General features: G+C 42.3%; 3 protein-coding genes across 3 annotated transcripts in view; 2 read left to right on the forward strand and 1 right to left on the reverse strand.

Moving 5' to 3' along the window:
• Window positions 1-20,364: 20,364 nt before the first annotated feature.
• Window positions 20,365-40,838, forward strand: slc37a4b (solute carrier family 37 member 4b). Its single transcript, XM_042500042.1, has 10 exons — window positions 20,365-20,432; window positions 24,995-25,450; window positions 28,012-28,244; window positions 31,644-31,890; window positions 39,453-39,605; window positions 39,690-39,775; window positions 39,870-39,983; window positions 40,083-40,148; window positions 40,262-40,400; window positions 40,489-40,838. Exons 2-10 carry the CDS (start codon window positions 25,303-25,305, stop codon window positions 40,653-40,655), a joined length of 1,353 nt encoding a protein of 450 aa, XP_042355976.1. The 5' UTR covers window positions 20,365-20,432; window positions 24,995-25,302; the 3' UTR covers window positions 40,656-40,838.
• A 2,500-nt stretch (window positions 40,839-43,338) lies between these two features.
• si:ch73-1a9.3 (non-histone chromosomal protein HMG-like) lies at window positions 43,339-47,668 on the reverse strand. Its single transcript, XM_042499685.1, has 6 exons — window positions 47,469-47,668; window positions 46,014-46,031; window positions 45,819-45,851; window positions 45,262-45,303; window positions 45,059-45,166; window positions 43,339-44,346 (listed from the first exon to the last, which is right to left on the reverse strand). The coding sequence occupies exons 1-6, from the start codon at window positions 47,484-47,486 to the stop codon at window positions 44,299-44,301; spliced, it is 267 nt and encodes an 88-aa protein (XP_042355619.1). The 5' UTR covers window positions 47,487-47,668; the 3' UTR covers window positions 43,339-44,298.
• A 24,289-nt stretch (window positions 47,669-71,957) lies between these two features.
• The window catches only part of igsf5a (immunoglobulin superfamily, member 5a), a 15,903-nt gene continuing 15,771 nt past the window's right edge, over window positions 71,958-72,089 (forward strand). The window contains exon 1 of the mRNA XM_042498696.1: window positions 71,958-72,023. Within this exon, the coding sequence (XP_042354630.1) occupies window positions 71,958-72,023 (66 nt within the window). The remainder of the gene's footprint in view (window positions 72,024-72,089) is intronic.

Consider the following 72,089-nt stretch of genomic DNA (forward strand, 5'->3'; position numbering starts at 1 on the left):
CCTTCCGTTGGTCTCCGGCCGCGGAGGGAGTGTTCCGTACTCTCAAGGAACGCTTCAGCTCGGCTCCCATCCTCCTGATCCCGGACCCTGACCGTCAATTCGTGGTGGAGGTGGACGCTTCCGATGTGGGTGTGGGGGCCGTTCTCTCTCAACGATCTGCCAAGGACCAGAAGCTCCATCCCTGTGCTTTCTTCTCTCGTCGTTTGTCCCCTGCTGAGAAGAACTACGATATTGGTAACCGTGAGCTGCTGGCAGTTAAGTTGGCCTTAGAGGAGTGGAGACACTGGCTGGAGGGAACCAAGGTCCCCTTCCTCGTCTGGACTGATCACAAGAACCTCGAGTACATCCGCTCTGCAAAAAGACTGAACTCCCGTCAAGCCCGTGGGCTCTGTTTTTTGCCAGATTCACCTTCACCCTGTCATACCGACCTGGTTCCCGAAACATCAAGCCTGACGCCCTGTCCCGTCAGTTTCTGGTTGGAGAGGGGGACTCCTCCAACTCGGACAGTATTATTCCTGCTTCCTGTCTCCTGGGCCGCCCTCACCTGGGCCATCGAGGAGCGGGTCAAAGCGGCAGTGGAGGACCAGCCGGGGCCCAGTTCCTGTCCGCCAGGTCGGCTCTTCGTTCCACAAGACCTGAGGTCCGAGGTTCTGCAGTGGGCACACAGTTCCCGGCTCACCTGTCACCCAGGCATTGCCCGTACCAAGGAGGTGGTGCAACGACGGTTCTGGTGGGCCACCATGGACGAGGACATCTCGGGCTTCGTCAACGCCTGCCCAGTCTGCAGCCAGAATAAGGCTCCCCGGAGGGCTCCTGCTGGTCACCTTCAGCCCCTGCCTGTGCCTCATCGTCCCTGGTCCCACATCTCCGTGGACTTTGTAACCGGTCTGCCACTGTCGGGAGGCAACAACACACTATCCTGACAGTGGTAGACCGGTTTAGTAAGATGGCACTTCGTGCCTCTGCCTAAACTTCCATCTGCTAAAGAGACTGCTGAGTTGTTCCTGGAACACGTGTTTCGTCTCCATGGTCTCCCTACTGATGTGGTTTCGGACCGGGGTCCCCAGTTCACCTCCTCATTCTGGAGAGAATTCTGCCGCCTCCTGGGTGCCTCGGTCAGCCTGTCCTCCGGTTACCACCCTCAGTCTAATGGCCAGACTGAACGTAAGATTCAGCAGATGGAAACAGCACTCCGCTGTATGGCATCCAGACATCCCGCTTCCTGGTCTTCGCATCTGATGTGGGTAGAATACGCTCATAACACCCTCACCAGCTCTGCAACCGGCATGTCCCCATTCCAATGTGCGTATGGGTTCCAACCTCCCTTGTTTCCCGACCAAGAGAGGGAGACCGCCTTCCCTTCTGTGGAGGCCTTCATCCGTCGCTGCCGCCAGGGTTGGACCCGGGCCCGATCTGCTCTACTGGGGTCCGCAGAACGTTACGCCACGGCCGCTAATCGGCGCCGTTCCCGGGCTCCAGCCTACCAAGTGGGGCAGAAGGTCTGGCTGTCGACACGGATCTCCCCTTGAAGGAGGATTCCAAGAAGTTGGCTCCCAAGTTCATCGGTCCGTTCCCCATCGACAAGGTGATCAACCCAGTGGCGGTCCGATTGAGATTACCCCGGTCCATGAGGGTCCATGCCACCTTTCATGTCTCCCGAATCAAGCCGTTCCGGGAGAGCCCTCTGCAACCTCCGTCCCGACCTCCTCCTCCTCCCCGCATCATAGATGGGACCCCTGCCTATACGGTACGCCGCCTGCTGCGCTCTCGCCGTCGTGGTAGGGGCCTTCAGTACCTCGTCGATTGGGAGGGGTACGGTCCGGAGGAGCGATCGTGGGTTCCGGCACGCCAGATCCTGGATGACAACCTGGTGGAGGAGTTCCATCGGCAACATCCCGACCAGCCCTCCGGATCCGCCTCGGCACGTGGGGGTCCCGGTTCTGCTTCCCGTCCTGCTCCTGTGTCCGCACCGCCCGGGGATGACGACGTGGGTTCTGCCTCGGACTCCGGTGATGTCGACGGGGGGAGTGTGTCTGGGGTCTCGGAGGACCCCTCCTCCGGTCCCCCGCCGCCCGCCCTGCTTCGGTGGTTCGTGGTGGGACGTCGTGGGCCGTCCCTTGGGGGGGGGGGGGGGGGGGGTTCTGTCACGATTCCTGCTCCTCTCCCCCTCCTCAGTACTTTTCCATTCACTCTTCCTCTGCTCACTCTACCTGCTGGCCACACCCACTCTGCCTGCTCTACTCACCTCCAGCTGCATCTCGCTTCGTGTCTGAATTGTGTTGGTCTGAATAAAAGTTGTTACGGTTGTACTGCATCTGGGTCCTCACTACACCCGTTACATCAATAAGTCGTTATTAATTTTTACTTGTGCCGTCTCTGTACTATGATGAAGTCTAAAGCCTGACTGAAAGTCCTCGAATAAACTATTATCTTGAAGAAAGTCACAGAGATGATGAGCAACCACTTTCTCAAGGATTTTAGAAATAAAGGGTAAATTAGATATTGGTCTATAGCTAAAATCTCAGGATTGAGAGTGGGCTTCTTAATGACAGCTACTTTAAAGGACTGTGGTACATAGCCTGTTAATACAGACACATTGATTATATCAAATAAAAAAATGTCTAATAAGGGTAAAGCTTCCTTAAGTAGCCTAGTTGGGATGGGGTCTAGCAGGCATGTTGATGGCTTAGATGCAGAAATCAAAGTAGAGAGTCAGTGACGGTCAATGGGGAGAAAAATGGTCCAAATAAATTCCAGGCCTTGCTGCCATATCCAAGCTGCCTGTGTCCGGGGTCAGGTCAGTTAAGGGCAAGAGGGGATGGATTTTATCTTGAATAGTTATAATTTTATCATTAAAGAAACTCATAAAGTCATCACTGCTTTGGGCCAAAGGAATACAAGGCTCTATGGAGCTGTAATTCTGAATCAGCCTGGCTACAGTGCTGAAAAGAAACCTGGGATTGTTTTTATATCCCTCAGTCCTCCTACAGGACTGAGCAGAGAGGAACCGCAGGGTATCAGCTTGTTTTGTGATTTTGATTTTCTCATTTCAAAGCAAAAATCCCTTGGCCCACAAGTACACAGACCATCAATACATTAAGGTCTTATTTTGGCACTTCCGCTAAGTGGCAGTGTGAATTTGCATATTAGCTTAACATTTAGAATAGTGACACAGAGATTTAACTTTTAACATTTAGATTCGACATTTAACATTTAGATATATCATTTAACATTTAGATATATCATTTAACATTTAGATCTAACATATAACATTTTGACTTAATATTTAACATTTTGATGTAATAAACTTTTTTTTACATTGACATTAACTTTAATATATTTTTTCACAACAGAATAAATCTGACAAAGATCGCAAATATTGCTCTAATTGTGATTAGAAAGTGACTTTGAAAATGTCACACCTTTTAAATTATGTTTTAGAGCTAAATGTGGAGAAATGTTGCTGTTCTTTCAGAGTGCACAACTTGACAATCAGCACCTCATAGACAATAACTAAGATGAAACCTTTTAAACCTACTGGAATTCCATAGGAATCTCAGTCGTAACACTGAGAATGGGTGAAATAACTGCCTCCTCAGTTGGACAGGGGGCCTGAAATTACAGATAGCTGCTTTGAGTGCTGAGGCTGAGAGAAATTCCATTCAGTGTTTGAGAGATGGATGATGTATGACACAGTGATGCAGTTTCAGAGGTGTCACATACAGAAAGAAGTGGAGGTGTGCTATTAAAGTGCAAATCATCAACATTCACATTCAATTAATAGCTTGTGATGAAAATACTGTGAAGCATAGAAGCTCTTTCTTTGTAAGTGTTATTTCTTACATCCTGGTTTACACAGAATATCTCTCAACATGGTGGAGCAAGTGCTGCTTTTTAGAGGCTGGCCTCAATGTTGTTCAGGAGCTGGGATGGGCAGCCTAGTCACCAGAAACAAATGTTGGCATTGTATGCTATCACAAACTACAAATACATTACATTAGCACTTTTCATATGCATCGTAAATGTTTCTAAAGTGACGTAGTGTATGGATTGACTTTGACATCAGATTGAGGTGGATGGCGTGTCACTTAGGTGAGATACCTGCCAAGCCAGAGATCAATGCAGATCACTGTTGCAGACCAACAAACAACAAAACCGGTTGTGATTTAGCAAGTCATCACTGTGTTTTTCAACCAAGGGTTTTTTGGTGTCTAAAGCTAACCACATGTTAACCACAGTGTTATTGAAATGTAAATGTCAATGTATTATAACCATACTAGCAACTCTTCTGGTGCTTTAACCTTAATGCTAACAGCAATTGAATTGAAGACACATCCCCTCTTCATAATCTGGCTGCATGTTGATCACCGCCTGGACTAGCTCTTTCTCAAGAGCAAACTCATCCCCAGCATCCTATAATTCCATTGCTGGTTCAGACCTCCAAGCCACCACCTCTTGCTTCAATGGTTTTTGGTGATTATATAGAAACATTATATAAAAAATGGCCACAAAATGTTGCTTCCTTGGAGCTAATGTTTCAGACAAGTTTCAACAAATCAGGTCTCCTCTAAGTCAATATTCTCATGCCAGAATTGTAGATATTGGCACTAATGATACTACCCATCAGCAGTCTGAAGTCCTGAAGCATATTTTTAAAGTCTTTTTTAATTAAACAAGGACTGCAAAAAAAATCCATTTTTATTTCTGAGTGGATCCCATTTCCATCAAGCTGAGAGGCGTTTAAGCAGGCTGCTCAGACTCCATACATGGCTAAAATCAGAATGCTCCACACACAACTCAATGTTGTAATTGATACATTTTACCTTTTCTGGAAGCATTTTTTTTTTTTTAACAGAGGAGGCATTCATCCCGGTCCACAAAGCACCTGTGCCCTAGCTGCAAACATCCTTCATGCTATCTCCACTGCGAGATGCACATGGCACATCATTCTTGCAGCATACTAGGACACGTCACCCATCACTGAATGTAACGCCTCTTCAATGCCACTGACGTTCTCCATTTTTACAGCTAAATGACTCAAAATAAGAAATCATTATAACAGCCCCCTTTGGTTAAAGCACTACTACCATAAACAATATCTCTTGTAGACTGGACACCCTGTCAAATAACGTCAAAAAAGAGGCCTGTAACCTGGCAGTCATTTTTGACTTAAAGCTGTCCTTTGATGCCCAGCTTACTAAAGGGGTGATGTCCTGCTTGCCCATTTGAGATGTTTATCATTTCTTTCCTTTGCTGATTTAGAAAAGATGATCAATGCTTTTTTTCCTTCTAAAATTGATTACTACAATGCACATCATTCTGGCATCAGCAGGTAAAAGATCCAAAGACTGCAACTTGTACAAAACGCTGCTGCCAGGCTTTTAACTCAAACTAAGAGAAGCAACCACATAATAGCAATCCTTGCTGCCCTTCACTGGTTGCCTTTGAATTTTAGAATTGATTTTACTGCTTGTTTTTAAGGCCTTCAGTGGTAAGGCTCCTGCTTGTATCTACCATGTTCTCATCCCAAGTCATCACATATTGCAGCTTTGTCAGTGGACTTCTGGAACTGCATGACATTTTAGGTATCCATCTGTGTCTGTTCTTTATGTTCTGGGATGCTACTACCATGATTTCAATAAATGCACATGGTGGGATGACACTTACAGTATGTTTAGGCAACAACAGCATATGGCAACCAACGTCAGGTGGCAACAAGCTTGCAGGGATAGCTCAGATTATGGGAAGGAGGCACATGGTAAGGTATAGAAAAAACATCACTTTCAAACAGAAAGCGAACACAGGACTCCTGCATCAAAATTTGGGTTTGTTTGATCCATCCACCTCTCCTCCCTTCCTGCCCATCCTACATGTTCCCATGTGCTCCTTATTGTACTTCGTTACCGGCAGAGTTTCTACTTGACGTTGTCCTGCTAGGTTTCAAGCGAACTTGACAAGTCCCATCTGGCCGCGTTCTCAAGTGATGCCGCCCGTGCACGTCGGGTTGTACTCTTACACCAAAAACAGTGACAAAGCTGCGCTATTTTCAGAGTTGGGAATGACAACGGGCTGCTATATCTGTGATATGCTAATTCCCTATGAGATTGATTGCGGCCTGAGATCCTCCTACAAGGCTCTGCTCATGTTGCCTAAATTCATCTTGTCACCTCCTTGCCTGAGGATCTCAGGCAGACAAACTTAGTAACCTCTTTTAAATCTCTCACTTTTTATCATTCCCTATCCTTGGGCCTTTGGCGAAAAAAACATGTTTGAAAGGATTGCTGTTAATGATCTCCAGCTGCACTGTATATTCACTTACAGAATGTGATCACATTATGATCACATTCTGTGTTCTAGCAAATCACAGCACAGGAGGGCAGGACTTGGCCCCTCCCTTACTAGCATAGTGAAGAAGGAATGCATGAAGAAATAAAAAAAGAAATGAATAAAGTAATGTATAAAGACAACAATACAGAAATAAACAGGTTTGGGAGAATGATTAAGGCTGGTAGGGATGATACAAAGTGAAAATAATACATAAATAGTTCAATACAAGACCTCTGAAGATTATTCAAAGTCTAAGTTGTACAGAGCAAAGGATGACATCTCAGAAAACTAAAGTTTTATGGTAACAATACACACGTCATATTAAGGTATCAGTCTTTTCAACCAGATATTTAGTGTTACTGTAGTGACGGGATTTCTCCAGTTAGAAAAGATTTAATGCTGTTGAATAACAACAAAGGGACAAAGGAATAAGCACAGATGGTTAACAAATCTGCATTCTAATCTCAAGATTCTCAACACACCTAAATAACTTATCAAAATAAAAGTTCTCTGTGATTTAGCCAGCAGAGGTTTTGACATACTCCTCTCTGTTATAGCTTATCTTACTCAACATACACTATGATAGTAGACCCAGAAAACAGTGAGAAAGCATATCCTTTCCCTGCTGCATATTCAAAAGGCTGACAGATCAAACAAGAGAAAAGGTCCAGACCTTAATAGTAGAGCAGAGCATCTCAGCATCCACTTCTCTGAATGTCGCCCTCTCCTCTGCTGTCTCTGCCTCTGTGCTCAAATGATTTCATGCAGACACACTTCAAACACTCATTGCTGCTACGTCTGCACAGTGTCGCTGCTCTTCATACAGTGATGCTGCAGCCCTGAATGAATGAGGAGGGCTTTAAGGTGTACATGCTGGGAATGTGCTCCAGAGCTCACGCTGTGCTCCATTGCTCACAGACTGATGTGGGAGAGGAGAGAGCAGCTTATTTGGTACTAAACCCTCCCTCTCTCTGTTCTACTCTCCTCCCATCACGGTCCCTTTTTCTATCACTCTTTCTGTGTCTTATTTCAGTTTACCTTTTTGCTGCTGCTGTTTAGCTCCCGTCCTTTCCCTTCGCACCAAATGAATACCCTGGGTATCCTCTTTCCTCCTGTTAGTTTTAATGCTTGTGATTGATTGCTGCAGACAGGAGAGAAAGAGAGAGAGAGAGAGAGAGAGAGAGAGAGAGAGAGAGAGAGAGGCAGACACAGCTTGACTCAAGACAACTATAAGTGTATTTAATTTATGTGGAATTGAGGGAGACTCTGCTTTGAGGACAGGACCAACCCCCATCCTCCTCCTTGAAACAAGCAGCTATTGGCATGTAATGGAGAGGAAAGCCTGCACAAGCACCAAAGGGTGAGAAGGAAATTTAATGGGGAGGCAACATAATTTTATCAGCAGCATACTGTGGTTTTTAAAACACAAAGAGGTGGTGGAAAGAGACAGAACTGAGCACAAAACCTCCTTCAAAATGTGGAACACAATTACATTGTTTGACTGTGTAAGATCACCTCTGAGAAACCTTTAAGTGGCACTTTTTCTCCTTTTAAAAGGTGTGACATTTAGAATAAATGCTTCATGACAAGGGTAATTGACCGAACTTGAGCTTGACCATTGCCAAAAAAAATTTTGGCTATGCATCATGTGACACCTCTGTAATTATAAAACTATATTAAATAAGTGCCTTCCTGTAATGATTGTAAAGTTGTGATATAATGTACTATATTTATTAATGGCAAGAAAATAATGTTTTATGGGTCCAGTCTGTAGAAATATATTGGCAGAAATGGAATTCAATAAAATAAGTATGTTTTCTTCAGTGTAGGCCTGTAATCATCTGATAATAAGAATCTCTGTGTTTTTGATACCTTAGAACAGGTATCAAAAACACAAGTCAATCTAGACAGCAAGTCAGCAAGTCTATGGTCCATTTAGAATTAGCAAGTTAGTTAACGCTAGTGGGTGTTCATGTCATAGATATAGAAACGTAGATACCGCATTTCCCGTTTGACGTGTGTCTGTGCCATATTTGCAGAAGTCAAAAAATACATGTGTATTGAGAGATGCAGATTTCTCTACAAAATCGACAAAACAAATTTCATGAAAATCAGTTATTATTAATTTGTTTGGTTCTAAATTAATTAATTCAGTTACTGGAGGAAATCTAATCAGCTCTATTACAAAACATAAATCTTCTGAGTAGTCACAACACTGGGACATGCAGGCTTCGACTTCTGAATAAGCAACATCCAGTAATGAAGTGTAACAAAGTACATTTATTCAAGGACAGTACTTCAGTACAGTTTTGAGGTACTGGCACTTTACCTGAGTATTAGTATTTTCTGCTACTTTAAATTTAATGCAATTTCATTTAATTTAACTGCTCCACTACATTTCAGAAACATTATACACATGTAATAATAGAGCTAGCATGTTTGATTGTAGCAAATCAATTCTCCCTGCTGTTGTGAAATTGCACCAAAGGCAGAAAAGAAGAGTGCAAATGTTGAACGCCACCGTGACACAAAGCACAGACATTTCCAACAGCAATACCCTCAGAATACAGGGGTGAGGACAACAAAACTTCAACAGTTAAAATCTTCCTATGAATCAACAAACAAGTTGTTTGAGAGATCTATGACACAACAAGAGAGAGCGACTGATGCCTCTTTCTGAGTGCCAAGGAAAAACTTATCAACTTATCACCAATCATTCCGGACCTCTGGCCTTGACTAGAAAACAGATTTGGATGTTTGAATATTAAGTTTGAGAACCCCTGCCTTAGAATAAGCCGCTAAAATCTACGTAGGGAGCAGATCCTGGTCCAAAGAGGTCACCATGTTACACCACCATGTTTCTACAGTAGCCCGGAACAGACAAACCGAACTTTGACTTGAGCAACACTTTCTCATCCCAAGTTGTCACAGGTGCCACTTTGTCAGTGGACTTCTGTGTCATCATGTTGCACACTAGGCATTCTTCTGCAGCTGCTCTTTATTTTTTTCTGTACTTTATTTTATTCTGTTTCTACTGTAATGTCAACACAAACAAATAGTGAGATGATTCTATATGTGGTTATGTTTAGGCAACAACAACAACACGTCAACCAACGCCGGGACATCAACAAATGCCGTGCTGCCACGGATGGTTAGGATAAGGCAACAAGGGTATACGGAACTGCGTAGGAAAAAAACATCACATTCAGATGGGAAGCAAATACTGGACTCTTGCATGAAAGTCCAGTACCCATCCACCATCCCACCCACCAGATTTTATGTTGTTACTGGCAGCGTTTCAATTTGATGCCATTCTGTACGTCTCATGGGGACACAAAAGGTTCCAAGCGGCTGCTTTCTCAAGTGCCACGCATGCACATATCGGTCAGATGTGGCAGGTGCAGTCCGGCCATTCACCAGTGTATAATACCACCACGATTGGTTCTGTTTCAGCTGATACCGCCCAGGAGTGTATCATGCACACGCGAAAGATGGCTTTAAGCATTGGGACCATACAACAAAAGCACTGTCAAAACGGTGGTATTTGATGACTTTGGAATGAGAATGGGCTGGCTCCAGATAGGGAGGAATAGAAGTTTCAGCTGGTTTCCATCTGCAGTTCTTACCACTAGATGCCAGTAAATCCTCCTTAATCTTACACACTGTTCCTTTAAGTAAGACAACACACCTCAGCCAAGATGTAATGAAGTGAAATAACCCACCCTGCATCAGTCAATCCATCCATCCATCCATTTTCTGTCCTTGCTTTTCTGTTCAGGGTCACAGGGGTGCTGGAGCCAATCCCAGCTGACACTGTGTGAAATGGAGTACATCCTTGAAAGGTCCCAGACTATTACAGGGCTGACACATTGAGACAGGCACATTGGTCCTCATTTATCAATCTAACATGAAAACCTGCGCAGATCTGATCACGGAAATCATCCTATGACAGGGTTCACATGTGATTCATGAAATGTTCTTATCTCGCCAATCAGAAAGTACAAATGACAGGCTGTCGATAAATGCAGCCCCTGAAAGCCATTGCTATTTTCTTATACCCATACCCATTATATTTTGGAATAAGAGGCCTTGCCCCGAGAGTTTACAACATGGAAGGGAAAAACATGGTCAAGACGAGAAAACTTCTCTGAGCTGGGGATGAAAACACATCCCGGGTCTAATTTGACCAATAGGTTCTGTTTTACAGAATGAACAGTATCATCAAGGGAAATTGAAAAAATGCAATACATAAAGAAATTACTGCTGCGGTCAACAGCGTTGAGTTTTTTCTCGTCCTCTTAGAGAGTTTGGGCTGGGTCAGGAAAAACTGCCAATGTTGGATTAAAAAATTAAACAGCTGTCATGATATTGGACTATACAAATAAATTGGCTATACTTTGATTTGCTGCTTCTGGTGTAAATTTTGAGTAAGGCTGTTTCAGAGCCATGTATATTCAGTATGTCTATATGGACATAGGTGGACTTTGTGTTTCTTCAGTATAAAGCTGTTGAGTTTTGTCAAACAAGTCCAAACTTGTCTTATTTGTATAATGTATTGGGTTTATTACACTTGTAGAAACACCACTTATTGTGAAACATATTTATTTGAAGAAACTATGTTTCTTGTAATCAATAGTACAAATATGATATTGCAGATACTTGAGTATATCTGATTACTAGGCTCTCTAAAGCCACAACAAAATGTTTAATATATGATATCAGTAGAACAGGTATAATAATAGCTAATTTGTCATTAGAAAAAACTGTGGGAAACTGACAGAACATGTAAATATAAACCCAAAACATTTTTTAAAAAAAATAAAAAAAGTAAAAAGTAAAAAAAGTATAAAATATCACAGAGGCAACAATGAGCTGAGAGAGGAAATCACAGGTAGAGCATTTCAGTAACAACTGCCACCTAGATATCAGAACAAATAGACTTTACTTCTGCATATGTTCAAAATATAAAAACATTAGAGCAATTTTTTTTCCAAAATTCTTTTTTTTTTTTTTTTTAAAAAAAAAGGTCCTCTAAAAGAGTTTACTGAAATTAACATCTGTGAAATGAAGCTTCTGACATAATTTGTGCTTTTTTGTTTCTACTTGTTTCTGTTCTCTTATGACAGTAAATTGAATTGAACTCATTTCAGAAATTAAGATATCTACAATTAACATAAACAAGGTGCAAAAATATATTCAAACATTTGTCATCAGAAACCTCTAGTTGAGCTGTACCCAACTCAGAATTATGTCAGTTGAATCAACACCTGCTTGACTTGAAGCAGTCTCAGTCAACTGATGGTCTCTAACTGATGATTCGAGGCTCTGACTTTCAAGTGGCAGCCTTACTTTCTACATTGCAATGTATATTAATTGAATTAACTTGAACATAACAAAAACAGTTTCTTCACGACTCACAAAACCAGGGAATATAATTAGCTCAGTGTGTGTCTGTGTGTGTGTGTGTTCCTGTCTAGGACTCAAATTCTGCTTCATATAATATTTTTTCACAGACTATAACACACAAACGATACAGCATGTGTACAGCCCCTTATAACCCAATCACAAAGCATGGCTCAATGGGCAATAATAATTTCAATCATTTCAATTGTCCCAACTGTCCCATATATATTGTATTGAACTGTAGTTATTTGGTGACACATCTGGGCTGACAAATAATTAATTTTTAAAATCAAAGGAACTGCATGAGACTAGCACAAAGTAGGAATGTCTGCAAAGGGAGACTCACTGGTACCCACAGAACCTATTTTAATTGAGATATCTTACGCTCAGAGGTCAAGGACCCCTGTGAAATGACTATGCCATTTTTTCATCACCAAAATTCTGCCTAACCTTGGATTGTTATTCCGCTCCTTTACTGAGAAGCTGGCATGGCATGGTTGGTATCACTAGATTCCTCCGGTCTTACAATTTCATGACACAATCACTATAGCTTTAAAACTCAGCCTGGTGCAGCCTTCTACAGAAAAGAATGTTGGCGGCGATTAACTTGATTTACAAAAAAAGAAAAGAACAACAGGTTATGTATTAACATATGTTAACATTGATGGTCGTTATACATATATATGTAGTATACATAGCTTAGCTATGGCATACTCCTGATGTGGTCAAAAGTGCAATAGTCCATATGTGCACCTCTGAAATCCTCCCAGTACCCTAAATACTAGTTGGAGACTGGTCATCAATGATGCAGGGGGGACAGTGGTTAGGTAGAAACTGTTTTAACTGGCTGGTGCGCAAAGTAGGATGTGGGGTGGGAACTTGACAGAGGTGAGATTAATGATGAGGTCCATGACACAGGGACCCACATGATGGGGTATGAGTGTTTTGGAGGTAGCTGTCAAAGGTAGGTCTTTAGAGGAAAGCCAAACACGCTGAACTGGTTGGTAGGCGGGAGCTGGTGGCGGTAAGCAATGTATTGGTTTCAGTCAGCTGGGCCAGAGGGCCAGATTTGGCGAATTGCAGATGTGAGAGGTGTTCTGCTGAAGAAACAGATCCGCTTGTGCGCGAGGTAAAGGCGCAGGATAATTAGCGGAAGCAGCAGATATCCACAAAAGCGGCAGAGGTAAAGCAGGCATGAGAGGACCTAGCGAAGCAGGTTCCATCATTTTTTGGAACCTCCAGAACAGCCTTACAATGCAGAAAAGTGTACAGTGATGTGAGGAGGAGGGGTAAACAAAGCTCAGCGATCAGTGTTAAAATCAAGCAGAAACAGGAAGAGCTGGCATATTTGGGTTAACTGGAATCGGCACACAGTTCAGCCTCAGGTCTTCCTGCATCCTGTAATGTGCCCCCATTTATGTCAAAGAGACTTCCATAATGCATATCACTGTTGTGCAATGTTGTGTGTGTTGTGATGTTCCACCTGACTTATCCAAACATCTGAACCGCATGCAGGTGTAACGGAGTTAAGAGATAATGTGATCCCACTTGCCATATAAAACACACTACAAAACACGGGAACTGGGGTCTCCTATTGTAAGTAAAGGCAGCACCCCTGTGGTTTAGGGTCGTGCACCCCGGGGGGTAGCAACAGTCGGACCTCGCTGCCTCCGGGCCGTGTATGTGTGTGTATAAACGGCGAACTGGACTGACTGTGTGTTAAATCTCCATGCCAGGTCAGTCCAGATGAGAAATAAACGGCGAGCGTGCCAACGGTGAAAAAGTCTGCCTTGTCACTAAATACACAATGCAAGAGGAGTACAAGGACCGCTACACAGGCACATTTTGCTATCTGAATAACCGCCCTTTATATAGCAGGAAACAAGACTGCGCCTTTGACTGCAAACCAGCTTTTATTTTGTCAATGGCACATTCGCTTTCTGTCGCCTTAAAATAGCAATCCACCAACAGTGCGCCTGACCACACCTTACTTGAAGACCGACACGTCCAGGGGAGCACAGATGGGCACAAGTCCATTTGTTACTTAAAGGATGTGGGCGCCAGGCGTGAAAATGACAACTGCGCCGGTGTGACACGAGCAATGATGCTTGCGTAAAATAGATCCCCATGCGTCTAAAGGACACAAGCTCATAACAGTACATATCATCCACTGTAGCCAGGGTTGGTGTCAACAAAATAAATAAAGAAATATGGGTCTGAAATACAGAAAGAAAAGTCTTGATCCATATGTACACAAAGAGTCAGATAGAGTCACAGTGCTGCAAGAAGGGATCCCAGGATTTTTCCTGTTTATCTTGACATTTTAAATTACTGAATCACAGCTTCTCCATGTGCATAACTGAAATAAGTGCAGCCATTTTCTAAAGCATGGTAGGATTGGTGTCTTCCAGTATTTGAGGATGAGTTTTTTTTTGCTATTACCATGCCCATCTTCAGGGTTGTTTGAATGCACAAAAGGAGCATGAAAGAGTTTTCACAGCATCTAAAGAGAGCCAAATCTCTGTCCGAAGAGAGAGTCTTATGGTAAATCCAGAAGCAAACTTAAGTGCAGTGATTGACGAAGGGTGACCAGGGATGGGCACATGATGGAGCAGGCCAGCAAGTGGCTGATGAGAAGATGTGGCTTGAGCACACAATGTGCAAGCAGACAAGAAGGCCCATGTGTCTGCACTTATGTAAGGCTACCAGAAGTGTTGTTGAAGGAGATCGAAGTGCGGTTGATTCCAGGATGGCAGGTAAAATGGAAGGTATGGGCCCACCAGAGAACCTGAGATCGGACAGTCAGGCAAAAAAGAGAGTTAGGAGGTACATTATCTGGGTTTGGCTGCGTCAATTGAGGTCCTATAATGAGGGATGTAGTCTGGCCGTGGCAACCGTACAGGAGACAGGGAGAATATAGTCAGGGCTGGAGGATATACCTTTGGAGTGTGGGTGGTCAAGCAGTCAAGGGATCATGAATTTATTTCTCCATACTGTTTCTTAAGGCAGGACATATCAAACAGACAGCTGGGAGGTAGGGGAGCTCCAGGTAGAGGGTCAATAGCACAATCATAGGGACAGCGTGGGGGCTGAGAAAGGGCTTGTTGCTTTCTCAATGCCTCATGCAGATCATGGTAAACAGAGGGAGGGGTATTTTGGATGACTGGAGAATTTCTGAGGATGCAGTGACCTCTACTGGACATTGGGCAGACTGCAGGCAGGTGGATGACAGACAGAGCTCCAACTCACCACCTTGTGAACAGACCAGTCATGGTGGGGATTGTGCTGATAAAGGAATGAGTTTATATAGAACTGAAATTTGCTCAAAGTGATTGTCAGAGATGATAAGACGTAGGGCCTCACTGCAGTTAGTGGTGCAAACAAGAACTTTACTATTGCGGGTGTTGGCATTGGAGGGGAAGCAAGACTTTGGAGGGTTTAGCCAGTCTGGGAGGTAACGTCAGCATCCAGGAAGTTATCATCCTTCCAAAAGTCTACTCAAGCATGTGATGGCAAGGCCCTCGTTTGGTTAAAGAGGACAGGAGGTGCAACTACACAGATCCATCCGGACTCTGCAGAAGAATTCAATTGGTGAAAGGTGGGTTCAACCCAGCTGCATCGGTTCTTCCCTGAAGGACGCAGAAGGAGAATCTGGACGAGTATGATGAATTTAGTACAGGATTTGCTTCACAGAGGAGTGGTGGAGTGGAGTTTTGTCTCTGCAGTGACCATGGAGCATCAACGCTAACTCATCCTTAATAGAGTCATGCAACCCATTAAGAGATGCCCCCAGGTGAGACTCATTATTCCACCCCTATTCTGCTGCTACAGTCCTTACCTCCATCAGCTATTTTATTACTTTACATGAGCCTGATAGATCAAGCACAGTTGTTTATTAGCTTCTCTGCCACTGACTGGGAGGTATCTTTCTCATCTCACAAACAACTTTAAAAAGTGGGAAGAGCAGTAGACTTATCATCCCAAATAGCTCATGTCCACATTGATGCAATCCTGCTAAGAAGATCCATAATCAGTCAGTCAGTCATTTTCTGTAACCGCTTGTCCTCGTAAGGGTCGTGGGGGGGCTGGAGCCAATCCCAGCTGTCATCGGGCGGAAGGCGGGGTACATCCTGGACAGGTCGCCAGACTATCGCAGGGCCGACACACATAGACAAACAACCATACATGCTCACAGACACACCTAAGGGCAATTTAGAGTCACCAATAAACCTGACCTGCATGTCTTTGGACTGTGGGAGGAAGCCTGCCCATGGACCGAACCCCGTTCCAACCGGGTTTCTTGCTGTGAGGCAACAGTGCTAACCACGACGCCACCGTGCTGCCCAAGATCCATAATATGGGTCATAAATATTAAACTAATCTGTAGCAAAAGTTAATGGCTGCTGCTCAAAAATTAGGAAACACTAATTGAGAAAAAAAACCTACACATAAAAACCTGCTAACAACTGCTAACATCTGGCTTTTTAATGCAATGGAAATGTGTACAATCAGCATTCACACCTGGGTAAAATGACACTGCAGCAGACACAGGTTTTTATCACCTCCGGCTCCGATTGGCATTGATGGGAACACAAAACACAGGTGAATGCGCTAGTTTCAGCTCTTTAACCAGTGAGACTCAATGATGCACCATCACTAATTACTGTCCATCTCCTCCTAAGCTGAGCTACACCAAGTTTGAAAGAGAGACTGAATAAGTTTGAAAGAAACCCAAGTGCACATACTGATCTTGGTGGGAAAGGGGTATGGGTCACCATTTTGAAAATACGCTGGCAGAGAGGATCTTTAAGATATCCTTGGTGTCATGGTGAGTTTGGTTGTGCTGACCCAGGGGAACACCTCTGGAGACAGCATTGTAGATGTGGTCCGTGTCGACTGGGTCTATGATGGGCCAGAATGTTCTGCTGTTAATGGAGAGTTTGGGCTCTACGAAGTGCACATGCACTTTATATTGTGTGAAGAATTACTGACACAATAGATATGTTTAAAAATAAACAAAATGTTTCATTGGATTTAGAAAAAAAGCCAAAGCAAATAGGCAGGGCCTGGAACTGCTGGGTAGAAAAGAAAACAGCCAAATGAATACTGATACAAAAAAGGGAATAGAATAGCATTTTATAACAATTAGCTATAAAAAATGCCTTGATAAAAAAAATATAATACCACAAACTGAGTAAAATGTCATGGCAACAAAAGCTAAACTAAGCAAAACTAGGGAAATTGAGCCCCTGCCACACAGAGCAATAAAATACAACACATTATAAAGGACATAGATTTACAATAAAAGAATAAAGAATGACTTACAAAAAAAACAAAAAACAATTCTTTAAATAGTAAAAGTGCTGACCAGAGTTTCAATGATTAGAAGAAGAGATGAAAAGATTATTTTAAATGATTTAAAATCAAGTTTAAAAATATGTTTGCAGTCATTAGCAGATGGAGTAGACAGTGTAAAAAAGGAACATTTTTAGCTTTGACTTGAATAGTGGCTGACATTATCTGGGAGGTTATTCCAGGTCTGTGCTGCATGAAAATAAAACGCTCCTTCACCATGGTTAGTTCAGACTCTTGGGGCAGTCAATGGGTTCATATGTCACAAGCATGTCAGAGATATAATTATATTTAAGCCACATAGTGATTGATACAAAAGCAGCAAGACTTTGAAATTAATTCTTTGAGTGACAGGTAGCCAGTGTAAGGATTTCAGAATGGAAGTAATGTGGTCATATTTCCCAGATTTCGACAGGATCCTTGCAGCAGCATTCTGAATATTCTGAAGTTGCAGAACAGCTTGTTTTAAAAGGCCCACAAACAGTCTGTTTAAAAATCTAATCTACTGGAAATACAGGCGTGGGTGAGCCTTTCAAGGTCTTACTTTGACAGTTACTGATTTGAGGCTACTGTGGAAATTCAAATCTGAGTCCAGGATAACCCTAAGGTTTCTTGCTTGACTCCTAGAAGAGAGAGAGGTTCAAGGTGAGAGCTGACACTTTCTTTCCATAGCCCAAAGAAAATTATATCGGTCTTATTATCCATAAGATAGAACAGGGCTCACCAAGATGCGTATTAAAATGATGATGTTGTGACCCTACTCATCACATCTGGTACAAGGTATTACAGCAACATTATACAGCTGTTGGTTGCTTGTTGACTCTCTTTTCCAGGTTGACAAATAATTACGTGTTTGGTTGATGGTCGGACTAAAGTTGCATAATGTTGACACACATCCAATCACAGTTGAAACAGACGGCAGTCAACTAGGTATGCAGTGTTTGAAGGACTGACACCAACCACAAATAGCCATAACAGGGACAGAGGACAGGAGCCAAAAGAAGGAGCCCTTTTCTTCCTCCTCTTCTTCTGTTGTTCAATGGCGATTGGCAAACAGCTTTTAGGCTCATTACCTTCTGAAATGGAGAGTGGATCAGAGCAGCCTTATGACTACACACTAACCTCCTGATAAGTTCTGACTTTCCAAAAATGCAAATATTGCCCTGCAGTCCACATGTCCCGAGTTCAGCTGTAGTACTTCCTTTAGTTCCAGTTTGATGTGTTCTTTTTTTAGTCTGTTTTTGAGAATTAGCTTTTATGGGCAATAAACTTCTACTTATTTTTTTGTGGAGTTTTAGGGTAGTTCATATGTCCATATGTGTTGCATTACTGCCACCTACTGGACTTTGTCAGTTTCACAGTGCAAACAATTGCTAGTGTCCACCCAAAGTGCTCCCATTCTCATCATTCTCTGCTCTAAAACCCAGATTCATTTGTCTAAGCTGGTGCCTCCCTCAGTGTATTGTTTACTCTATATCCTCTCCAGAAATGTCCACAACCTCTAGCACCATCTTTATTCTTTCTGATTTTTCCTGTATGTAAACTGAGTTATTCACAACCATGGCAATGAATACCAAAAACCCTTTGGTTCAATGCAGATATTCTGATCTGCTCCACCTTTTGTACTCCAATCATTTATTTGTTTCCTGGCCTTCTTCATACAACAATCCCTTACTCATTTTATTGTGTTCACTTTGTAGTTGTTTCTTAAGTAGCAATGATGTGTGGAAGATGAAGAAACCTCCGCTGACACTGTCTTAGTTGCATAATAATCAATTTATTACAACAAAGTTCAGCATCCACCAGGCACCATGGTCTGCCTGGGAGAGGATTCAGGACCAATGCGAATCTCTCTATCTTACAGCTCATGCAAGTCTCTTATATAGGTACAGGCATCAATACATTTGTCAGTAAAGCAACTTCTCACCAGCTGTGATCAATCACAAGACCCCACAAATATGTCCTTTTATGAAAGGAGCCTCATTCCATGTTACTTTTAGCCTGGTGCCAGTATTCTGCATACTTGGCTCCCAGGCCTAACCATCCCTAGACCTTTGACCTCGAGGCCTCCTTGCCTAACCAAATAAGAACCTTAAGAAACTGAGCATAATACACCTCAACTTGTCCTTGGACACTGTGCTGACAGTGCTGACTTCCCTCACAGTGCAAGCGCTACGCTTTTTGTTTTTCTTCTTTGCGTACTTTCACACAATAATTTCCCTGGAATAGAATGGGAATTGATATTATAGAAGTATTTGTGATTAATCATTATTCATAGTAAAAAGGCTTTTTTTCTTTTTAAAATGTTTTCATGTAAAATAACTTTTCTAAAATGTTGTTTTGTAAATGTGTATCACTGAATTTGTGCTTATCCAATGGTGGTAAAGCTTAATAACTTTATGTATATATATATATATATATATATATATATATATATATATATATGTGTGTGTGTGTGTGACCCCCATCTCCGGAAAAGCTGTAGCATAGATTGCTGTGTTTTCCCTGGCACAAAAGAAGAATAAAAAATAATAAATAAATAAATAATATAAACAACAATATAAAAAAATCAGTGTCTGCTGTCAGCCAAATTGGTGTTTTAAACCTTGGTATCAGTATCGGCCCAGAATTTCAAAATCAGTGCATTATCATTTTGGTTAGAAAGTGAATTTTTACTTTTTTTTGTATATTTTTAATTGTTGTTTTTCAGTATCACATATTGCTTTATTGTTTATTATTCTGATTGAATTGGTTTGTAATTTCTTTTATGTAGTTATTTATTGAGTATTTATTGATTATTGATTTATTTATTATTTCAACACATATACAACATGTTACTGGTACTAGAACCAAAGCACATAGGCTATTCTTATTATTCTTATTTACATTTAAATATAATAATTACTGCCTTGCATTATGCTTATTTATTATGTTGCTATAATTAATTTACAAAGTTTCAATAGGCTGAAATAATATTTTGAGAATTAAATAATGTCATATGGTATGATATTTTTCAGGTGTCTAATATGATTCCCCCTAAAAGCACTTACAAAAGACCTACATTGTTTGAAAATAATACTTTTTTGGTAATTAACACCCTAATGAATGCAAAGTCCACTTTCATGAGATTTTGAACTCACTCTGATATGAGGTCAAAATCAAATCCTGAGCAGACACACACCACTCCACTCAGCGGCGGAGGTCGCTTGCGAAGCCTATGGCTTAGTCTCTACGTAGAGCCTACGTAGCGCCTACGTATTGTGTCACGGTGACGCGCTCAAAAGCTGCAGATTCTTGAACGCGCGCTGTCCTTGGGATCAGCCGATCAGCAAGAGGGACGGTGCTGGGAGGTAAGCAGCTTTCCAGGCATTTCCTCTTCGAGCGGAGGACAGAGACGGTAAACTGCTGTAGACAGGGACAGAGCCGAGCATCGTTGTGTCTCACTCTGTCCGTATTTGCTCACATGCAGACTGAGTCTCACTGTCTCACTCAGAGACACGAACCGACACAAATCAGTTCAGCAGCAGCAGCTTAACGTTCACTAACGGGAGGATTTGGACCATCGCTGGTCCTGTTGAGGGAGTTTTTCAGTCCATTGCCATCAGTAAAGTCAGTGTGCTCCGAGCCTCTGTCAGTGCAGCCTCACTCAGCTATAATATTTACATACAGTTTGTTAAAGTGTGTGTATAGGCTACAGTAACGTGAGGACACAGCTAATATTGTGTTGACTTCTGACTGGAAACGATACTCAGCGGTCATATAAGGTCCTCGGACTTCCTCTCTAACTTTTATATTTCTAAAAAAAGACTACAACCACGCCGGTCTTCTTCTCTCCGTGTAGGACACCTGATAGTCAGGGGTGCTGACCGAAGACCTCCAAACCACATGCCCAAGTCAGAGTTAGGGTCAGGTTACCCGAGAGAAACCCCATCCCTTTACAAGGAATGGACTTTGGTGTATTTGTGTGTGACGTAAATACGGTGAGAGAAAAAAAATTGCAGGGAAAAAGAAGTATTGCAAAAAAACAAGAAACATAAACAAGAATAGAAGACATTTACAATAAAATGTGGAAAAAATATGCAATGTATCTTATTTAAATTACTAAAAAACAAACAAGTTTGACATCTATATGGCAGCCTACTGGAGTGAACTGAGCTGATGTTTCAGAATTTTCAACTTGTGACAGATGAGAGGCAATAACAAGGTATCAAGGTGGCTGCAGGTCAGCTGTCCATCACACAGCATCACTTACACCAGAGAGACATCTCCAGATACTAGAGGAACATTTGTGCTGTTTACTTATTAAAAACCAAATGTCTACACATTGAACCAAATGTCTACACATTGAATATTACATTATATATTACATTGTGCAGTGCTTGCTGCTGCTGTTTGTGCATTATAAATGTACATTTTTTGGCTAATTTAAACATGGTGGTTGCTTGATTCAGATACTATTACAACAAGAAGGCTGCGGTGGAATAGTCAGAGTAATCCCCTTTTTAACCACTCTTCATTGACCTCAGTGGAAAACATCATGAGGTTAAGGAAAGATGTAAAGGAGAATTCATAAGGACTTAGGAAAAGATGATTACACTGGTCTCATTGATTATACCAATGCGGCTGTTATTGACGTGTTTCCACCGTGATGATGTTGTGAGGATGGACCACTAAAAGCACATCTTCACTGTATTGGTCTATATATGTCAAACTGTTTTTATTTATCAATTTTCTTTAAAAAAAAGTAAAGATTATAAAACTTGTCTGTTTTTGTTTTTGCTGCCCTCTTGAGGCACTTTGTAACATCGATCTTAAAAAAGTGCTGTATAATGCTGACGATGATTCTTATCTCAGAAACTTTACCCTGTGTACTCATACGTTGTTTCATGCATGTTAAAAATAAACATGGACAATTCCGTGAAAAATATGACCTCATTTCTAAGAACAGAGTTAAGATTTTAAAAAAGGAATATCCAGTAACAAATGTGAAATGAAATGGTTGTCACTTACAAGAATGGTTGTCCACTCTCTCCCTCTTGTCCATTCATATTTATTTATTGAATGTATGCATGCTTGTCATAGGGTGTTTGGACTACAGATCTTCTATATCATCATTCTTAAGTTTTAATTTAATTTTTTGTTGAATTAAAACATCATCTTGCTGAAAAGGTCCTTTTTTTGGATAGACAACTTCTGTGTTAATATGCTCATTATATTTGAGTGGATTCAAGAATTGAGATATTTATTGTCACTCAGGTTATACATGTACAATCATATGAAATTTTAACTGAAACACTCCATTAAAAAACACTTAATTCTTAAGTATAAAAAAAACATAAACTATGGTAACAGAATGAGCAGATGAGAAGCATAATAATATGTGACTATAATATGTCACTGTGACTTCCCGCGTCTCATTCTTATGAACACGATATCTCAAGAAAACCTTGAGGGAATTTCTTCAGATTTGGCAAAAATGTTTATTTGGACTCAACGATTAAGTGATTAGATTTGGTGGTCAAAGGTCAAGGTCACTGTGGCCTTGACTTTGTCTCATTCTTTTTACATTATATCTTAACAATACCTTGAGGGAATTTCTTCAAATTTGACAGAAACATTCACTCATTATCAATGATTTGATTAGAATGTGGTGGTCAAGGGGCACCCATTTGGTAGAGTGGGCGCCCCATGCATAGAGGCTATGTCCTCGTGGGTTTGATTCCGGCCTTGGCCCCTTGCTGCATGTCATCCCCTCTCTCTCTCCCAGGGATTTTTCCTGGCTCCAAATAGGGCGGTATTGAAATTGTTTAGATTTTTCAGTTTCATAACATATTAGATTCATGCCAATTAACCACCGTTTCAGGTACTTATCAGCTAATCCATTTATAACAACTTAAAAAGATGGCAAAATGCATCCTTTCAGTTAGTATATTTTATTTGAATGTGTTTTAGTAGTTCTTTAGATAAAATATACAAAAGTAGAAACATACTAATTTACACTGAAAGAACCAAAAATGTGAACTTAAAGGAAAAAAGAAAAATTGTTCACAACACAAACTAAGACTTTAAACATCACCAACATGTGACCCCATCACAGGGCAGTTGCCTTAAAGTTAGTTTTTATGAACACAGTTCACAGCCAGAGGAAGAACATTTCAGCCTCCTGTTCTTCCTCATTCCCTCCTTTTTGTGTCTGAGCCAGGTGAATTCTTTCAGCCATTGTGGGTCAAAACCGCAGGCTCTGTGTTTATTGTGTTTATTAGATCTGGGAAGATGAATAAAAACTGATGTTAACACAAGAAGGGCCAGAATTCCATATCTAGTAAAATTTTGGCATTATTTAGATGGAGGCTCCAAATAAGCCCAGTGGGTTTTCTGTCACTCCCTGCTCTGCATGTCTTCTTCATTCTTGTTATTTTGTTTTATTATTTTGTTTATGCCATTTTGTTTTGCAAAAAAAAACCAAAACAAAGTTATAAACATTGCTACTTGTTAAAGCCTCCGTCACAGCACTTGGTGTCAAAATTTGAGAGCAATAACACATTTTCAGCTTGATATGGGCCCTCAAAGAGACAGTGTTACAGCTGTCCTCAGTCTCCCCTACTGTTTGTCCCTCACGTCAGCTGCGGAGCAGAGCTCACCATCAGCCGGAGTGGATCTGGATGATCCGTCTCTGATGAATGTCGGCGTTTTCACTTCCTCTTTGTCATATCATATCATATCGTAAGAATCACTTTCCAATGAAGACGAAACTTTCGCAGCCGCTCTCGAAGTTTAACTTTTGACAGATATGATAGTTGCCAAGCAACCAAGATGCAGCTGCCACCGCGCAAAAATTTACCACTTCAAAACACCACCGTGGCAAAATCTGTATGATTATAATGACTGTCTGTGGCCAAAACATAAAAAGGATTATATTTTCTTTACCGTTTGTACAATTTGTATAAATATCATTCATCTATTCTTTGCCTGGACTCCTCGTCTCTCCTGGTCTCTGCTGCTCCTCTCGGCCCCTCTCGTCTCTTGAGGTTGAGCAGCAATATTTTCAGACCTGATAAATTTATTATTTTTATTTATCAGGACAACGCCTGACCCCGACGCTCTTCGGACTGGAGGGATTCTCTGAGGAAGATTAAATTTTACTGGAGTCTAGGAAGTGGTGAAGTTTAGGCTATTTTGCACCTCTGCTTCCAGTCGGGCCCTGCAACCGCGCCGCGATGGACATCTGTAGTCATTGCATTAATGTAATGTGATGAAGATGTGAGATGATCATATTGCATTTGTTTTTTCCAAAATGTTTCATTTTAAGTGGTGGTGGCCGGGTTAGAATTAAGTAGTTGAAAGTCAAAAGTCAAGGTCACTGTGAACTCATAAAACATGTTTTTGGCCATTCATATGAATTTGGAATTGGAATGCATACGCTAAAATTTCACACAAATATCTCATAGGATAAAATGATGAAGTGATGACATTTATATCCAAGAGGTTAAAGGTCAACTTCACTATGACATCATAAAGACTTTTCTGGCCATTACTGGACATCATATCTCAAGAACAGAATGAGAGATATTTGGTCATTTCATACTGAATTTGTGACACTGGCCAGTAAACTGTCCTGATTGTGGAGATCTTGTGTGCTGCTTGGGGGAAGATGTGTGTGAAGCATCCATGTTTTCACAGACATGGATGTGAACTGTAAGTGTATCTTTAACTGGTGCGTGGAGGCATACAACCACATGCCAGTATATCTAGTCTTAATTTGCAGTGTGTTAAGATCTCAGGGCCACTGTATCTATCTGCCATTTAGCCAATTCAAACTAAGTGTCCATTTCAATATGTGCTAATCATCTACAGTTCTAAAATAATCAGTCATAATTACTCCTATTATTTATAACTGTGCTTTAATTTTCAGGTCAGCTGTGACGTGTCCTTCATCAGTCTTCACTTCCACAAGCAGCAGCCTCACAGACAGACAGAGCTTCCAGCCTGCGAGAAGAGGCGTACTCCCATGGAACATCTTTGATCAGTGCTGCCCAACCAATGCTACGTCTTGTGGCTTATCTCCATTGTCCCTGTGCAGTTCTCAACTTGATTGGCTTTAATCTAGATGCCAGAGAACCTGAATACTAGACTCTGCCAAAGAAAAGACCCTTAGATAATAATTATTGTGTTTCCTCATCACCCCTGAAGTTGTGTGGTTTGTTTTGATTGAGTGCAACCATGGGGGCTGCAGGGTACGGCTACTATCGTGCAACCATCTTCTTCTGCATGTTCATCGGCTACGCGCTGTACTTCTTTAACAGGAAGACATTCTCCTTCGTCATGCCCTCTGTGATGGAGGAGATTGATCTGGACAAAGACGACCTCGGTGAGACAATAGCAAATTTATTAATTTTTGTTTGTTTGTTTAAGCAATATTTCCGATAAGCCCTTAGGTGTGCAATGCAATCAGATTGTATTTGTGGTGGTAGCTGAAGGGGTCTAGTGCAGGAGCTCTTACTCTGTACAAGGTCAGATCATCAAACGTTTTGTTGCTGTAGTTACACAGGTTAGATCCAGCACTAAAGGACAGCTGTGTGATCTGTTGTCCTCCCAGTTAGTGGTCATTTTAATATCTGCCTGGTTAGCACAAGCCAAAACAGCAGCATCTAACCCAAAGAATCTACTAATTACAAGCCAATTTTCAAGGCATAGTTTGAATTACCAGGGCAAAGGAGACTGGGAATTGGGTCTGATCTATCTAATTAAGACATGGACCTCCCCAAAAGGGGTAAAAACATCAGGTTTATGAGGTTGAAGCTTTGATGTATTCCTCTTATCTGTAATTGTAAAATTACAATATATTTCCCAAATGAATGTCAAGAAGAATCTTGTTAAACGAATTCAGATGCTGCTAAAGTGGACCAGACCATTTCTTAGCCTTGATGTAAGTCGTCATGTCTGCCACTTCCTTCATTGCAGAGGCTCGTGTCACACAAGCTAATGGAGGCGCTGTAGGTTATGTAAGTAGCTAGCTATCTAACTAGTTTGATACACTTTACCTTCACAGATTTACAATAGTCAGGACTGAGGACCTATTTCCAGTGTGAACGTCTGTTACTTGAAGGCTGAAATATCAGCCCAGCTCCTGACCATCCAAACGTCAGGGCAAGGCATGACAGCTTTAATTGTACAGCACATTTCAAATTGAAAACTTTATTTTTGAGAATCACCATTAAAATTGCAAAAATGCAGACAAAAGGTGCAAAGATAAAACAAAAAAATAAGTAAGCAGTCATTAGTGGGTGGAGTAGGCAGTGTGTAAAAAGTAAAGTTTTTAGCTTTGACTTGAAAGTGGTCAGAGTCCTCATCAATCATCTGGGAGGTTATTCCAGGTCTGTGCTGCATGAAAAGAAAACGCTGCTTCACCATGTTTAGTTCAGACTCTTGGGACGGTCAGTAGGCCGGCCCCTGATGACCTGAGGGCCTTCGGCAGTTCATATGTCACAAGCATGTCAGATATATATTTGGGTGCGAGCCACACAATGATTTATACTCCAGCAGTAGGACTTTAAAATCAATTCTCTGAGTGTCAGGTAGCCAGTGTACAGTATCAGTCAGATTTTATCTGTAATAACAGACTTCCGTAGAAAAAGAAAAAGTAAATACATGATACATGATTTTGGTGAAAAAAATCAATTCAATGAAAGTAGAAAATCATGTTAATGTATAATATTTTTAAAGCTTGACTTTGAAAAGCGCATTTTGTGTGCAGAGTGCTATGAGTGTGTGTAATATTAAAGTGGGCCCTAAGAAAGATGTAAGACAGGCACGGGCCTAGATTCTGTGTATTAGTAACACATCTGCCTCCTTCTTTGGCATGTTGATAGTGTGTTTGGTTGTGGTACAGCATTGTTTGGGTCTGTGTTAAAGAAATGATAGTCTGATGTTGTTGTTTGTGTGTGGGTTTGACTGTGAATGTTTTGTTACTGGTCTGTGCCCTGTCAGGTACTGTAATTGACTTGATTCATCATCATCTACAGACTGTGCTGAAGACTTTGCTGAAGCATGCACTCTGCTGGGGTCCCTTTATGCCTTAGATAAAAAGCTGACCGCCGTCCCCAATTGTGATTGTATTGCACTGTGGATGATGGTGCTAGTCAAGTCAAATCAGTTTTATTAATAAAGCCCATTATCACAAATCACAGTTTGCCTCAGAGGGCAAACCCTTAGACCCTCACAACGACTAAGGAAGAACTCTCTAAAAAAAAAACCTGTAACGAGTGGAAAAAAGGGTAGAAACCTCAGGAAGAGTGACTTCTCCTTCCAGGACGGACAGATGTGCGTTAGATTCGGAAATAACAATTAAATTACAGATGGGAAGTGGGTGGATCACCAAACTTATTACAGTTCTTCCTGAGGAGAGCATACATTTCTAAGTGACATTTAATGGCCATTCATCTCATAGTCGTAGTAGATAGATTTCACCCTGAACCACAGATGTCAGCCTCATGGTGAGCTGAAGAAGTCAGGATATCATTTAAGTCAGTAGGATTTATTGTGAGGGGACTATGAATATCTGTATCACAATTTCCATGTTGACTAAAGTAGGAAACTGACAGACATCATGACAGACTAACGAACTGGCCATCCCGAAAAGATGATCCTCACCCTCTGTCTATCTTTACACATGGTTGATGATGGGTTCATGTCAAGAGTGTCATCATATTTTATTGTAGAGAAGTCTCTTTATGTACCACTACTGAGGGTGAGCATCACACAAGCAGAGGGAGAGAATATTTACAGATTAATTTCATATTTTTGGCAGTGACATAAATCTCAGTTGTCATCCAACTGTGGTTACCTGCATCAGTACAAAGCCCCAGACTGTGTTCCTTTAGATACAGTCCGTACATTTTTCTGAGCGTAACCTTTATGGTGTCTCTGCAGGTCTCATCACCAGCAGTCAGACCATGGCCTACGCCATCAGTAAGTTCATCAGCGGCGTGCTCTCGGATCAGATCAGTGCCCGCTGGCTCTTCTCCATCGGCCTCTTCTTGGTGGGGGGCATCAACATAGTCTTCTCCTGGTCCTCCACTGTCCCCATGTTTGCTCTGCTGTGGTTCATCAACGGCCTGGGACAAGGCTGTGGCTGGCCCCCTTGTGGGAAAGTGCTGCGCAAGGTAACACTAACCTGTCTGCCACAGCATGCAACACATATCCCTCATTCAGTGTCATGTTCAGATCACACTCTTAACACCACAATGGGATTCAAAAAATGTATTATTCATTACACTTTTGAAAAATAATCCTGTTACTTATTACTCCAACAGTAATGCGTTACACTACTATAGATAGGAAGACATAGACTTACAGCATACAACATTTCTCTTCACTGATGGTGCTGTGGTAGCTCATGTGGGTCCTCAGTAAATGCTTCTGATATGAAGAAGCTAGCCAAACAAACATGAGTTTCCTGCAGGCGTCCATGTTTTCCGGAGTAGATGCACTGGCACGCATTTAGATCCGAAGTCAGAAAAACTGACACAGAATTATCGACTTCCGACTTGCAGTGGAATGCAGCATATTCCCATCTGAAACACAGAAAGCCAGTCCTGGAAACAGGCAATAGTACATCCAGCCACATGCTTCATTAGTTCTCTGTCTCTTTTAGCAGCTGTCCACCATGAAAGTCCAGTTTGGGTTGTTAAATCAGTGCAGGGCTGCAGCCATGCTCAGCGGCCGAGGAGGCAAGCTTCACCTTGCTGTGCTGTCAGTCGTAGTATAGGTGTTTTAGGAGGTTTGGGGTTGTGTTTCTTGCAGTGGAAAGAGTCGTAGTACCACTATGTAGACTAGTGATGTTCTTCATCTTTCCTTCTGACCACATTCAAGTAACAAAAATATTTCCAACCACTGAGAACTTAGATCTGTTATTGTTTAGAGACAGTAGTCAGATAAGATGACTGTTGATGAAGCACTGAGATTTCCAGAGGTCAGTGAAGCAAGCATATGTTCTCAGCTCTGACGCTTTGAAGCCTGTCTGTCATGTCAGCTTCCCGTGACAGTGAGTCGCGGGAGTTAGCACACCTGTAACTGTCTGGGAGCTAAGGGAGGGATGTGTTCTTTGGGGAGGAAGAAGGGGCAGCAAGTCCCGGATGTGGAAAGCTGAGCGATTGGCTGGTGCAGAGTTAGGAGAGGGAGGCTACTGTTTTGTGTTGGCGTTGGTTACGGCCTACAGTAACCTGTGTTCAGGGTGAAATAAAGAGGCCACAAGAAAACTGACTAACATCTCATTGCCTGCTCATTTAGGGATGTTACAATATACACAGATCAGCTAAAATATTGAAACCACTGACCTTTGAGATAATATTGATCATCTTGTTACAATGCAATGTTCTGCTGGGAAATCTAGGATCTTTTCATGTGGATACCTCATGGAAATGTTAAAATGCCCAACTTTACAGCAGGAATGAACATGTTTAGCCTGGTGCAAAAACAGTTTCGGTCTCTATAACTATACTCTCTATATAATTTCATTATTCATGATAACTGTACAGGGGGTGAATTTCTTTTTATAACTCATCTGTTTACATTTTATTAAGACTTAAGCTGCGCATATTTAAGGGCGGAGTTCAAAGCTGTAATTTGTAACTTTAAACTTGTTAATTTCTGCTGTAAAGTTTGGCATTTTAACATTGGGGTCTGTGGGGACTGACTGTGTTTTGGAGCCAGTCTCAAGTGGTCATTAGAGGAACTGCGGTTTTTGGCACTTCTACGTTAGCTTCATTTCTCATCCCTGGAGGCTGTTGCTTGGTGTAACTCTGCAGCAGGAGCCACCCGCTACCAGACGTGTTGTCAGTGTTTCTCTCTGTGCTGTGAGAAAGAAAGGGCTCCTGTCTCTTACTTAGAGGTGTTTGGAGGAATCCTGTTTGTGCTGTCAGTCGGTGCTGACCTTTCGGCCAGAGGTAGCTTTGTCTACTTTGAGGAGATGTAAGCCTGTATGAGACACGAGGAGGGTTTCCATTACAGATTTGTGCAAAACTTAAGTGATATTTTTGAATTGTTGATAAAACACAATTGTGAGATGACTGCGTTTCAATTGAGTGATGTTCTGCAACTTTTCCTCTGGTGATAACATTCTAAGAAGCATGGTGATGGTTGTTCAAAACATTAGCAGCTTTATTTCTATCGCAGCCACCACACTAGCCGTCATTATTTCCAATTGAAGGCCACATAGGCGTTTTATGGAGCGATAATGGAACAAAGAGCCCCTTATATGTGGGAGTGGCCACGTATGAGGGATTTCTGGGAGATGATAGTCCATGATTTCACAGAAGAATTATGGATTTAAAACTTCAGGATGACCTGTTATGTGATGCAGTAACATCTCTTGTAGCTCCTGCTGCATCATGAGGGAGCCAGTTCCTACTGACAAGCACATAGCCATAGCATCATGTGACCTACAAGAGCCAAAAAATGTTTCCATTGGAGTTTTGTGAAATATGGCTTTTTTGAATTGCCTGAAATACCACCTCACGCATTGTGGAAAAGCATTTTTTTTTTTTTTAATTGACTTGTTTCCATCAGACATATTTTATATATACAATTTCAATTTGTGCAATTTGAGGGTTAATGGAAACCTGCCTAGTGACTGAGTCCAAAGTGATGATATTGGCAGTGGTGGTAGTTTGACAATTTACAGGGTTTCCTCAGTCTGCAGTCTCACATTAATGAAGAGATTTTGGATCATAAAGGCCTGCTGAATGGACTTTAATAGCAGGTAGTCTTTAAGCAAGCCAGAACACACTCAGTGATTTTATGCTCAGAGACAACTGGAGGCTTGTAAGAGGCTGCCTGAAGAGTGTTCAAAGGGTGAAGAATAAATGGGCTTTGGAATACGTGCAGTGTGCTAGAGGGGATCAGATTACAGCAGAAACTATTTATAGAAGATCTCCAGTAGATCTTTACAAAAGAAAGACCTTTTTGACTACATGTTTTTTTTTTCTTCTTTAGTGAGTAATCTTTTATAGTTCCAAATTTTGTCCAGTTCTCTGCAGCTTCTGTTCCACAACTGACTGGCTATCACACACTGTGGATCAACATGGTGTTAAAAAAGGTTGAGGGGCTTAAAGAGTTTGCCCAGTGGATTCTCAAGTTACTGGTCACTCTGTTGGGGAATGCTGTGTCAGAAATGTTCATAGTTGCCTTCAGCTGTATTACATCATGAAGGCATGTGCGTCTAATGCCATTTCTCCAGCAGCAGTGAAATATAAGAAGAATCTGAGCAGTGTTGATCGTATAAAAAAGGTGTAAATGCAAGAGTGTGTTTATTACGGGGTGAGTCTTTTGTAGTGTGGCTGCTATTTTTTCTTTTCCTCCTTTTCTTCTGAAAGATAATACAATGAAATGGAGCGTGACCTGTGGGCTGCTTCAGGATAGTGGAACATGGAAAGTAACCATAAACATATACAACATATGACCATGGTAAACAAGCATATGATATTAAAATAAATGGTATTGTAGGATATTGGAGATGTTTACTCTTTTGCGCTTTCTTTTCTCCTGTGTCTCTTTTCAATCAGTGGTTTGAGCCCTCCCAGTTTGGAACATGGTGGTCCGTGCTGTCCTGCAGTATGAACCTGGCTGGGAGTCTGGGGCCAATCCTGGTCACTGTGCTTCTGCAGTACTACAACTGGAGGACTATCCTGACTATGTCAGGCATTTTCTGTGCTTGCTTCTCAATTATTTGTGTGGTGTTTGTGAAGAATGAACCAAAGAATGTGGGCCTGCCCAGCATCGAGGTGGCTGCCAGTAAGGGGGCAAAGGGAGGTGAGTAAAGACAGCAGTGAGCGGTGGATTACAGGAGGGTGAGAAGTCACTTCCTGTGTACCTGAAGATGGTTAACTCAAAGCATGTCAATCACAGGCTGCCATGTTAACTCCCTTTTGGTGATAACATCTCAACAATGGGTGTGCCCCAACACCCACACTTGGGATTTTTATGATGAGTATGTATGACAAACTTGTGGTAACTGCCACACCACCCAAGAGCCTGTAAAAACTGCAGTGTGTGGAGGTTTGTCAGAGCTCTCTGTGACACACTGGATGGATGAGAACACCCCACGGCTTGCACAAGTGCAGATACATGGCTAAGCCCAAATGCTTTATTTCTGTGTAATCAACAAATAAGTGAGAGTGACAATACAATGTCACAGTTTGAAACAGATGAAAGTACAAAATGAACACACATTCAGGAGCTGGGAGAATTAGACTCACACAATCAGGGGAAAGATATATCTATCAAATTATATTTATTACAGCTGAAATGATTAGACTGTAAGATAAGGCTAGAAATAGAGCAGTTTTTGCTTCGTGCGCCTCTGAGCAGCTTTCATAGGAATGAATGGGGCCTTGCTGCTAATGCTGTATCCAGGTCTCTTAATACATCCACAGTCTCACGTACTACTGTCAGAAAAGAGTGACAGTTCAGAAAATATGACACAGTTAATTTTGATAAAAGTTAAAAGTTTAAACTGCAGCCCTAGAGCCAATCACACATCCTTTGGCAGTAATTAAATCTGCAGTTTTCAGAGACTCCAAAAATTCTGTCCTTCCAACAGAATTAAATTAGGTTGGGTGAAAATAGTTTTTGGAAATGCTGCCCAGATCTCTGCTTATTGACATGGATTATTTCTGCTTCCATACTCTCACATCTGTGTAGCCACAAGTCCATAACAGAGGGACTCAGAAAAAGCTTCTTATCTCAGACCACCAGGATGATGAACTCTGTCCAGAGCGTCTTTCTCTGAGCATGTACAGTATTTCTTAATTATATAGTCTGCTTACAAATGTTTTATTATATATGACATTCAACAATTTTCCAACAGTAAAAACATGCGCTTTCACATTTTAATGCTAATGTTAGATATATTTTACTTTTTTATCTTAGATTTTTGTTTGATCCTTGGATTTTTTACATTGTTCTAATATTTCTTTTAGCACAAAGAGCTCACACACCTAACAGGCCCACTGGGACCGACTGGAACAAAGTACAGTTTATTTCAGATCTGAAACAGAATTCCAGTGACACCTGTCTGATCACTTTCGAGTAAGTCAAGACAAGTCAGTTTTATTTATAAAGCCCATTATCACAAATCACAGTTTGCTCAAAGGGGTTTACAGCATACGACATCCCTCTGTCCTCATACCCTCACAGTGAATATGGAAAAACTCCCCAAATAATGGCATGCAGTGTTGCATTTTTCACACTATTGGATTCAATTGGCTTCAGTCAGTGTATACATAAACCCACCCACTGCTTCAACCACACCCTAGGTCTTGTCCCTGCGTACAACATCGGAATTGAAGATTTAATAGTCTTCCCTGAGAATCCCGCTCTGTCAGACCATTATTTAATAACTGTCGATTTTTTGTTACTCGATTGCGCGCCTCTCAGCAAGAGTTACTATACTAGATGTCTGTCCGATGGTGCAGTGGCTAAATTTCAGGAATTGATTCCTTCTGCATTGAACTCATTACCATGTCTCAATGTGACTGAGAACACTTTTACTACATTAGTCATTCTCAAATTGATTGTCTTGTTGATAGTGCTACTGGCTCACTGCAATCAGCTCTTGACTCTGTTGTACCTTTTAGAAGAAAATAATGAAACAAAGAAAAATAGCTCCATGGTTTAAACCCCAGACCCGCAAAATAAAACAAATATTGTGAAAATTTGAAAAAATTGGCAATCAACTAACCTGGAAAAGTCCCGTTTGGCAGGCCTGTCTGGCAGGATAGTCTTAATACGTTTAGAAAGGCAATCCACTATTCCAGAGCAAACTATTACTCATCGTTAAATGAGGAAAATATAAACAATCCCAGGTTTCTTTTCAACACTGTAGCAAGGATTTAGAGTCACAGCTCTATAGAGCCTTGTATTCCTTTGGCCCTCAGTAATGATGAGTTTTTTTAATGATAAAAATCTAACTATTCGAGATAGAATCCATCAGCTCTTGCCCTTAACTGACCTGACCCCAGACTCCCTGACCCCCAGCTTGGATATGGCAGCAAGGCCTGGAATTTATTTGGACCATTTTTCGCCCATTGACATTCACCAACTCTCTACTCTGATTTCTGCATCTAAGCCATCAACATGCCTGTTAGACCCCATCCCAACTAGACTACTTGAGGAAGCTTTACCCTTATTAGACAATTATTTATTAGATATAATCAATGCATCTTTATTAACGGGCTATCTACCACAGTCCTTTAAAGTAGCTGACATTAAACCTCTTCTAAAGAAGCCCACTCTCGATCCTGAGATTTTAGCTAACTATAGACCAATATCCAATCTCCCCTTTATTTCTAAAATCTTTGAGAAAGTGGTTGCTCATCAACTCTGTGACTTTCTTCAAGATAATAGTTTATTCGAGGACTTTCAGTCAGGCTTTAGACTTCATCATAGTATATAGTGACGGCACAAGTAAAAATTAATAATGACATGAATTGATTGCTTCTGATTCAGGTCTGGTCTCTGTTTTAATCCTTTTAATTCTCCGTGCATACTAAGGTCTGCTTCGGAGTGCCACAAGGTTCTCTGCTAGGACCAATCCTTTTTACTTTATATATGCTTCCTCTAGGCAACATTATTAGAACTAGTCAAGTCAAGTCAGTTTTATTTATATAGCCCATTATCACAAAACATGGTTTGCCTCAGAGGGCTTTACAGTGTACGACATCCCTCTGCCCTTAGACCCTCACATCACCCAAGGAAAAACTCCCCAAAAAGAACCCCTGTAACGGGGAAAAAAAAGAGGAAGAAACCTCAGGAAGAGCGGTAGAGGATAGTGAGGGATCCCTCTTCCAGGACGGACAGACGAGCAATAGATGTCGTAAATAGCAAATGAAATACAATCATGGCAAAAAAGGAAAGAGAAAGAGAGAGGGTGGGGTGGGGGGGCAATAATAGAAACAGATGCATGTCAAAAACACTAACACTATAAATTTCCATTGATATGCTGACGATACACAATTATATCTATCTATGAAACCAGATGAAACTGATCAGCTATCTAGACTTCAATCATGTCTTAAGGACATAAAAGCCTGAATGAGCCGTAATTTCTTGATGTTGAATTCAGACAAAACTGAAGTTATGTTCTTGGCCCAAAATACCTCAGAAACTCCCTTTCTAACGATGTAATTTCTCTAGATGGCATTACCTTGGCCTCTGGCACATCTGTAAGGAACCTCTGAATTTTATTTGATCAAGATTTATCTTTTGCCTCCCATATAAAACAAACTTCAAGGACTGCTTTTTTTCACTTGCGTAACATCGCAAAAATTAGACCTATCCTGTCCCAGTCAGATACTGAAAAATTAGTACATGCATTTGTCACCTCTAGGCTGGATTGCTGTACCTCCCTATTATTAAGTATTGAATACTATCAGGACGGAGTTAGTATCACCTGGCGGTCTAAAGAAAGTGGAAAACATCTCACAATGCATTCAGAGATCACTCTGAATGGTTCTTTCATTGCCAAAGCTGTAGAGGCCGGGGAACATGTACTCATCACTTCTACCACCTTTCACATCCTGAAAACAATGCAGTCATATTGGTTGACTCATTTGAAGTGTGTCACATGGCAGATTTATGGAAAAACAGGCTTTCTCTGTGAAAGGCAACCAAATCAAAAACAAACTTTTCACATACGTCTGACAGATTATCATTTGCTTTACACACAAACTTAAAAACAAACAGAAAGGCTTTAAAAGCTGTAGAGACGAGCATGATGTTCAGAACTATTTTAGTCCTGAAAAATATTTCGGGAATCGATTAAATTTAGACTTTTAAAGAAAACGCACAGGTACTCTGCCTCTGTTAGTGTTATGATCAAGTTCAACATGTACCGCTTCATTTGGTCACGACACTATAGTAATCACTGATAATGTCCAGCACCTTGAGAACCTTACGGTTTTTCTTTTTTACACAGAAAACACGAACAACAAAAAGTAAAAACAGAATGTCAGTCTGTGATGACTGGAATGTGAAAATAAAAGTGAGCCTGTAGAAATGGATGTGTCATCTCAACACTGTAGAAAATAAATAGATTTAATAGGAGGCACTGGGGTAGTTCAATGTCTCTGAAAGCTTCCAGATTGTCAGCTTATCTGGATCCTTATTCACCACCTTGAGAGATAAATTTAAAAAACAAACAAAAACATGTCAAAGGAACAGAAATATGTACAGACATGTATAGGTACACAATATGAATCCAGGTATCCTTTGTTCTTTTGATATTCAATTTGAAATCCATAACTGAAAAATAAAAAAACAATTTATTTCATTATTCATTTATGAATAGGAAACAAAAACGCAGTTTGGCCAGGCCAGTGGCAGGGCCTTTTACATGGTGTGTGTGAAGGTCAGGAACATCAGGTTGTTGCAGGGCATCAGTCAGGATCAGTAGAGGGGGGTGCTGGGTGAGGACATCACTGTGAGGTTCAGATGTAGGGTCTTTTACAAGCAGCCACTTCCTAAGAGGTCAGGGGACCTGCAGTGGAGGATCCTTCACGGGGCACTGGCCAATGATCATTTCCTGCATTGTAGCAGAAAGGCTTTAAAAGCTGTAGAGACGAGCATGATGTTCACAACTATTTTTGTCCTGAAAAATATTTCGGGAATTGATTAAATTTAAATTTAATATAATTAAATAATTTAATTTAATTTAAATTTTAAATTTAATTTAAAATTGGTCAAATTTCCCTATTATTTGGTTGCCCCAACAAATCACTTAGGTCTTGGCTGCACCTGGATCATGGTTATAGCTGTGCTGATGCTGCGACCCTGCCCTTGGCCGTGCTCGTGCTGTGACTGCACTGATGCTGTACCTCTGGCTCACCTTGATCGTGGTCTTTGTCTTGTTGTGACGTCACTGTGGTCCTGTCTGAGGCTGCGACTGTGTCGTGGGCCTTGGTTGCGCTTTGTTCCCACTGCAATTGGTGCATTCCTCCACCTTAAGACTGCAGCTAATGAGAGGGGGCATCACAAAGCTGTCACCTGAGCGAGGTGACTGAGCTCCCTGAGACTGATGGAGGGGTTTGTTGGGGAGGTGCTGGGGGTTCTGCCGGACTCTGTGAGAAACGGTGCAGTGGTGCCACAGGGGGAGGAGGTGCCGGAGTTTCCTGCTCTGTAGGTGTCAGCAGAGAATGGAGGCTGGACGTTTGGGGCAGTTTGGCCAGGCCAGTGGCAGGGCCTTTTACATGGTGTGTGTGAAGGTCAGGAACATCAGGTTGTTGCAGGGCATCAGTCAGGATCAGTAGAGGGGGGTGCTGGGTGAGGACATCACTGTGAGGTTCAGATGTAGGGTCTTTTACAAGCAGCCACTTCCTAAGAGGTCAGGGGACCTGCAGTGGAGGATCCTTCACGGGGCACTGGCCAATGATCATTTCCTGGCCCGGGCAGCTCCAGGGGTGGGTGATGGGTGTCCTTTTTGCGGAGTGTCAGAAACTGTTAGTCATGTTTTTCTTTACTGTCAAAAAGTCATTGGTGTTCTGTGTTTCTTTAAGGGTTTATGTGGGAAGTTTGGGGAGTCCTTCTGTGTGGGGAGCTTCATCCTGGGCCCTGTGTACGCTGTGCGCAGGAAGGCAGTCAATGTGCTGCTGAACTTCCTGTTCAGTCAGGAAAAGCCAGACCCCTTATGATGAAAGAAATAAATGGCCCAAAGTTTCCCTCGCCAGGACGCGGGTCACTGCCCCCCTGGGGGGCTTCAATGCTCACGTTGGCAGCGACAGTGAGACTTGGAGGAGCGGGATGGAGGAATGGCCCCGCGATCTGAACCCGAGTGGTGTTTTGTTATTGGACTTCTGTGCTTGCCACAGATTGTCCATAACAAACACCATGTTCAAGCATAAGGGTGTCCATATGTGCACTTGGCATCAGGACACCCTAGGCCGCAGTTCGATGATCGACTTTGTAGTCGTGTCATCGGACTTGCGGCCACATGTCTTGGCAGAGGGATGTCGTACACTGTAAAGCCCTCTGAGGCAAACCATGCAACCGGCAGTAAGTCGAATTTGTTTCCAGTGAGGGTTGGACTCCGCCAGGGCTGCCCTTTGTCACCGATTCTGTTCATAACTTTTATGGACAGAATTTGTAGGCACAGCCATGGTGTTGAGGGGGTCCGGTTTGGTGACCTCAGGATTGGGTCACTGCTTTTTGCAGATGATGTGGTCTTGTTGGCTTGATCAGGCCATGACCTTGAGCTCTCACTGGATCGATTCGCAGCTGAGTGTGAAGTGGCGGGGACAAGAATCAGCACTTCCATATCCGAGGCCATGGTTCTCAGCCAGAAAAGGGTGGAGTGCCCTCTCCAGATCGGGGAAGAGATCCTGCCCCAAGTGAAGGAGTTTAAGTACCTCAGGGTCTCGTTCATGAGTAAGGGAAGGATGGAGCAGGAGATCGACAGGCGGATTGGTGGGGCGTCTGCAGTAATGTGGACTCTGCACCGATCTGTCGTGGTGAAGAGGGAGCTGAGCCGAAAGGCAAAGCTCTCCATTTACTGCTCGATCTTCGTTCCTGCCCTCATCTATGGTCACGAGCCTTGGGTAGTGACCGAAAGAACAAGATCACGGGTACAAGCGGTCGAAATGAGCTTCCTGTATAGGGTGGCTGAGCTCTCCTTTAGAGATAGGGTGAGGACACGCTGGAGAGACTCAGCCTCGGGATCCCCCGGGAAGAGCTGGACAAAGTGGTCGGGGAGAGGGAAGTCTGGGCTTCCCTGCTGAGGCTGCTTCCCTGCTGAGGCTGCTGCCCCGCGACCTGACCCCTGATAAGCGGTAGAAAATGGATGGATGGATGGATGGGCTTTATAAATAGAATTTATTGAAAATTGATGAGAAATTGTTCTAAAATCCTAAAATCCGAGAAATGTCCTAAAATTCAAGAAACATCCTAAAATAATAGTAATGTCCTAAAATCTGAGAAATGTCCTAAAATCTGAGAAATGTTTGAAAATTCTAGAAATCTAAAATCTTAAAAACATTCTAAAATCCAAGAAATGTCCTAAAATCTGAAAAATATCCTAAAATCCTTGAAACATCTTAAAGTCAGAGAAACATCCTAAAATTCTAGAAATGTCCTAAAATCCTTTAAAATCCACTAAAATCCTATAACATTCTAAAATTCTAGAAATGTTCTAAAATCCAACAATAATTTATGGAGCTGCTGTGACTAGCCCCTAGCTTTCTGTCAATTTGCAAAAGTGTCCCAAAAACAAAGCAAGCTGAGTTGAGTATCCCTGCTGCACTGCATCTATATGGAGCTATTGCTGATGTGTAGCTTATTAGAGCATGTGAATGTGGCTCTCTGTCTGAACTTGAACTCATCAGGCAACAACGAGAGCACGTTGAGGGAGTTCATCCTGTCTCCTTTCCTGTGGGTGCTGTCTCTGGGCTACTTGGTGGTGTTCGGAGTGAAGACAGCTGCCACTGACTGGGGACAGCTGTTCCTCATGCAGGAAAAAGGCCAGACTGTTCTCATGGGTATGCATTTGAATGTTTGCTTCTCACTGATGTTCACTTCATGTAAGTGGTTGTGGGTGCTGACTGCAACTGTGATGCTTCCAGGCAGCACCTACACCAGTGCCTTGGAGGTGGGAGGTTTTGTGGGCAGCCTTGCAGCAGGTTTCCTCTCTGACAGAGCTGTAGCTCAGGTAGGTGACAGGGAGAGATGTATTTGGCACAAATGACTGAAATCCTTGGGTTGGGAATCAGTGTTAAAAACATCCTGTCTTTGACTTCCTCCAGCAAGGCCTGGGCACCCACGGCAACCCTCGCCACAGCCTGCTTATTCTGATGATGGCTGGTATGTATGTGTCCATGTACCTCTTCAGAGTCACTATCACACCTGAAATTCCGAAGGTAATTGCAACATAATTTCTTTTATCACTGTGTAAGATGCTTGAAATGAACATGCTGCCTGTGTTAAAAATATCACAAGAGTTCAATGTACTTGCTCAGGAGGCTCCTCTTTGGGTCCAAGTCATTCATCCTGTCTCTGTTCTCATCGGTGTATCAGAAAAAGAGGTATGCTTAAAACCTTTCTGGGCTCCATTACTGTCAACATTTGCTGTGCTGAATCTTGGTAAAGCTTTTGAGACACAATTTTTCTTTCCACATTTTCTTCTTGTCATTCACAGATTTGGATTCTGTTTCTTGGTGCAATGTTTGGATTTTCTTCTTACGGACCAATCGCCTTGTTCGGAGTGATAGCAAGTGAAAGTGCTCCCTCCAATTTTTGTGGAACCTCTCATGCTGTTGTAGCTCTGATGGCTAATGGTAAGCTGCAGATTCACATGACCATCACTTACTGTAGGATTTGAGTGTGACGTATTCATGTTACTAAACAAGCTTTCTATTGTTGCAGTGGGGGCTTTTATGGCAGGGCTTCCCTTCAGCACTATTGCTAAACAGTACAGCTGGGACATGGCTTTCTGGGTAGCCGAGGTGATAATGGCCATCGCCACCGTTGGTTTCTTCCTTGTACGCAACATGCGCACCAAAATGGGATGTATCGCAGAGAAAATGGACTAATTTATCTCCCTGAAATAAGCCAACTCATGACGTCTTGTTTTGTGACTAGATGGACTGAGGACTTATATTAATGACAGCTCTGTAAACAGAATACTGCACATGAATACAACACAAATCTAACCCCTTGAAACCTAAGCAAATTGGCTTGATTTTTTTATTTCAAAAACATGGGAAGAAAGCAATGAGCAACAAAAGAAGAAATGACCCATCAGTTTGCAAGAAATTAGTTAAAAATCAAATGAAGAAATTTAGTTTTAAAAAATAATATCAGTAAGATAATTAGAAGAGGAAGAAAAATTTTCTAAATCTGTCCATTTGTGGAATCTCTCCGACCAAGTGGCTAGTTGTCTTTTTCCTCCATTTTTTTTAAAGAAATCACACCAATGTGCTTAGGGTTCAAAGGTTTAAATACTTGTGAAAGGTGTCTTATCGAGCACAAGAAAAGTGATGTTGCTCCAGGTTTCAAACGGTTAATCAAACAAATCACTGTCACACAGACTGATCTTCAATCACTTGTTTTTTCACTTTAATTGGTCTTATGGAGATGTTCAAGGTGAGTCAGTCAGCCACTTTAGATTCACAATCAGGTTTTGTTACTCACACGCACGCACCGACCCATGCACAGATGCACACGCGCGCGTGCGCGTGCGCTTGCACGCACACACACACACACACACACACACACACACAGTTTACCTCATATTCAACCACACTTAGAGCAAAGATGATAATTCTTCATGGCATGCTAACATTTGAGTGCTTCCACTTCATTCTATAAGCAGTTTTCATGTAGAGAAATTCAAGATTTATAAAAGTTGTATACTAAAAAGAACATGGACATGGATCTTAAGTTTTAGAAGGACTTTTTTTAGATGAAGGATGCATGCTACTCTTTGCATAACTTGCCTTTGGTGGAGGTCAGTTCTATTTAACTTAATGAGGATTTACTGCTATATTCTAGACTATTATTGGTCAAGGTATTTGAACAAATATTGTAGCATGTGTCCTGGTCATTTTACTGATACCTCACATATTTGTTAAAATGTAATAGGCTCATTATTTCACTTAAGTAAGAGAGTGTGTTATTTTTATACAGCTGAATGCTACATAATGCAGAATATCACTTTGATGCAGATTTCTAAGGCCATGACAGCTTTTGTGATCAGACATATTTTTAAGCATTGATTAACGTTAGACCTTTGCTGCAGATGTTTATGTCACTGCCACTGCCATGTGTGCAGCTGTTACACTAGTAACTACTTGATTGTATACTGTGAACTTTCTTATCTCAGAAACCTTTGTTTTGTCAACACCAATTACTGGGATTGTACAATAGACTTGAAACATCTAAGGATACCTAATAAATGTAACTTTACTGTGTTTGGGTTGTGTTGATCTGTAAACCAGCAGAAGTTCAATGCAACACCTGCAGCCTTTCTATCAGCTCTAAACAGTTCAATCACAATAAAAAGCTATAGATGCATTTATCTCTCATTATCTGTAGAGACAGATAAGCAGACAGAATATGACAGCAGCGATCACCATGGACATGGCTTTAGTTGGACTTGAACGTTTCTACGGCAACGGGAAAAACAGACTGGCAGATAGGTGCACAACATCAGCGGTTTGTTTACCAACAAGGAAGCATGATATAACAGTGTGGACAATGCCGTGAATGAATCATGAGAAGTGAAGCTGAACCAGCTGATTAACCAGCAGGTGCTGAGAAGCTGTCCGTGGTGCTGAAACTGTTCTCTCACTCTGAAAGGCATTATTATAAGAATTGGCTTCACATGTGACAGGGACATTCTAAATGATTTACAGGAGTTAAATATCACACGCTGCTTCTCCTGTATTTATGCCTTTGTGTTGCCATCTTAGTCCTCTAATAAGCGTCACACTGTGGACTGCACTACAGCTAATCTTTGAACTTGTCCTTTTCACCTTGAAGGCACATTTTCTGTTATTCCTGGATCAAAATAAAAACATTAAAGATTGAGCTGAAATTTAATTTAGACCCAGTAGTGTTATGTTGCAAAGTTATAATACTTACAGTACTTCAGTATTTCTGGATGTATCTGTTCTTTACTTGAGTTTTCTTTTATCTTATTTCCATCAACTAACTTTTTCTGCCCTACATTTCCTGAATAAAATCTTTATTTTCATTCACACATTTCCCCATAAGCATTTTAGTTATGCACTACAAAACAGAGAAGGAACCTGGGAAGAGAAGAGGGAGGAAGGGAGAGATGGGCAAATGAAAGATGGGAGGGAAGAAGTTTTTTAAGTCCTAAAGTTATGAAGACCTTGTTTTTCTTTAAGCATAATGTAGGCTTCATTTTTTTTCTGCAGTGTATGTAACAAAAGATTAAACTTTATTATTTTCAAAATTCTCACTGCTAGCTTGTTATTAACAGCTTCTACTTGTAAATTCACTTTTGACATTTAAGTGCATGAGAAAATTACTTCTGATACTTAATTACTGTAAATACCTGATACAATAAGACGTGTGTGTGTGTGTGTTTGTATATACAAAGCATCACTGGCAAGATTTGTTCATCCGCTTTAATGTTTTTCCTCTGATTAAACACCTTCAAACGGTGTCCTTTCATTCAGTTGTTTTAACAGTCATGTCTCTGCAACTTTAATAACTGACCAACTTTTTGGAATGAAACAGCGTAACAACTATCAACCAAGTTTTATTGGTTTGTTGATAACAATCATTACACAGGTACATCTATAAACAAATCAAAAGAAACTGCACACTTGTACTTGATACAGATATCTAAAACCTACATGAATATTGCTACTGCTGGTATGCATTTGACATCTCAAATAAATGTACAGTTTGTCTTTTGGTCTTTAAGAAGCCAATCCAAACAGATGGTTTTTACGGTTGCACACGTCATTAGCTTGGCTAAGAAAACAAATTCCATTTTTATTATCCTAACAATGTACCATTACACACTGAATATAGAAAGATTGAAAACCCTTTTCACAGCAGCTATACAAACTGATTTTGATGCTATCACAGAACAGAGACACAACCAACACACGTAATGCACAGTTCTGATAAGGACAGCTCCAGTACTGGGGATTTTAGCTTTATTGATCAGATTCATTAAGAAAACTGCATGAGTACAAGAGTTAACATATAGCAACAAAGTTTACAAACATTCTAAAACACTGTTCTTTATTATAAACAATAAAACAATGAGTTGCCCTGTGACTTTGTCCGTCCCCACCCCAGCACAGATTACATACACTGTCCCTTTAAAAACATATGGAATGTAATCCACGCAGGCAAGCTCCTCCTGTTGTTGCCCAGCTCATGTCAATGTCGTGCTTGTGTGTTGTCACGGTAACTTGTCCTGCAGCCTCCCCTCTTTCACATTTAAAACTGAAATGAAGTCCACTGACAGTAACAACAATGATCGCAATTTCTATGGCGATGCAAAATTGTGGGATGTGACGAAAATTCCCGTCTCGAAATTGACTTTTTTCTTTCCTTAAAAAAAAGTGTTCTCTACAATCAAACTACTAAAAAACCTGTATTTAGAAAATAGTTGATAAAAATATTCCCCTGAATTGTACAAGAAAAGAGGTACAGGGAGCACTGGTAAAAGATGTGGAGTAGGAGATGTTATTCTGCTGCTTCATCGTTTTGTTCAGCTGCGTCTGTAGCTGGTCCCTGGAAAACAAATTTTACAGTGTCAAAGTTTAACCCTTTGAAACCTGGAGCAACATCATTTTTCTTGTGTTGTTTTCAAATGCCTTTGCAGCTTTTCACATAACCTTTGAATCCTGAGAAAACTGGGGCCATTTCTTTTAAAAACATGGAGAAAGGTAATGAGTAACCCCTTGACTTGCACAAAATTAGTAGATTTGGAAAAATATATTTAAAAAAAGCTAGGGAAAAAGGTGAGGAAAAAAGGAAATAAACATTATTTATCACAATTACATGTTTAAAAATGTATGTTATAGACTCATTAAGCATTTTAGCACTTCTCCAGGTAATTACCTTGTTTTTTTAAACTCTTGTTGCTGTAAGGGTTTTCCCCCTATTTTTCTTGTACTTTTTATTAATATATTGCCATTTTTAGTGTGTAATTTCTTCTATTGTTAATTATAACCTTTTCCCCATGTTTTTGAAAGTGGTTAAGCCAATTACCTGAATTATTTAATTTTTTGAGCACTTTAAGGCCATTTCCTTGTTTGTTTGTTTTTTTTACTAATTTCTTGCTATTTTTGGGTCATTTCATCTCAAGTCGCTCATTACCATCTTCCCATGTTTGTTTTTTTTAAAAAAGAGAAATCAAGCCAATTTACTGAGGTTTCAAAGGGTTATTCACCAAGGAGATAAGCTTTGTTTTCATATTTATATGCGATGCCATGAGCCTTACCTCTTCCTCAGCTTTGGCTTCGCCATTCTCAGCAGGGGCCTCTGGAGCCTTCTCTTCAGGCTTGGCCTTCTCCACCTCCTTGGCTTTCTTCGGCTTAGCAGGTCCCTTCTACAAACAGATGCATCAAACACATCAGTCACCCTTTCAACAGTTAAGAGTCTCATACATGAAGCTAATCAGGAGAATTCAAAACGATGTCTCACCTTTGGCTTGGGTTTGGCCTCTGCCTTTGCAGGTGCAGGTCTCTGTGGGGACAAAAAGCATGATTAGCACCAGTGCTGGAGGAAGTAAAAGTCTTGCACTAGAAATGTCACCTAAGTAAAAGTAAGCAGTAGTAAGTATAATCAGGAAAAGGTAAATTATTAAAAGTAAATGCGGAGAAATGAAAAAACAAACACACATGCACACAAAAATGTTTTTTTTTGGAAATTTTGAAGAAAACAAAAACAACACCTTAAAGTTGAAATTATTTTTTAAAAAAAATAAAATAAGAAAGACACCCCCCCCCCACCCCCCCAAAAAAAGGGTCAAAATTATAAAAAATGGAAGATAAATCTGAAAATAATCAAATTTTAGAAAATTAGTAAAAATAATAATAATAATAACACCCCCAATATACAAATGATAAAATACATAAATAAATAAAAAAGTGCAGTTCCCTAAAGCACAGCACTTGAGTAAATGTACTTAGTTACACTGCACCACAGCTCAGCACTAAGAATGCAGTAAGCAGCGACTATCAGTCGGGACTCTTACTTACATCTTGCAACCTTGTCGATCTCCTCTTGGGTACCTGAGAGAGAAAACACACAGGGTGCTTACTGTGAACACTTCAGCCAGAGGCTCTCACTGATGAGCTGTTACTGACCCCTGCTGGATCACACACTAACAGTTTCATTACTTTAAAAATGAAAAAGACACAATACTGTTGAAAATAGGTTCAAATATTCCTTACCTCTGGATCTCCTGCGTTCTGCAGGACAGAAAAGCAGAAAGAAAATCAGGTTAAAGAACTTATCTGCATTTTAAAGTGCCTGTGGTGAGCTGGGGAGTGGGTCAGGGGTTTTAAGTATTCGTTATGTAACTCAAAAGTGGGCGTTTCCATAAGGAGCATAAGCCTATGGCAGCACACACAGCTACATACATGATTCAGTTTACACCAAGCGCTGTGATTGGCTGAGAAAGCCTCTAAAATCTTGAACAATGAAGCTCATAACCTGAAAAGAGTCCTCATAAAAACCATAAGAGTCAGACTCATTTGTTGATCCGCACGTTGTCAGTCATTATATCAGACTGCTTAGCCATACATCAAAAATTAATTCTGAAGGAATTTTGCCTACAGACAATAAACCTAGAAGTGACGTGTCCCTTGACTTGCTTGACTAAGTGTTACCATAACAGCACAGGCATCATGCGCTTCAAACAGCGTCATGCTCGCGTGCTCTCCGAGCGCCTGCAACTGATTGAATTGTCTCGTGCAAGACTCCGCCTCCTGAATACACATCCATTCATCGGGAGCAGATGGGATTAGAAGGAGAGAGAAACCCGAGCACTGTGCTGAGCGTTCCCGCCATCAGTTTGAACAGCGGCACTCCGAGATGCTCCGCGGCTGTCTGTCCGTCTCTGGAGCAGAATCTACTGGAAGCCCAGCAACAAGAGCAGCTGCTGACGGAGGCTCGTTGCATAACCTGCGACTGGCCTGAGCCACAATCCACACACACAGGACGCCTCTAACCAGTGCACGCTCACTGGTGGGAAGAAAGGCGGCCATGCATTCACAAAAAGCACGCAGGTTTATGAAATGGAGCCGTCCTGATATCATCACAACATCGTTTTATAGGCGTAGTTGTTCCAAAAGAGGGCCGTAAACAAGATTAGTGCGCACAGTTAAATAACAACATTAACATAAAACCCGCTGAGGACACACTGCTATACTATTCGACGTCGGTCCTATTTTCTCTCAGAGAAACTTTAGAATCCGGCGTGACGACCCCCAGAGGAAACAATCAATATGCCACCAACTTTCTCTGCAGAAAAGCGATCCATTGACAGAAAATTACCCCGCTTCGTCTCACACTGCAAATAAAAGTATCTTTATACAATTGCAATCGTGCATGTCATCATTCTGCAGTAAAAAAAAACAAAAAAAAAAAAACAGCACACATTGATAATCACTACGGCAGAGAAATGAGACGAAGACTCGGCCACTGTGGAAAATCAAAACATAGCTCACACAGCAGCCAAAGTCTCTGTGCAGGCTGCAACACCGCTGACACTCAGCCGGACACTAAAGCAACATGAAGCAACATTTTAACTACCTGCCGGCGAGCTTTAACAAGCACGTTGAACAAAGTGTAGCTGGGGTTAAATACTGGATTACTGAATGCATCAAAGATGTCGGTGTACTCACATGGCTCCTTTTAGGCATGGCTGCTTTGTGTGGGGTGTTTTAGGTAAAGAAAAAAACTAAATGTTGTGAGTGGACTAGAAAATAGAGTGGTGTCTGTGTTGTGGATAAAGCTGTGTCAGTACAGTCTAATACAGCGCAGCGAGACGCTAATGTTCCATTGGAAGAAGAACTAGCTGAAACCGGATTGGATCCCCCCCACCTTCCCCTCCCCGTCCCTCTCTGCCTATTCAAACCGTTAGAATTTGTGCATGATTGACGGGGGAAAGTCCCGCCCTCGCTATCCGCTGATTGGGCGGCTCGGGATCAAGCGGCACCATTTCAAATCTACCCTCAACCTGTGTGGCTGCGTCACACGTCAGTCAAGAAACGTGACGAGCCATTTGTCTCTGAGTGCAAGCATCTGCTGCAACAAGGCAGAAGAGCCATTAAATCTGCCTCCTCCCTCGATATAAATGCTGTCATTTAAAACCAAATGCTATATTTTGACCTGTTTAACAATTGTATGTATGTCTATAGAAAGCTGAGGCATTCGGCACCTTTCACGCGGGTGATAAAAGCAAATGTGGCTTTTGTAGAGGCTGCAGGTTGAGAGAGGTGTGTGTGCTCCCCTAGCCAAGTCTTTTGTATTTTAGCTTGGGAAGATGGCGACAGGATACGTGAGGGTACAGCTCCCAGCCCATGTGCGCTCTTGTGCAACCTCCTTGCAGTGTTGTGACCGTCCACTCGCTCCATTGTGAGTGTGCAGTCCAAACATGATGCCAGTGGGAACAACAGCGGTGGCGCTCCAACGTTGTGTTCAAGTCATTTCAGACATTTCAGCAAGAAGACATTCACTCATTTCCCCTGATTAAACAACAGACACTTCCTCCAGAGGGTCCCCTCGTATTTTTACTCTGCTCCAAGAAAACTACAATACTGAGCACTGTGTTGGTTATTGTTGTAGTTTGTTTACTGTTTATTGAACATGATATAATTTATCAGGGTTCAAGCCAAGGACCCTACTGACTTTGTGTCAGTTTATGAGGAGTCCAAGCCAGAAGTGCTGAAACCCTTTTGTTTTTGTGACTTTATTTTTTTTTTCAGGATGAATGTTTCGCAGATTCCTGTGAATGGTGAATCCCACACACGAGAATTTCACCAATGACTGGAAGAAACAACAACAAATATGATGCAAGCTGTCCTGATGGGGGCGCTGTAGTAGACCCAAAAAATTCTTTTTCGGAAAGGCCAAGTACCTGAATTATAAGTCGGAATAACTCAAGATTTCACACACAAGTGCAGCTCAATGCGCTCCACAAAAAAAGCCTCAAGAACCGTAAAGGGTCCCCTGACTGGATTTTCTCCCAATTTAATAAAACAAAAAAAACCCCAAAACAAAACACACACACACACATTTGACATCTTCTCTTAAATCATAGGTCTGATTTGTACCAAACTTTTTTTAAAATTATTGTTTGAAGAAGCTTATCAAACAATATCGAAAGCTTGTTGTGTTCCCATTGGGTTTTGAAGATAATGACCATGATACTTTATAGAGGGTGTAGCTCAGCATGTAAATAGAACTAATTCCATTACTGTTTAGCCAATCATTACAAGACTCACAGGAAAAACCTTCAGGCTTTATGTAAGAGCAACATAACCTTAAACTTTCATCCAAAACCACCAGGGGGTGCCACAAAGAGGAAAGAATGGGTGTGGCATGACAAATTGGACTATTAATCCTTTATAGAGCCATCACAAAACTAATGGATATATTGGAATAATAATAAAAAAGCATGTTTAACATTTTTGAAAGTCAGTAGAGGGCGCCACAACAAAGTTTAGATTTTTTTTTTTTGCTTATGTCTTTACTGCATGTAAGACCACTTATGCATGAAAGGAGGACAGAGGGAGGGGATGACATGCAGGGCCACAGGTTAGGTCAAACGTGTGGCCGCTGCAGCATGGACACAGCCCTGTACATGGGGCCCACTCTACCAGGTGTACTACTGGGCACCCCCTATTTAGATTAAAAAACCCAAAAATCTAGACATTTAAAAAAAAAAATCCTCCTCAACCTGGTCTGATTTGTACCAATTTTTCAATGTGAGATGTAGTCAAATGCCAGGTGTGGACAGACAGAGAGCTTCCCACTTGTGATTAGATCCCATATGTTTATACCAGAGGGGTGTACCACAAAAGTGGACATTATCATTTAAGAAACCTACTCAAATAAAAGTAAAACAATTACCTGTTTAATAAATTACTCAAAGTACAAAGTAAGTAAGTAAGCTACGTTTTTGTGCAGGGCAGTGCAAAATAATGAAAAAACAGCAATGTTGATAAAACTTTTTTTTAAATTAAGTAGAACAGACACTGCAGGCTAATCAAAGAAATGAGGGTAGCCTGTTCAAGGGACATATTACCAATCTCTGTCTCCAGCTCCCTATCTGTCCCAGAGTAGAGAAATTAAATGACCATGCCTAAAAAATAAAAAATAAAAAAATAAACAGAACTGACTTCTCAATGTTTGTCTTTTCTCCTATTTTTTTCTCAGTAGTGTTTCCACTGTCAAAAATCCAGTCAAAAATAAATAAGATAACCATTCAGCATCAACAGCAACAACATAAAGTCCCCATCTTTTCCATCACTACATGTTGTCAAATTTTTTTCAAGACAATTTATTCATGATATATCACGATATCTGTGACTAAAGAAGAAAAAATACCCCCCAAAAGGTGAAAGGCAGCACACCTGTATTTATTCACTGCACGGAGGTGTCAGAATTTGCCAAACGAGATGAAACAACACACAGTGCATAGTCTTAACGCCTCTTACACACCTTGACTGCAACTTGTCCACAACGTGTGGCGTCATTTCAGTGTCAAATAGCCATTAACTTGTAAACTAATATTAAGGAAGCATACAACTTTGCCTCACTTCAATCTGTGCAAGCAGAGTGAGGTTTTCCTGAGCAACTTCACCTACTTCCAAGATGCATGGAGAAGTGAGTTGAATCAAGGCATAGAAACTCCAGCAACACTTGTAGTATTTAGAACAACTATATTATAACAGCAATGTGTTTTGGCTTACGGCCTGCACCAGGGTCATTATGAAACACATTACAAACAGCATTTAATTAAATAAAAATTTAAAAAAAAACCAATCTTATACATTCAAACATATCAGCCAATAGTGTATCAACAAAGGTGGGGTGGATATACGATCATGTGGCTCTAAGCCAATCATTGTCCCAGACTGACAAGAGTCACAAGAGTGACCAATAAGAGACCTGGGTGACATCATTTTGTTTCACAAACTGGAAAGGTACACTATAAAAAGTGGCATTAACCCTGCACAGAAGAGGCTGAAGCCTAAAATATGCCCATTTGGCTTGACACACTGTGACAGACAAACAGACAAACAAACTTTAATCTCAAAAGGGCCTTAATTTATAAAACACTATACAAAATAAATATAAATAAAATAATGTAAAATAAATTAAAAAAATTCTAAAATAAGACTTAGACTTAGACACGTTTATTTATCCCACTTGTGGGAAATTAACTTGTCACAGCAGCCGTATGTACAGAAAAAAAAATATAAAAATATCAATATATACAAAATATAAAATATGAAATATACAATAGTGCAAAAATAGGCATGTATCAAGGAAAACAAAAAATGTACAGGTTGTAAATACAAAAGTCAGAGAATGCAACTTATTATTGTAGTGAGTCCAGGTTATTGTTGGCTCAGGCTGGTGTTGTATAGCCTAATGGCCGATGGAAGGAAGGACCTGCGGTAGCGTTCCTTCCTGCAGCGTGGGTACCGCAGTCTGCTGCTGAAGGAGCTGCACAGGTCTCCCACAGTCTCATGAAGGGGGTGAGAGGGGTTGTCCATGATGGATGTCAGCTTGGCCAACATCCTCCTCTCACCCACCTCCTCGATGGAGTCCAGGGGACAGTCCAAGACTGAGCCGGCCCTCCTGACCAGCTTGTTCAGCCTCTTCCTGTCCCGCTCTGTGCTTCCACTGCCCCAGCAGACCACAGCATAGGAGATGGCTGATGCCACCACCGAGTCATAAAATGTCCTTAACAGAGTCCTGCTCACACCGAAGGACCTCAGTCTCCTCAACAGGTGGAGACGACTCTGGCCCTTCCTGTACAGGACATCTGTATTGTGTGCCCAGTCCAGTTTGTTGTTGAGGTGAACACCCAGGTACCTGTACTTCTCCACGATCTCAATGTCCAGGCCCTGGATGTTCACCGGTACAGGCTGAGGTGGTTTCCTCCTGAAGTCAATCACCACCTCCTTTGTCTTGCTGGCGTTGATGCTCAGGTGGTTCCGTTCGCACCAGCAGACAAAGGAGGTGATGACCTCCCTGTACTCCAGCTCGTCCCCCTCTGACACACATCCAACGATGGCTGTGTCATTGGAGAACTTCTGGATGTGGCAGCTGTCAGTGTTGTGGGTGAAGTCTGATGTGTACAATGTAAACAGGAACGGGGAGAGCACTGTACCCTGTGGAGCCCCCGTGCTGCAGACCCACCACATTCGACACACAGTCGCTGAGCCTCACATACTGCGGTCTGTTGGTGAGGTAGTCGATGGTCCATGCAGCCAGTTGACGGTCGACCCCGGCTCCCTCCAGCTTTCCCCTGAGCAGTGCAGGCTGGATGGTGTTGAAAGCACTGGAGAAGTCAAAGAACATGACTCTCACAGTGCTCCCGGGGCCCTCCAGGTGCGAAAGTGACCAGTGCAGCAGGTAGATGACGGCGTCGTCCACATCGATGCCCGGCCTGTACGCGAACTGCAGGGGGTCTATCGCGCTGCTCACCAGGTGCCGGAGGTGGGTGAGAACAATCCTCTCCATGGTCTTCATCAGGTGAGAGATTAAAGCCACTGGCCTGAAGTGGTTGGGCTCCCTGGGGTGCGAGGTCTTTGGAACAGGGACCACACAGGAAGTTTTCCAGAGGAGTGGCACCTTCTCCAGACTGAGGCTCAGGTTAAAGATATGCAGAATAATTCCACAGAGCTGATCTGCACAGTCTTTAAGCAGTCTGGAGTTGATGCCATCAGGGCCAGTGGCTTTCCTTGACTTTGTCCTCCTGAGCTCCCTCCTCACCTGGTCAGCAGTAATGGAGAGGCGGGGGGTGGAGCTGTGGTGTGGCTCCTGCTGAGTGTGGACGGGGGTGGAGTGTGTGGATCTGTCTGGTAGGGGGTGGAGGGGGGTGACATGGTGTGAGGGGGGGGCTGTTGGTGTCTGAGGTGACACGGGGGGAGGGGGGTGGCGGAGGTGTGAATGCCCAGACCGGTCAGGGCTTTGGTGGGTGGGGGAGGGTGAAGTGGTGGAGTCAAATCTGTTGAAAAACAAATTTAACTCGTTGGCCCAGTTCTGGTCTCCAGATTCTGAGCCCCTTCCACGATAAAATAAATAAAAAAAAAACTATTAAAAGGCTGCTGCCAGAAGACCCGAGTGTACGAGAGGGCTCATAAGATAAAAGTCCGACTTACTGCCGGCAATGCAGACCATGCTCTGGCACCCGTCATACAGGAAACGGACGGCCTGTATCAGGGGGTACGAAACACCATATTCCCGAAGAACCCCCCACAGGACTCCCCGAGGGACACAGTCGAATGCCTTCTCCAAGTCCACAAAGCACATGTGGACTGGTTGGGCAAACTCCAATGCACCCTCAAGGATCCTGTCAAGGGTCCAGAGCTCGTCCACAGTTCCACGACGAGGACGAAAACTGCATTACTCCTCCTGAATCTGAGGTTTGACTTCCCGGCAGATCCTCCTCTCCAGTACCCCTGAATAGACCTTACTGGGGAGGCTGAGGAGTGTGATCCCCCTATAGTTGGAACACACCCTCCGGTCCCCCTTCTTAAAAAGAGGCACCACCACCCTGGTCTGCCAGTCCAGAGACACTGCCCCCGATGTCCACGCAATGTTGCAGAGTCGTGTCAACCATGACAGCCCCACAACATCCAGGGCCCTAAGGAACTCTAGGCGGATCTCATCCACCCCCACGGGCCCTGCCACCGAGGAGCTTTTTGACCACCTCGGCAACCTCAGCCCCAGAGATGGAAGAGCCCACCCTGGAGTCCACAGGCCCTGCCCTCTCACCGGAAGGTGTGTCAGTGGGATTGAGGAGGTCTTCGAAGTATTCCTTGCACCTTGTTTGGGCGACCGCCGTAGCTGCACTCCGCTTGGCCTGCCGGTACCTGTCTGCTGTCTCCAGAGTCCCACAGGCCAAGAAGGCCCAATAGGACTCCTTCTTCAGCTTGACGGCACCCCTCACCGCCGGAGTCCACAGACGGGTTCAGGTGTTGCCGCCTCGTTGGGCACCACCTTACGGCCTTAGCACCGATCAGCTGCCTCAACAATGGAGGGACAGAACATGGCCCACTCAAACTCAATGTCCCCTGCCTCCCCCTGGACATGGTCGAAGTTCTCCCGGAGGTGGAAGTTGAAGCTCCTTCTGATGGGAGACTCTGCCAGATGTTCCCAGCAGACCCTCACAATGTGTTTGGGTCTGCCAGGTCTGACTGGCATCCTCCCCCACCATCGGGGCCAACTCACCACCAGGTGGTGATTGTTTGACAGCGCCGCCCCCTTCTCTTCTCATTGTCCAAGACATGCGGCCGCAAGTCCGATGACACGACTACAAAATCGATCATCGAACTCCCCCTAGGGTGTCCTGATGCCAAGTGAACATATGGACACCCTTATGCTTGAACATGGTGTTCGTTATGGACAATCTGTGGTGAGCACAGAAGTCCAATAACAGAACACCACTCGGGTTCAGATCAGGGAGCCATTCCTCCCAATCACGCCCCTCCAGGTCTCACTGTCATTGCCAATGTGAGCGTTGAACTCCCCCAGCAGAACAAGGGAGGCCCCAGAAGGAGCACTCTATAGCACCCAGGGTCCTTGGCTTGAACCCTGATAACAGTAGGGTATGGTTGTTGTGCACAAGGTTCTGAAAGTACTATTTCCTAAATGTGTGGTATGATGGCATACATCTTTAACTGCAGTCTGCTTTCTAACTCACCTTTTTGCTAGAAGGTCCTGTCTGCTCTGTCCTCCTGACCTCCTCCTGCTTGCTGTCTTTCATTCTGACCCTCTGTTTCCTGAATACAACAGCAAATCAATGTTAAACTCACCATCACCGGGTGTTTTGTTGTGGTCTGCAGTATCGTGACAGTTCAAGCTTGGAGATGTGCACTTGTGATGTTTTATCGGGTGGTCACGGCCAGAGCCCTTTAGGAGAGTCGCGTCATCTCCGTTCGCTCATGGAGAGCCTCAATAGTTCCCAGAAGTAGCATTAATTGCTAGCGGGGCAATGGACTTACAGCAGGAAGACCATTTGTGATGGGCTTAACAGGGTAAGACATCTAAAGAATCGTTTTACAGAGTAAGCTAACATTAGTACACTGTACTGTATACTGAACACATTTCGTTAGCCGCTAACAGCCTGTTAATTTAAAATGTCCTGCTCTTTAATGATTTCATCTAAGATTGGGGAGTTAAAGGGGAGAAAAGGCTTGTGTGGTTTATTTTACAGCTCAACTTTGTTAAAAATAACATGGTGCTTGATAGCAGAGTGCTATTTTGTGATATATTAGTATTGATATGGATTAAGAGTGCATATTTGTGACTAATAATGTAAAAACATTACTGTAAACAGAAACGTAATTTAAGGGTGAGTGTTTTTGGCTTTGTGATTCTGTTAACTCCATTTGTCTTTATCATGTTTCGGCTCAGCTGATTTTCCATTGATGGCAAAGGAAGGAAAGCTGAAAGACCTAAATGAGATCACAGGGTAAATCATTTAGAAAAATGAAACACACTAGGCTTAACGGGAATTACTCTTAATACTGAAATTGTTACACTACTGTATTATATTATTTGTTATTATGTTGTTATATATGTAAGCCTGTTATTGTATATTGGTAACTTACACTAGGAGCACTGGGTGCTGGAGGAATTTCGAAGCGGGTTATAAAAACGCAAAAGGCTCTAGTTTAATGCAGTTTATTAACCTATAAATCCAGTAGAGGGCAATATTACACAGCCTAATGAAGGCTCTCCTTTGGAGCACAGATCTGACTAATTCATGCATTCACATGCAGTGGTTTACACTTTGTATTAAAATTACTCTCTTCTATTCACAGTAGTGTGATGACATAGAACAATGAAGTAGCCTAGACCTTTTTAAACAAAGGAAAAAGCTTGGACACAGGGACGGGTGGGCTGACAAAGGATCAAACTCTAATAAATTATTAAAAAAGGATCAATAATTGTAAGCCTTTCATTTGAAACACTGTAGACAAATGCTGAGGTTAGCACAGCAAAAGCTAATTTCCAAGCCAGTAATTCACTATGATAAGAACAAACTTTACACATCTAACAAAGTTCTGTGACTGAAGTTAGGAAACAAACACGCCTCATCTCCCAAAGTGGTTTCCCACCCAGGCCTATAAAGGTATGTCTGAGGGTCCCTCCCTCTTTCAGCAAAAGAGCTACACAGGATTCAATGGAGCCTGGTGACTCCTGCAAGACAGCACTTTTTATTAAACCAAATACAAGGCTTCCTAATGGTGTGCTCTTTGTTTGGGGAAAATGTTCTAATGCAGTTTTTGAAAATGATAACCTCATATTTTTTGTAGTTGTAATCTGTGGTGAGTGTAAGACTACTTCTGGCATTATTCACCAACATTTTCCTCATCTGCGAGTCAGCGTACCTTTCTCTACATGCCTGGATCGTCCCCATGCAGCACAGCAAAACATAGTGGACACTATCTGAGAGGACACCAAATAAAGCACAACATATGCCAACTGCTTGATGTGCTATTTATGTTTCTGAGTTTATTAGATATTAATGAAATTATTAATTATTTTGCACCAAAACACCAAGTCACATTCCTTGTATATGTAATGTACTTGGGGTTCCGGTGACATCATCAGACTGAATGGCAGCCTAAGATAACAGCTCTTCCGAATTTGTTTCTAACCTTCCCTGTTAGCCAGTCAAATACAACGAGAAAAATTGATTAAACACGAGGGGCAGCGAGAGGGAAACAAAAAAAACCCCGACTGAACGACAAGGGAACACGGAGAAAAGCTCACCTAACCAGGTAGAAGATGGCGAAGCTAACGGTAGTGTTAGCACGCATCAGGAAGACGAGGTGAGCTTAGCCAGAGTTTTGGAGGAGATACAGGACTTTCGCAAGGACACAAAACAACAGCTAAATGACCAACGTTAAGAGTGAACTCACCTGCGTTAATGAAAAGATAGCGGAGGCAGAGACACGAATCGAAGAGATGGAGGATCGTGTTCAAAACGTGGAACATGTGCTAATTAAGATGATAAAAGTGATAAATCAGCAAGAAAACAAGATACTCGACCAGGAAGGGAGATCTAGTTGGGATAACATGAGGATATATAATGTACCCGAAGGAGCGGAGGGGTCCTCTATGGTGAGCTTCGTAGAAAAATTATTACGGGAAACACTTCAACTTCCCCCTGCTATGGAGCTTCACATTGAGTGGGCACATCGGTCGCTTGCCCCAAAACCCAACGGAGACCCGGGAGACAAGCCACGATCAATAATAGTCAGATTTCTACGCTACACAGTGAAAGAAGAGATCCTGCGTAAAGCCTGGGGAAAGAAACAGGTGTTTTTGAATGGAAGATTAATCTTCTTCGATCAAGACTACCCCACAGCCATCATGCAGAAGCGGAAAGAATATACTGAGGCGAAACGGGTGTTAAAACAGAACAAGATCCGCTTCCAGACTCCCTTCCCCCCAAAGCTATGGGTGTTTTATGATGACGGAACGTGAGTCTATCAGACTGTGGATGAGGCGACCAAGGTTATGAAGAACGGAGGATTGGCCGTCAGAGTCATTACGCCGACAGAGAGCCTCGCTGAGCAACTGTCCCGTTGCGCGTGGGAGATAGTGGGAGAACCCAGGCCACGGGGATCAGACGAGGAGTGAGTGAAGGACATCCGAGACAAACTTCAGGCTTTCAGGAGACAGTCCTCGCCCCCTTCAGAAGAGATTTGACTCAGAATGGCTCAGAAAACGCCGGTGTGCTGAACAACAGGTTTAACACACATTGAGTTTTATTTTCTCTTTCCTTTCTTTTATAATTATTATCATGATAATGGTTTACTTGTCTGCTTATTACATGGACCCCTTTACCTCTCTGAATGAGAATGTATACATAGGAGGAAAGCACAGAGAAGTGTTTTTCTGAATGATGGACAGAGACTGTTATTATTTAGGCTGCTGCATTGGGGGCCCTCAACCCACAGGTGAGAGAGGCTTTCCCCCACAGCTAGATGCACTCTCTAGCTTAGACCAGGGTCATCCACGGTAGACCCCTACCTTGGGATCACTTTTTTGTTTGTTCGTATGTTTTTTTGTTCTTATCTGTTCTGGGAGTAGATCTATCATGTCCTATTTTGTTCTTTCAGTGACACAGTTTACAAATGGATAGTGGCAAAGTAAAATTCATTTCTTTTAATGTGAATGGACTGCTGAACCCATTAAAACGCAGCAAAATTTTATTTAAAATGAAGAAAGAACAAGCCCATATTGTGTACCTGCAGGAGACCCATTTAGGACCAAAAGAACATGAAAAATTAAGAAGAATGGGTTTTACTAATATCTTTTTCTCCTCATATAAATCTGGACGAAAAGGGGAGTTGCTATTCTCATCTCAAATAAATTACATATTGAAAAAATATCTGAGAGATAAGGAGGGTAGATTTATTTTAATAAGGGGAAGTATAGAGGATAATCCGGTCACATTGTTGAACGTATACGCACCGCCTGAAAGTGATATTAGTTTCTACCAGAAAGTTATTAACATAATGGTAACAGAAACAAAAGACCTGCTTGTCTGTGGGGGAGATTTAAATATACATCTACAACCTGAGTTGGATTCATCTAATAAAAAATCCCACAGTAAAAAGTCTCTTCATAAGAAAATTAACATACTTTTTGAAGAGGTAGCCCTAATTGACATATGGAGGGACTTTTATCCTAATAGAAGAGATTATACTTATTACTCTGCTGCTCATTTGCTGTACACGAGGATAGACTATTTCATAACATTTGAAAAAGATAAAGATAAAATAAATGCCTGTGGAATTGGTACAATAGATGTAAGTGACCATGCGCCCATATACCTGTCTGTTGATTTAAACAGGCAACTCAAAAATACTATGTGGAAACTAAACTCAAGCCTGCTTAATGATCCCACTTTAAAGGAACAAATTAAGAAGGAGATTGGGTTATACTTGGAACTCAGTGATAATGGAGAGGTTTCACCCCCTATTTTGTGGGATGCTTTAAAGGCTGTTCTAAGGAGGAAAATTATAGCAATATCTTCTTATAAGAAAAAAATAAGAAACAAAACATTAGAGGATCTACAAAACAAATTGAAGGAACTAGAAAGAAAACATAAACTGAAAATGACGCAGAAGACATTGGAAGGAATAAAGAATATTAGGGACAAAATTAATAATCTGGCTACACAAGAAATCAAGAAAAACCTCATGTTTCTTAAACAGAGGCACTATGAAAGTGGATCTAAATCTATGAAAATACTGTCTTGTAAACTTAAAAAAAAATAGCAGAAAACACAATCCACAGGATTAAAGATCCAAAAACGAATGTTATAAAAAGCAAATTGAGTGAAATTCTGGAAGCCTTTGAAGTATTCTACAAAAATCTGTATTCAGAAGTTCCAGGGGGTAGCCTTAATAAAATTGACAGCGTCCTGGATTCCCTAAATCTGCCCACATTGAATGAGGAACAAAATAAAGTAATGACTGATGATATAACTGACAGTGAACTAAAAACTGCAATCAGTAAACTCAAATTAAATAAGTCTCCAGGATCAGATGGCTATACGGCAGAGTGGTATAAGGAGTTCAAAGAGGAACTAACACCTATTATTCTCCCTATGATGAATTGGGTTTTAAAAAAAGCACAAACACCTTCAAGCTGGAAGGAGGCAATAATATCGGCTATACCAAAAGAAGGCAAGGATAAAATGGAATGTGGATCATTCAGACCAGTATCTGTCCTTAATGTGGGTTATAGATTATTCACTTCCATAATGACGAGACAGGCTTTATCCAACAGCGCCAAAGACAAGACAATATAAGACGGACACTACACATAATAGACCATATTCAAAAAAATGAGATTAAAGCAGCAGTGAAAAGTGTTGATGCGGAAAAGGCATTTGACTCTGTGAATTCTTCATGCTATTCTTCTCGAGTTCTTCATAGATTTGGCCTGCATGATACAATTATCAAAACTATACAGGCACTGTATAATAAGCCCACTGCTAAAATAAAAGTTAATGGGTACCTATCAAATAGTTTTACTCTGGAAAGGGGTTCGAGACAGGGCTGCGCATGGTCACCATTTGTCATGGACTAGGTTCCACTCAGCTTAAACACACCGAAGAAACTCCAGGAGACCGATGGTTCATTTCCATGAAGTTTTACTTGGCATATTGTGAAAAGACGTTGCCTGAGCCAAAAGGGGATAAAGAAAGGCGAGGAAAGAAAGGTGAAGACTGCTGAGAGATCACATGTGGCTGATCACTGCATGGCCGCTTCCTATTTCCTGTTTTCCCAGAATGCACTAGTTCAAGGTTGCTATGGTTACAGATATAAACAAATGAGACTAGGCTGCTGACTAACTAACAAAGTACTTTCAAGCAACATGACACTCCCCGCCTGGGGTCTTTAAAGAACCCACATTACTCACCGGAATCAGTCTTTGGAGAGAGAAGCAGAACCACTTCTGTAACAGGTCGAGAGAAAGTCTTCCTGGTGTCATCCTTGACGACCTCTACTTCAACTTTCCGAACCAATCCATCTTCCCCTGGAAAGGTTTTTGCGATGATGCCCATAGGCCATTGATTTCTCTTTGCCTGATTGTCTTTCAGGAGAACAATGTCTCCTTCCTGGAGGCTTGGCCGTTTTTCTTGCCACTTGTGCCGAAGCTGCAATGTTTTGAGGTATTCAAGTTTCCACTTGTTCCAAAACATGTCTGCGAGGCCCTGAACCCGCTTCCACTCCTCTCTGACGAGATCCGCTTCCTCAAAGCTGCCCGGTGGAGGGGGAGGTGCAGCACCTGTCTTAAGGGTCAGGAGCATTGCTGGGGTGAGGATGAGAGGCGATTCTGGATCCGATGACACAGGGATGAGTGGTCTAGCATTCATGATCGCAGCTACCTCGGCCATGAGTGTAGTCAGAACCTCATGTGTGAGGTGAGACTTCCTCTGCTCAAGCAGCATGCAGTCCAAGATGCGGCGGGCGATGCCGATCATTCGTTCCCACGTGCCGCCCATATGAGACGCGTGGGGCGGGTTAAATACCCAGGTGCAGCTGTGTGTGTCCAGGTACTTTTCCACACTGTTGAAGCCTGGATTAGCCTTGTCCATCTCCAGCTCACGGGAGGCGCCAATGAAGTTAGTTCCGCAGTCAGAGCGGATCTGCTTCGCGGGGCCCCTGACTGCAAAGAACCTCCTCAAGGCGTTGATAAAACTGCTGGAACTCATTGTCTCAATCCCCTCGATGTGAACTGCCCTTGAACACATGCATGAGAACATGACAGCCCATCGTTTAGAGTTGGAGACTCCTCCTCTCGTGCGGCGTGAGACGATGTCCCATGGTCCAAAGACGTCGACACCTACGTAGGTGAAAGGAGGTGCTACTTGTAGCCGTTCTGCTGGCAGGGCTGCCATCTGCTGATGTTTGGTCATTCCCCTCAGCTTTCTACAAGTGATACATCTGTGAAGCAGACTGCTGATGCAGCGTTTAGCTCCCACCAGCCAGAACCCTGCTGCTCCAATGGCACCTTCTGTCAGATGTCTCCCTTGGTGTTTCACTGCTTCGTGATAGTGTGACACAAGCAGGGTTGCAAGATAATGGCGGCCAGGAATGATGATGGGGTGAATCTCATTCACGCTCAGACCTGATTGTCCAATCCGGCCTCCTACTCTAAGGAGATGATCTTGGTCCAAGGTGGGGTGCAATTTCCACAGGCTGCTTGAGGATGGAATGTTGGCTCCCAAGTTGATGCATTTCAGCTCCTCTGTGTAGCACTCATTCTGGACGCTCTTCACGATGCACACTTTGGCTTTCAGTAGCTCTTCTTCTGTAGGACGACAGATGTGCCACCCCTGACATCCTCTTTGGGTAGAGTGGGCGAAGGAACGAGCTATGTGGATGAGGTGCGCTACGGCTGTGAGGAGAGTGCTGAACTTGGAGAAACGCTCAAAGCATTGTGGGTGTATCACGTCTCTGGTAACCTGAGTGAGGCTTGTCACCACCTGAGGACGAACTTCAGAGTCGGTGTCAGGGTCAATAAGATTGTAAGTCTCTTGAAGCTCAGCTGAATGCAAAGATGCATCATGGAGAAAGGCTGGTCCTTTGAGCCAAGTTGTGCTGCTAAGCAGAGCTGGTGTCACAGTTCTTGACCCGATATCAGCTGGGTTGAGGTGCGTTGGAACGTACTTCCACTGGCCAGAACAAGGTGATTGATGGATTCGCTGGATCCTGTTGTGTACGTAGACATAGAAAATTCCTTGACTGGTTATGAATGTACCCCAATACAACCTTACTATCTGTGTAGTAGGTGATGTTGTCAAATACTGTGTCCATCTCTGTGACTACCATCTCGGCGATCTCAACGGCGAGCACTGCCGCACAGAGCTCGAGTCTTGGGATAGTCAAGCCAGGCTGAGGGGCCAACTTCGCCTTCCCGAAGACGAAGCCAACCTCGGTCTGTTCTTGGTGGCTTGTCACCTTGATGTAGGCCACAGCTGCTATTGCCTTGACTGATGCGTCTGCGAAGACACAGAGTTCTGTTCTCAGAGCGCCTGAGGTGGAGAAAGACGTGTAAGGACGAGGTATCTGGAGACCCTCTAGATCTTGAAGTGACTGTTTCCATCTAGTCCACTCGATCTCCATGTCTTTGGGAAGAGGCGAGTCCCAGTCCTCTGCTTGCGTAAGTTCCCTGAGTATCAGTCTTCCATGAACCGTGACGGGTGCGAGGAACCCCAGCGGATCGTAGAGGCTGTTCACGGTTGAGAGTACCCCTCTGCGGGTGAACGGTTTGTAGTCGTCTTCAATCTGAAACATAAAGGTGTCTGTACACATATCCCAGGACAATCCAAGGCTGCGTTGGATGGGCAAATCATCAATGAAGAGATCTAGGCTGTTGACATCCTTGGATTGATCTTCGGATGGGAATGCTTTGATGACTGCAGGTCGATTTGAAGCAATTTTGTGTAGCCTGAGGTTAGAAGCTGCAAGCATCTTCTGCGCTCGCCCAAGGACGCTGATGGCTTCTTCCTCTGTGCTGAAGGACTTTAAAGCGTCGTCGACGTAGAACTCACGGTCGACGAATCTTCTTGCGTCGCTGCCATAGTTAGCCTCGGCTTCCTTAGCTGCCCATCGCAAACCGTACACTGCAACGGCGGGCGAGGGACTGTTTCCGAAAAGGTGGACCCGCATCCTGTAGTCCACGATGTCAGAGGTAGGGTCGTTGTTCCTATACCACAGGAAGCGGAGAAAATCACGGTGGTCCTCCTTCACGACAAAGCAGTGGAACATGTGTTCGATGTCAGCGGTGATCGCCACCTGCTCCTTCCTGAACCTCATAAGGACACCTAGCAGGCTATTATTAAGGTCAGGGCAAAACATCATTGAGCGATACTCCCTCACATGATGCGCTGCTGTCGAAGACTACACGGATCTTATCCGGCTTCCTCGGATGATACACACCGAACAGGGGCAGATACCAACACTCTTGTTCAGGCTGTAATGGCAGGGCAACTTCTGCGTGTGCCTTCTCGAACATCTTCTCCATAAATTCTAGGAAGTCAGCTTTCATCTGTGGTCGTCTTTCCAATGAGCGCTGGAGTGAGACAAGACGGTCGAACGCTTGTTTCCTGTTGTTAGGCAGCCGCTGTCTCGGCGACCGGAAGGGTAATGGTGCGACCCAGCTTTTGGAGTCGTCCTGATAGCACCCAGCTTCCATTATCCTCAGAAACTCCAAATCTTCCATGGATGGAGCGAGTCTGTGGTCGTTTGGAGTACGAGCGAAGACGGTCTGCCCCAAGCAGACTCCAATGAGCGTCATCGAGCCACAGGTGGAAGTTGGTGCTGGAAGATGTTGATGTTTAGGTGCTTGCCCAAATACCTCTTTCACTATGATGTGGTTGTTGCATGGCTGAAGATGACTTGCGCGACCATTCTCTAGGATGGCTGTTTTGTAACTTCTCACCTCGAGTGGTCTATGAGCACCTCCAAGGCACACGTCACCGACGACGACCCATCCGAGATCAAGCCTTTGAGCAAACGGTGCATCTCCTGGGCCACTTATCTGCTCTCGGACCTTGTGGACCCGTAGGATGTCCCTGCCCAGTAGGAGGAGTATTTGGGCGTCCAGATCCAGAGGCGGAATCTTGTCGGCGATGTGCTTCAGGTGGGCATGATGGTAAGCTGCGTCTGGCGTAGGGATCTCGGTGCGGGTGTTAGGGATTTGGTTGCACTCGAGGAGTGTAGGCAGAGGGATGCTTACTTTCTTATCCACTGGCTCCACAGTGTAACCGCTTGCTCTCCTCCCCGCCGTCTCTGTACGCCCCGCACAGGTCTTGAGTGTATACGAGTAGGAGCCCCCAGAGATCTTGAAGACCTCAAAGAACTCTGACCGTGCCAGGGAGCGATTGCTCTGCTCATCCAGTATGGCGTACATTCTCTTGGACTCTTCCCTGCGTCCGTTCGGGAACACGCTGACGAGGCAGATCTTTGCGCATGCTCTGGCGCTCAATCCTTCACCACATACTTATGTGCACGTCGACTTGACCTCCTGGTCGTCCGCTTTGTCCTCCTCCCCGCCATCCTCTGAAGTGAAAGGGGACGACTTAGATTTCCAGGTAGGTGGATAGGGGTGAAGTGCCGTCACATGAGTGGTGCTCTCACACTCTGTACATTTTATCTCTGCGGTGCAGTTCTTCGCAAGATGCTCTGTGGAGGAGCAACAACGAAAGCAGATGTAATGCTCTTTCAAAAGCTGTTTGCGATCATTTATGCTCTTCTCACGGAAACCTCTGCACTTCCTCAAAGGGTGGGGCTTTTTATGCAGAGGGCAGTGTTTGTTTGGATCGATTCGTTCTGTACTTTCTCTAGACTCAGCCTTAGTAGCACCTGAGACCTGCGTCTTGTGAACATACACAGATGTCTTAGTGGGCCTCTCCGACTTACTCTTTCTTTCTACAGGAATTTGTGTGAGGAGGTTGAAGCTTGGGTCTGAGCGAGCTCTGGCTTCCGAGGAGAGGAAGTCTACCAACACAGAGAAAGGTGGGAAACTAACAGCATGTTCTTGTTTGTATCTTGTACCGAAGTAAAGCCACTTTTCTTGTATGTTGTATGGGAGTTTCTCAATGATAGGCCTAATTCCCCTAGAGGTATCCAAGTACGACAAGCCTGTGAGGTAGCCGTCTTCCTTGGCGGCTTGTAGCTCTGACAAGAGATCGGCTAACTCACTGAGTCTCTGTGGATCCTTTGTTGTGACCTTTGGAAAGTTTTCTAGTTTGTTGAACAGAGCTTGTTCGACGGCCTCTGGTGAGCCGTATATTTCATCGAGGCGCCCCCATGCCATGTACAGTCCAGTAGCTGGATTTCTGATGTTGACCGTTCTTATACGTCTTGTTCTGCCGACTGTCTCCCCAGATACTTGGTGAGGAGGTCGAGTTCTTCTGCGGCGGACATGTCTAAATTGGCGATAGCATTCAGAAATGATGATTTCCAGGCCCAATAGTTCATTGGCTGGTCATCGTATGTGGTGAGGCCTGATGTCACCAGACGGTTGCGAGCAAGGTATTTGATGAGGTCTCCAGTGGGTGCAGAATGGTCATGGCTAGCTTCATAAGACGTCCTGTGAACAGGCTGATGCGCAGGAGATGAAGGTTCCTGTTTGAAGTTCTGTTGCGGACGTCTTCCACAAAGCTGAGGATCTGGAAAGGAGTTAAGGGGCTGATTGAACCTTTGTTGTGGCGGTGCTCCACTGGTCTGAAAGGCCTGAGGAACCTGGTGTGGCTTAATGTCAGCGGGAGCAGCAGCTTGCGTTTGACTTGCCTTGAGTGGATGAGGGATAACATTGGTTGGTTGAGAAGGTGGAGAATGAAGTGTTAGCGAAGCATTGTCGCTCCCTCTTACAACTGATAAACCCCTGCTGCATAGGCTGGCTTGTGCCGACACGTAGGCGGCGACGCGCTCGTCTTTGACGGATTGGAGAACCAGGCTGTTAGCCTCACTGCGTACTTCAAAGCCCATATCTTGTAAACTGGCCACGAGAGTATTAGCCTCTGCTATGGCAGCATCTTTTTCTTTTTCATCATTTAACGCATCAAGATTGGCTTGAATACGTGCTTGTTCTACTTTAAGTTCAATTTCCTTTTGTGAATGTGCCGCTCTAGCTTGTGCTGCTTCGGCTTTTGCCTTTGCTTTGGCGATGGCCATGCTAATCTTTGTGCTGGACGATGAACCAGATGAGCGACTGCTCCTTGAGCGTACAGCCTCAGACTGGTTATCTTCATTTTCTTTTTTACTGTTGCTACGTTGTGACATAGGGACTCACTGCGTTTTCAGTATCAGGAGAAGAAAGCTAATGTGAAGCTGTCCCGAAGCTGTGGTGTTAGCTGCTTATCTCTTGTTATTGAGTTGCTCCGTAGAATGGCAATCTTTGTGTCCCTCGTTAGCTCTATTGCCGTCTTTTCACTGTCATGGACTAGGTTCCACTCAGCTTAAACACACCGAAGAAACTCCAGGAGACCGATGGTTCATTTCCATGAAGTTTTACTTGGCATATTGTGAAACTGCAACACAATATACAAAATACAATTAAATTCCAATGCTAACAACAGTATAGCAAGCTGAGAGATCACATGTGGCTGATCACTGCATGGCCGCTTCCTATTTCCTGTTTTCCCAGAATGCACTAGTTCAAGGTTGCTATGGTTACGGATATAAACAAATGAGACTAGGCTGCTGACTAACTAACAAAGTACTTTCAAGCAACATGACACCATTACCATTTTTGCATTATATTTGGAGCCATTAGCACAATACATAAGACAAAATGAAGAAATAAATGGTATCACAATTCATGGGGCAGAACATAAATTGGCCTGCTAGGCAGACGATGTTCTAATTTACCTAGGACAACCAACAAATTGTCTACCTAAATTAATGCAGTCATTTGGAAAATATGGGCAATTATCAGGATATAAGATAAACGTGAATAAAACACAATTGCTTTCATACAATTACAGTCCACCAGATGAGGTAAGAAGTAGATACCCTTTGATATGGCAAACAAGGTGTCTCAAATATCTGGGCATTATACTATCAAAAGATATTACAGAGCTATTAGAGCATAACTATTCACCTGTACATAAAAGAATCAAGGAGGATATAACAAGATGGAACCTTATCACTTTCTTAAGTCTCAGCTCAGAATTGAATCTGTCAAGATGAACGTACTTCCAAGAATATTATATTTATTCCAGACCTTTACCATAGAAATGAGCCAAAAACAATTTAATGAATTGGACAGAATATTATCAAGGTACATATGGCAAGGTAAAAGACCTAGAATTTGCCTCAAAACCTTACAACTAGCAAAAAAGAAAAGGGAGGATGGGGTCTACCCTTGTTTAAAGAATATTATTGGGCAGCACAACTGAGATATATGATATATTGGTGTAACCCATTATATGATGCCCAATGGAAAAATATTGAGGAGAAAAATATCCTCTACTCCTTTACAGGCAATCATAGCTGACAGCAACCTACAGGGCTACATTAATATTGAAAATCCATGGGTAAAATTAACACTTAAAATATGGAAAACTGTGATAAAGAGAATATAAATTAGGGGATGACATTACAGTTCTTAAATGGTGTGCATATGACACAGATTTTACTCCAAATAAATTAGATAACAGATTTAAAGATTGGATTTCTAAAGGAATAACTGTTCTATTCAATATAATGGAAGATGGGACACTGTTTAGTTTTGAAACACTTAAAGACAAATTTTTATTAGAAAAACAAGATTCTATCGGTACCTGCAGATTCGGCATTATGTTACTAGAAAGGTGAAACCTGTAACAGAACCAAATGTAAGCTTGATAGGCTTGTTCAAAAAAGCATACAGTTCAAATATTGGTGGTGGAATTATCTCATGTTTGTATAAAGGGCTGTTGAACCTTAAAGATCACTCAACTATGTACGTTAAAATCAAATGGGAGTATCTGATGAAGAATGGACAACATATCTGATGAAGAATGGAGTTCAGTTGGAAAATGTCTGATAAGGTTCTTCATTACACCATCCCAGAAATCCCACTATGACAATAACTCACCAGCCTGCTGGAGAAATGTGGAAACCTAAATGCAGATCATTATCATGTCCTATGGAGATTGCCCTGTTATTAAAAATGTTTGGAAAAGGATTCATAATGCATGTACAAGACATTTTCAGATCCCAGCTGCCCTGAGAGTAAAACTCTTTTTTTTTGGACTTATACCTCAAGAAAATGGATGGAAAGAGACAAATATGCAGATTATTTATCATGCTGGTAGCAGGTAAAAAAGCCCTTACAAGGAAATGGCTATTGCAGGAAAAACCTTGAATACATGGATGGACATTACAATGGACATTTACAAAATAGGAGAAGATCACAGCGCATGTCAATTATAATTTGGAATTATTCATGTCACACTGGGAAAGATGGGTTAACTATGTCACACCCCACAGGCCAGACTTTGTTTTTACACACATATAGTGACATGGTAAAGAACAGATCACTCCCTACGTGTTGTACATTTCTTACTGTTCCTTTTATATTTTTGTTATAATTTCTAAAAATGTGGCATTTTAGACACATACAAAGGTTGTACAAAGCTTTTGAAACCAATGTAAGAGATGGTGTGTCATGCTAAATTGACTTACTATACGTAAGTTATATATATATTTGCACAGACGCTGTTGTCACATGCAGTTCCTAAAAATAACATCTTGAGTTGCAGGCACTCAGCAGTCAAAGGAATGTGTTGCAGTCTAAAGAGGGGAGTGTCAATGGGGGCTGAGCCTGCAACACACTTTACATGAGAGAGAGGGCAGAGGCTTGCCCCAACACCACTTAATAAACTCAGTAACAACAAACCTCAGCTGGCTGTAACCATTGATTAGCCAACAGCAGATATAACTGAAACAAATCTCACAATGATAATTAATGCATGCTCTGAAGCCATGCCCTTTTGTATGGTATGCTATATCTTATTTTCTTAGATAATGGGGCAATTGAAAGGAACTAATCTGTGATTACAAACAATAAAATGAAACAATGGGATGCCTGAGACGTCAAAGAGCTGACACAAAGACAGGAATGCATGATGAGTTATGACTGGTGACCTCTGGCTCTGGTGGCAGAAGAGGCCTCTGAATGACTTCCATTGCAGGCCTTATGTAAGGGATCAGAGGGACTGCTGACCCTCCCCCACTGTATGCTTCCTGTTTGTTATGGTTGTCTGCTTGCCTGTACAATACCAGCGGTGCCTGAAGACATTCCAGCTCACACTATACTGCTGCCCTCATAAAACAATGACAGTGGGCTAAAGGAGTCTTTAAACAGAGCAGTGGAGAGACAGATCACATTTCTGTCTTCTCTGCTGCATCATATCTGCTAGTCAGGAGTCTAATGAAATGCATTAGCTGCGATTTAGTTCTCCGGCTTCAGTGGATGTGAAAATGCTAACTACAAGCAAGTAGTTAAATATCATAGAGTTCATTGGCCGCTACATATTTAAATTGTACAACAAATAGGCCTAGTGTCATGGGATTTTAAACATTTTTAAGACAGCAGGAATAAACGGAAAATTATACATTCATTTTGGAACCTAATTCAAACATACAGATAGTTGTGGACAGTAACAAAGTATATTTAATCATGTACTGTATGTGTAATTGCAATTGTTCTTTATCCAAGCATTTTCACTTACTGCTTCTCTATAATGTGACTCCACTACACTTTATCATATATCTTACTTAAAGACTTGGTAAACACATTGAGGAAGAACCCTCATTTTCAACAGTGTTGAGGTACATACAACATTCAACAGTCAAATGAATACCAATACAGAGGAACACATGGTTTTTACAATGTTAAACAGATAAACAAAGTAAGCCAAAACACTGACAGTTATAATCAATTATCATCACCAATTAAACCTTGGTACTAATGGTGTAATAACAGACAAAACAAGGGTGGAGGAGGAGTAGCCATGTGGATAAATCATTGAACTTATGGTACTGGATAGTATGACATCTGTGGTTGATAACCTACTTGAATACATAACAAATGAAATCTGCAGGGAAAAGGGTGAAAATGTCATCATTAGCTGTATATACAGAGCACCAGGCAAACATAAGTTATCTTATTTTTACTTGGACACAGGAAAGAAATCAATAATCTTATCATTCTGCAGGTAATTCACTATTATTGTTACGATGAAACAAAATCACTAAATGTATTTTTGAATTATATTATGCACACAGATTTGTGTCTTTCTATTTATTGTGATGATGATGATAATGATTATTATTATTATTATTATTTTATACAAAATCTTGGAATGATATGGTGCTGGACTGTTTGTGAAGAAAATTATGTAATCCATTAAAATATACATTTTTGCAAGAAAAAAAAGCACAGCACTTTGTAATGAACAGTGGCCTCTAGTGATATATATGAAAAACAACACTCAGTCAGCTTTTTAGGAAAAGCGTTTTGTCACTTTGCTTTAAAGTGGTTCAGATCTACATCTTCATTCAAACAGCATAACGGCAGTGTTTAAATGACCCTGCGCTGATGAACTCACTGCAGCCATTTGACCAACACGCGTCAAGATTTTTAGGCCACTCTTCATCTTCATTCCTCAACTCTTCTTCCCAAACTAACCTCCACCTTCATCAACATGATACAGGGACAGAGGATGAACTGGAGATTGGCTTTCCCTCTCTGAGTGAAGAGGAGTGTGTTTGTGATCAACATTTAAGCAGGGAGTAAAAGAAGGTTTTGGTGGGAATGATCCCAAAGTAAACAGTCTACCACTCAAAATGAATTAAAAAGTCAAAACTCAATGGAGTTGTAGGTGGGGATTTTTCATATGTTTGGAATGCTGGTAAACCTTAGTACAAAGAACCCCAAAAATTAGTCCTAAAACATGTAAATGAGTTAACATTTCACCACCTCCAGTTCCCTCATCTCAAAGTCAATGTTTTTTTTTTTAAATGTGTTTTTGGTTAGAAACCTGAAATAAGGGTTAACACAAGTGGAAGAGACTTTCACATTTTGTTCTATGACCTAAAATACATTATCAAATACCCCACTGTGAACTTTGAAGCTTTTGTGTTGCTGACAAGTAGTTAAATGGAGCTACAGGGCGTCATCACGCCAAACACAGCTTTACAGCTTCACTGTGGTGACGATGTTAAGTTGTGTGACCATAGTGTAATTTGTTTGTAGTCCTTTCACATCTGACAATTGCATTTAGGCTTTAAAAATCATAAATATAAATAAATGGTATTCATTTTTGAAGATCGTCTTTTTGAACAAGATGTGTAAGTATCATGAATGTTTGTTTACCATAGAGCTAATTTTCTCCAGAGATCCAAAATCCAATGAAAAAATTCCATAGGCTTTTTGATGTTTCTGGGTTGGCTTACAGAAAGACATCATCTCTGGGACACTCTATTGAAGACTGGCTTTGAAGTCTGCAAAGAGTTTCACTCTTAGATCACCTTAAAATAGTAATGTGTCTGTGAAAATGCAAGGGTCTGCATGAGACTTGGAATATACTGCAGTCATGTGGCAGTTTTGACATAGTTTTGCTGTTTTTGTCCTCAATCAGTCACTAAATCAGTATGTCTGTTGAGGCAAATTCAATTCAATTCAATTCAATTCAGTTCAGTTCAATTCAATTCAATTCAATTCAATTCAATTCAATTCAAGTCATATGACATACCTCAGTCCTTGGACCCTCACAGCAACAAAGGAAACCTTTTCAACCACTCAAGAGTATGACACAATAAAACTCACAAACATATTCCATGGAATTCATCTTGTGATAAGACAAGCAGCTTACGTGTCTGCTCTGCCAGCAGGTGTAAATGTCTCCCGCCCATGGCCGCACAGCAGAAACACACCTGATAAGAGCTGAGTTTCAATGGACCTGAACTTTGCTCCCTGTTTGTGTTTCACAGCCCAAGGTGGAGTCCTGCTGCTCACTTGGTGTTTCAGTTAATCAAGCTTTGCACGCACTGCAGCTGGGGCTCTTATGCAGGAAAGTGTGTCTAACTGAAGATGCTGTTATTTTTGTGGAATACTTAGAAATGAAGGCAGAGATTTCGTCCACCAAGGTGATTATGAGAGTTGCATCTTTTGATATCAGGAGCAAGGTATAAAACTATAAAAGCGTGATGATAGCATATACTATGTTAAATAGTTTGGCATTGCATAAAGGA

Source organism: Plectropomus leopardus, chromosome 13 (genome assembly GCF_008729295.1).
Source record: "Plectropomus leopardus isolate mb chromosome 13, YSFRI_Pleo_2.0, whole genome shotgun sequence".
Taxonomy (NCBI): Eukaryota; Metazoa; Chordata; class Actinopteri; order Perciformes; family Serranidae; genus Plectropomus; species Plectropomus leopardus.

What these genes read in the sequence shown, in the direction of transcription:
- slc37a4b (XM_042500042.1), top strand. Translation starts at nt 25,303, where the DNA reads ATGGGGGCTGCAGGGTACGGCTACTATCGTGCAACCATCTTCTTCTGC. An exon ending in TCTGGACAAAGACGACCTCG is followed by an intron (nt 25,451 to 28,011) that starts GTGAGACAATAG and finishes GTGTCTCTGCAG; the next exon opens with GTCTCATCACCAGCAGTCAG. An exon ending in CTGACAGAGCTGTAGCTCAG is followed by an intron (nt 39,776 to 39,869) that starts GTAGGTGACAGG and finishes GACTTCCTCCAG; the next exon opens with CAAGGCCTGGGCACCCACGG.
- si:ch73-1a9.3 (XM_042499685.1), bottom strand. An exon ending in GATCGACAAGGTTGCAAGAT is followed by an intron (nt 45,304 to 45,818) that starts GTAAGTAAGAGT and finishes TTGTCCCCACAG; the next exon opens with AGACCTGCACCTGCAAAGGC. An exon ending in AGGCCAAACCCAAGCCAAAG is followed by an intron (nt 45,167 to 45,261) that starts GTGAGACATCGT and finishes ATCTGTTTGTAG; the next exon opens with AAGGGACCTGCTAAGCCGAA.